Below are 72,089 nucleotides of genomic sequence, written 5' to 3' on the forward strand. Positions count from 1 at the left end.
TGTATGTGTATGTGTATGTGTATGTGTATGTGTATGTGTATGTGTATGTGTATGTGTATGTGTATGTGTATGTGTATGTGTATGTGTATGTGTATGTGTATGTGTATGTGTATGTGTATGTGTATGTGTATGTGTATGTGTATGTGTATGTGTATGTGTATGTGTATGTGTATGTGTATGTGTATGTGTATGTGTATGTGTATGTGTATGTGTATGTGTATGTGTATGTGTATGTGTATGTGTATGTGTATGTGTATGTGTATGTGTATGTGTATGTGTATGTGTCATTGATAATCAGGAAATCTTATCTTTAGAGTTTAATTCTTGAGCAACTGATTTAAAACAAATTCATCTACTCAACTATTCCGTTTGTGAAGATTAAGATCATCACTGAATGTCGTAAAATTTTATCTGAACCATAAATAATACGAATCTTTGCCTAGAGCAGCTCACCACAAGTTCGTAGAATGATTTAAATACGAAAATAAAAAATGAAAGTAAGTTAGGGGTTAGAATGCAATAAAATAAAATACAGTAAATAAATTCAAAATAAATAAATAAATAAACAAAAAAGTGACCACAATAAGAATAAGCAAAATACTGCATCAAATTCGTAAAAAATAAGAAAATGAAAACATGGACCAAAACGCGAAAACGTGTGAGACTTAGGGAGACTTAAATGTTATTTTACCCTAAAGTTCGGCTATAAAAGCCATTTTTTTAACTCATTTTATCTCTCCAAACCAAAAAAAAAACTCTCTTCTTTCCCCTTTATCTCTCGGCCTGAAACTCAAAATCTAGAAAAACATCACCGACTATCGCTTACAAACGTCGCCTTACCTCCGGCCACCACCCATGACGATCCAATGACCTTAGTAGAGCCCTAAATAACCCTAAAGTTTCGATTCACTCCCTGGAACCTAGATATGGGGTAAAAATCACAAAAATGAGACTCTAAAAGCCTCAAAGATACCTCGACCCTTTAGTTTCATTCTCTCCGAGGACCCTCTCTCTTTTTAGCAATGAGGCCCCACTCAATACGGAAGAAGCTTAAGAGGTCTTACACACAAAAACAGTTGGTCCTCGACGATAATGACCTTGCCTGAGCGACAAGGATCCCTAAAAGGAGATCTGAACACCTTAGGTAAAAAATGGTCTCCCTTTTTGATTTCTTTTATTTCAAAACAAACATAACAAAAGGAAAATCTACACTTGAAAATGGAAATAACAAGAGAGGACAAAATACCTCTTGAAATTTGATTTTTCTGATTGCTTGGTTCCCCCTGTTTATGTATATTTTGTGGATTTTATACCCGGTTACAAGGGTTTAAAAAGTAAAAACGAAAATATGAAGAAACCTATTTTGATTTCTATTTTTGCTTGTTCTTGTTTGTGATTTGCTGATGAGGATGAATGATCGGGGGCCATTGATGTTGTGGAGCATTCGAGTGAAGTTGGTACCACCCTGGTGGTGATGTGGATGATGTCGTGGCATCATAGAAACTATTTTTGCTTATTCTGTCACTGAATAATAAAAATTCTACGATGGTTAAATTATAAATTTATCCTTAAACTATTTTAGATTTACAAAAAAAGTCTATAATTAAAATTTTATATAAAGTTCAAGGGTTAAAATAAAATTTTATCCTTTCATTAAACCTTTTTATATTTTTAATTTTGTAAAAAATTATATTAATTATATTAATTTAATTTTTTAAAGAAAATATATAAATATTTTTCAACTTGTTAAAAAACAAATATATAATAAGGATAATTTGGTCAAATATACATTCCAATAATCTTTTATTCCTTTAACCAAAACACGGTAATTATACATTCCTGCTAAACCAACCAAACACAAAATACAACATTCCCAGTAATCCTATTACCTGGTAATATTTTATTTCCACTAGTAATCTTATATTTCGTGAATCAAACACATCCTTAGGGTTTTCGCCTAGTTTAGATATTGAATAATTATTTGGGCTTAGGGTTATTTTGGGCCAAAAGTGTAACTGGGTCTAGTTGGGTTTGGGTATTGTGATAGAGTTGTTTGTAATCGGGCTTGGTTCATGATAATGTGTTGATGGGTTTTGTAAATAAAGGACTTGGACATTTGGATTTTATTTGGTTTAATTATGAAAATAGTATATTTTATTGGTTAAAAAATGGTGATGACAAGTATATACAATTGTCAACCAAATTCATCTATAAACCAAATGAGATAATCTCTTGGCAAAATTAGTTATACAATTAACGGGAGTGATACTTGAACATATAAATGGATTTTCTTAATTTGCATATTATAATTTTGTATCACCAGACACAATTTTCTAAATGCGCTATATAAAATATTTCATCAATGTTTTCATTGAGAAACACAATTTTGAAATATAAATTATGTAACTCAAAATCAAATATGAGTAATAAATATCATAATTATCCAGAAAGAGTCTTTCAATGAAACCAAAGAGAAAGTCTCTACAAAATCAATGTCTTATTTATGAGTATATCCTTTAGATACAAGACATGCCCTATACATGTCAACATCATCATTTGTAACCAATTAACTTTGTACCTTCAGGTGATGAGACAAGTTCTCAAACTTTATTATCTTGTATAGAAATTATACTCTTCTTATATTGCATTAATCCACTTTTGAGAGTCGAAATTTTTAGGATGTGATGTAAGTTGATTCGATCATCCTCCCATATTTTAATGTCATCTTTTTTGTGTGGAGAAATACAACATAATACTCTAAATAGTATTTCTCTCATCTCATGGATCTTCTTATTGACATTTTTTCTTTTAGGTTGTTGAGTTTGTTCTTCTGTAACAATTTCTCATTGTTAATGTAGGGTTGTTCAAAATAATCTTGTTGATATTCTAGATTCATTTCTTGATTAACGACATGTATGAACACATGGATATCATCAAAAGTGATAATAGGAATTGAGTTATAATCCAATTTCTCCTCAAAATAAATTCCTTAAACTTTATTTATCCTTCCAAACTTAACATCTACAAAAATAATGTTATAAATCTCACCTTAAAATTATTCCTAATTATGAGATCATAAAATTTATAACCCTGGATTGCTTAAAATAACCTAAGTAGTTACTTAATGTTTAAGAATTCAATTTCTCCTCATTTGTCTTAACTTATATCAAAATAGAATAACCTTTTGTAACATATTATTGTCTTTTTCGACTTAACAACTACATTCTGGTTTTACTTGTTCCCTTATCTTTATATGCATTTTCCAAACTGATTACTTTCAAACTTATTATGCTTTAATCTTTCTTCTACTTGCACACAATGAAAAATGAGCCCATTTAGAGTTCATTTATGCCTTTGAGTTGATTAAACTATATAGGAAACGATTCTCACAAGAACAAATAATTCTTCAGAAAAACTTGATCTTAAGTGCCTTAAGTATTGAAGCAATATGAAACATATCCATAATGTACTCCCTTACATTTCCTCGACCCTTATACTTTATAGACATCAAAGAATTCGAAAAAGATGTTATTTGAACCTTAATGTTTCTGGAAAAAATATTTCTCAATTTCGCTATATAAACCATTAGCCTTAGTAATCTTTTTAGATTATATGTCCCTAAAGGCTTCTAAAATGTTGTGTTTCATGACCATTAAACTTATACAATTTGAACAAATTTCACCTCTCAAAATATCTTATACCAATTAAGGATGTCATCCCCATGAGAGGTGGAAATTGTTATTTCCTTAGTGCAAAGTCTATGTTATTACAACCAAAACCTTATGTAAATGCATTTTTGCATTCCTTGAGATTCGTTTTCTTAAGAATGAGTAGAAAATATATAATAGCCGATATTCTGATGGTAATAAATAAATAAATAGTTGATACATAACAAAACATAAATAAAATTAAATCTCACATCTTAAGAAAACAAATAAATTGAAAATTAGGGCTAATTTTCATCTCAAGATACCAAACACTACATCAATATTAAGTCTTTGGACAATAATATTAACAGTAAACAGTACTATTGGTGTAGTAATCAAACATTGAAAATAAACTATGTCGAACAATAGACTAATCTTTGGTCTAATGTAATGCTCACATAAAGTACCTTATAATTGTCACATATTATTACCACAAGTGTCGCTTGAAATCCGACCAAATATTAAGTTTCCTTTGGGTTCATTAATAAACGCATGAATCACAAGAAACACATGATCATCTTGATATTTTAAATAAACCAGTTTACACAAAAAGAGGGCATTTGGCGACATTATGTTTCAACTAATCTATCAAACTATCAGACATAGCCATAATATGAATTAATGTGCTTCAAAATATATATATATTCTAATAACCAAAAATCAAAACTGAAAAACTGAATTGAATATATACTTATATTGTATTAACAATATAAATAAAACCATATGAATATTGTCAACCAATCAATTTCTCTTAATCTATCTTTTAATTAAATTAAAAGATAACCAAAATAATAATAAATTTGAATACACTTCCACCTGTCACAAGATATCAAATACTCAATTAATATTTTATCTTTAGACAAAATATTCACCTTAAGTGATATCTGATGAGGTAATCAAACACTGATAATAAGAACAGTTCAAGCAAAAATCTTCCTTTGGGTCGATTTATTACTCACACATTAAACCGAATAATTATCACATGTTTATTACCAAAGTTGTACATGCGATTATGTCAACTATTAATCTTCCTTTGGGCCGATCAATACTAAAATATCCTAAGTTGCATGCACGTAATTCTTCATATTTTAAAATAAAATATTTTCCATAACTGATGTCACTTTAACGACTTATTGCTTTAATTAAGTCATCTCAAAATAAATATTAGTATTCAAAATTAATATTTCTATAACAGTCAAAGGTAAAAACTGAAATTTTTGATTCCACCACAGTATCTGAAATAACTCAAAATAAAGTTACATAAATAGTGCTATCAAAAGTCGGGAACTAAGTCTTTGATTGTTTATGAAGTATTGTTTAAGCATGCATTTAATTCATAACTTCATAACTCACCAAAAATAAATTGAATTCAAAAATAATTAAAATTTAACCAAACGTCAGAAAAAGTACATACCAGTAAATTAAAACATTTCCAAAGATTAAAAAATATTTTGTTAATCAAACTCGAATATATCATTGTCAAATATATATTCTATAATAGAAAAAAGCCAAAACTGAATTTTCTTATCACGTCATGATTTTCGAAGTAACCCATAAGGTTGTCTAAACGACGCTATTAGAAACTGAAAATCTAAATATTTGACTATTTCTCTAGAGTTTCATAATTATGGATTCACCAAATTAAACCAAAACCAATTACATAATTATTTTTATAATAATGGATGATTATAATAATAATAAAGAAATTTATTGTAACTTTGTGCCATTATACCAACTTAAAACTTTAATATTCACAACAATAGCACCTAAAACAACCATAAACACGATTATAATAATAGACGAGAAATTAACTTAAAACTTTATACCAAAGCAATCATAATTGATATACATAAAAAAAATCAAATTGACGACCATATTATATTAGCAAAACAAATAACATAACATAAAAGGGAAGTTTAAAATCCCAAAAATCTACTTAATTGATGAATATCACAAATAACCATGAGTTGAAAAATTCCGAAAGCATAACAGCATGAGGATTTTCGCGTATAACAACATCATAGGACATGAAATCACACTAACATTGAATTGTCAAATAAAGATTTTCAGACCCACGAACAACAAAACAAAAGGAATGCATTGAATTGCCAGTTTTGGGTTTCTAAATTGACTAATAGTAAACTAAAATAAATTTAATGAATTTTCATAAACGAATCTGAATCCAGATATTAGCATCACACTATGGTCATCGAAAACAAAGATTTTTCAAATAAAAAAATGCAATATTTAAAGATATTCTAGAGATTAATAACACATAAATATTCATGGTTATTATTAAATGTAAATATCGAATCCTTCGAATCTTAAGAGCAAATAAAATCAAAAAATAATATAAAAAAAATCGATTCTCAATGACTCAACACGATCTGGCGATAATATCACTTGTAAGAACCAAAATCATAATAAATATGAAAAACAACTAGGATTTAATCATGTTAAATCATCAAGAATAATAAATATTGGATTTGCGGAAGCGTGCCTGAATTAATTGATAGGTTGAAATCCTTGAATGTTTCTTTGGTTGTTATCTTCCAAGAAGATAGAGTTCCCTTAAGTATAAACTCTCTGACGGGGAAAAGAGTAAATACGAGAGTGTATATTTCTTGGGGACCATAACCCCTTTGTATAGCTTATTTAAGAATCATTTATTATTTGTAATTATAACTTTGCCTCTCATCGAAATTATAGATACAACTTTAATAGTATCTACACTTTTATTTCCATGACACTTCTAATACCTTATGACTTTATAACATAATTGGTCATTTAATTTATGTCATATTTTTTTGATAACAATATACATTATAAATATGTGCCCATAATTATGGATTTTAATCAAACAGTTGTATCCTGGGAGACAGACAACCAACTAAGGTTCTAAATGAGTCGAGTCGAGCTCTTGTATTACTGAGCTCGACTCGAAAACTTGAAAGCTTAAAATTTTCAAGTTTGTTTTGGACTCAAAATCATGAACTAGAGCTCGTAAAAGCTCGAAATGAAAAAAAATCTTTAACTTAACTCGATTGAAGCCTCAAACTCAAACTTGAACCTTAAATACATGAAAACCTTATGCTACATTTTTATAAAGAAAATAAACACATAAATGTTAATATTATTAATAATTTTTTTTTTCAAAAACATAAAACCGTATTGTATTATATTTCCGAGCTCCTCACGAGCTTTTCGAGTCGGGTAACAAGTTTCTCGTTTCAGCTCATTAAGAACTCAAGTCGAGCTGGTGTCCATTCGAGTTGAGTATTTATCGAGCTTTGATTGAGTCGATCTCAAGTAGCTCGTGATCTGTCTCATATCATTTATAGCCCTGCGACCAACAATCTCAAATACCATAAGAATGATTGAAAAATTATCTTAAGAAAACCACGTAGCTGCAAACTTCAATTCGTTTCCAATCATGTATTTATTTTTATATTATTTTCAAATATTTATCAATTTTTTATTTTACCTTTTATTTTTTTTATCTCGGATTATTATTATTTTTTTCGTCTAAGAGGCTTTACTTATTCTTCCTCTTCAATGGTTTTCGTTTGGCTCTTGTGCGTATAATTTTACCCCAATGCCATCACCTTCGAGTCATGGGCCACCAATCTCCCTATAAAATTTAAGAGTTGAAATACCAAGGATTATCTACAACTATATGTTCCACATCAATCTCGTTATACAATCTATATATAAACCTCCCTTTTCCCAAATCAAAGACAAAATTTGCTTCATTTAGATGTCAGACATTTATTAACGTTAAATACATATATTAAAACTAAATCATATTACAAGATAGAAAAGAGTCTGCAAAACAATTTTTCATCAAGATTAATCTAAAATTCATTTTATTAAATATTTTTTATAGATATAGTTTTATATAAAAGATTTTCATTCATCATCAAATATGACATTATTTAATATTCATCATGAAACAACGTTGTTCTAAATGAATTAACAACGAACTAATTGCACTGTCATTACGTTGCATATAAGAAAATAATCCAATTATAACATTTTTTTTTAATTTTGATCACGCCTATACTTGGAAAACCATGCAATAATAACAATTTTTATATAAAAGAATCTTTGACAAAATCCACATTTTGTTTTAAATAATAGTACATATCCACTAAGGTCAAACATTTCTAGATGAATTCAACCCCAATTTTCTTTTGATATTCTCATGCCTACAAAAAAAAAAAAAATCTAAGGACCAGTGTAGTAAGTCATTCTATTTAAGGTATATACATACTGGACATATACATGCACAAGGTTCCAAAACTTCATTTTTAAATTTTGATTTTGAAGGGTAGAGTTAGTGTTGTAATTGGAGCTAATCAAATCTAAATGATAACAAATTTAAGTTCGAGTTGATTAAAAAATTATTTATAGTAGAATTCGATTAGACTCATAATAAAAGACGAATATAATTCTCATACTTTAAACTTGATTATTTATACTAGAATTTAAATTTGAATTGAATTTTACTCGAATCAAGTTATAAAAGCAAAAACTTCAGTTAAATGTACCAAGACAAATATTAACGTACTCGAATACGACATACCCAATTACTTAAATATTATGAATCTAAAATAAAAATGATAGAATAAATTTTGTCTCTGTTGAAACTCAAGCATCACACTTGATTAGTAAATTGTTCGAGTTTCAACAAAGACAAGATTTCATCTTTAATAGAGGGTGGGTTCGTTCTACATTTATTGCATCTTGATAAAATAATGTAGTACCTAATTAAGCTGGGCCATGCTTCAATTCAGTAATTCACGTTCAAACTAATCATTAAATATATAGTGTTCAAGGTTGAGTTATCATCCTCATTTTTTTATTTATTAAGTTTGACCCAACATTCATTATTCAAAACATATTAAATAATATTTTATCCTTTAAAGTTATATTCCATTATTAATTTAGCATCTATGGTTTTTACAATTTGGCTTGCATACTATTTCAATTCATTATTTCATTATAAAAATTTGCATGTCACTTTATGGATATGTCGCATGATACATGATATCTATTAAATTCAAACACTTCATAAAATCATGAAAAAAAATTCAATTCTTTTTAAAAAGTTTTCAAAAAAATAATTTATTTTTTTATTTCAAAGATGATTTGTTTTTCTTTTAGATGACATATTCAATTAATTAGTCAAAAACCGACTTTGTTGACCTCAAATTATTTGACTTGCATTGCCCTTGAGATCACTTCACAAATTTCATGTGCATGTATGTATATAAGCAGTCGTCGTGGATAACTCAATCTCATAATCATCTTCTTCGTTCTCTCAACAATGGAGTTCCTTCGGAAACCAATTGTTCCCGGAACCCTGAAGAGGTACTGGGGGAGGCGGCGGTACCAAAGACTGTACGGCGGCGAAGCGAGAAAGAATATAAAAGTGACGAGGATCGGAGGGAGATCGCGGCGGTTTTGGAATATCAGAGCGGCACCGAGGCTGCGATGGAGAATGATGATCGCTTCGCCGATGAAGCTTCTGACGAAGCTGAAAAATGGTTACATGAATATGCTGCTGAGATTGGGCGGAACCGTTGGGTATTTGAGCGCGCGGAACGAATTCGGAGGAAAACGGATTCCCAAAGCTCGAAAAGTTGATCTGGGTTATTCCACCTCCGAATTTGATCAAAGGTTGTTGTACGAGATTTACAAGAATCTGTGCCCTGCCCTTGAACTGTATGGATGAATTAACTTGTCCCACTGTCGAATCTTGGATTAAGATTTTGTAAATTCTCAATCAATCTGTTTCGGTTTGGTTTTTTTCATTAATTAATAAAACTTTATTTTAAAATATAAATATAAAATTATTTTTTAAATGTTTTATTTATTTTTTAATGAGCAGTTCAATTTGAGTAAAAAGATTTAAGAAGAATAGTATCATCAAACGTAGAAAAACATCAAATTAGAAATCGAATTAATTGAACCTTTAATTTTAGATCAAATCAATTGAAACTGATGATTTTTTTACTATTTAAATGCTTTAAACACTTTTTTTTGTGTGAAAATGTTTTAAACACTTAATTTTGTTTAAAATAAATTATAACAATGATTGATAATAAGAAAAATGCATTTGGATTAATGTTAATATCTTTAACATAAAAATAGGAGTTTAATGTTACCTTTGGTTGGTCATAAGTAATAACATAAACAAAGAGTTTAATTATTATATATTTATAAAATTATAATAATAAATTAATATTATTAGTGCCAATATGTCAAATGTATAATAAATTGAGTAAAAATAACACACAATAATCTCATAATCTATATGACATTATGTTATTAATTGTAGGGGGTAAGTGTTCGATCGAGTCAAGTCAAAAATTTTCAAATTATTCGAGTTGACGATGTTGGTTGTGCCTTCAAGTTAAAGGGCATTTATCCCACATTGGGAGTAAAAATACCTTTGGAGAGGTATTTAAAGGGGAACTTTTTCCCTCTATTGTTGAATGTGGCTAGATGATTGTTTTGATCACGCGCGTCACCATCGTCTGTCTGGCTCAACTCTATTCGGGTTCATGGTCGTGATCATAATTGAATTTAACAGGTTCACGCTTGTTTTATTTTTTATTTTTTAAAATACGGAAGAATTTTATTGAAACTAAAACTAAAAACAGATTTTTTAAAACATATTTTTAGGCAAAAGAAATTTTAAAACCGGTCAAATTAATTGTTGAAATTATCTATTTGATTATTGGAAAGCTGAAAATTAATCTATTGTATTTTAACAACTGACTAGCTGTTGATTCTGATTTTAATTCTAATTTTGACTTTCACATAGTGAACCTAGATTGTTTTGGGGTTAGGTTCAAATGTTTATCACAACAGATAAAATCATAACTTTTGGATCTTGATTTTAGCAGTTTATTTGCCGCTTTAATAGATGTCTCAACAACTATATCTGTGAACGAACCTGGACAGTTTTGAGGCCATGTTCATCCAGCTATAACAAAATATTTACAACATTTAATTTCCATAATTAAATCAGTGATTTATTACTAATTTTTTTTAATGTTTTTACCCCTTATGTTAGCCTATAAATAGAGATGTTTTTATCTCATTTCTTCATCCAACAATCACAAAACATTTCTTCTTCCTCTTAAAACTCTCTAAAGAGCTTTCTTCATTTTTCAAGTGAGAAGAACAATTCCACCATTGTCCACTCTGAAAAATCGGGTGTACGAACGAATTTTCAAGAGAGTCGTGTTAACCTCGGGGGACGACCGCCTATAGCATCGATTACACACATCGAGGTGAAATTCGTTTTTAAGGCAGTGGTTTATACCGGTGGAAATCGGACTCCACCAGGGGTCTGCTCTTAGCCCTTACATCTTCGCCTTGATTATGGACGACATCTTTTGTGCGACACCAGACGGTGTTCCATGGTGTATGCTTTTCGCTGACGACATTGTCCTAGTTGCTGAAACAAAAACAGAACTGAATAGTAGACTGACTTCCTGGAAGACTGCTTTGGAAGAAAAAGGTCTAAGGATCAATATTGAAAAGACAGAGTATTTATGTTCAAACTTCAGTGGGAACTAAAACGATGAAGATCTAGAAGTATGCATAGAAGGACACGTTCTCCCCACAAGGGATTGTTTCAAGTACCTGGGGTCTATGATACATAAAGATGGGGGTATAGATGATGACGTTACACACCGTATAAAGGCGGGATGGCTAAAGTGGAGGGCTGCAACTAGAGTTTTGTGTGACAAGAAGGTGCCTCTAAAACTTAAGGGAAAATTTTATAGAATGGCAATAAGACCAGCGTTGCTGTATGGATCAGAATGTTGGGCAATCAAGAAGGATCATGTAAGGAGGATGGAGGCCGCAGAAATTAGAATGCTTCGATGGACATGTGGTAAAACTCTGTGGGACATGACACCGAACTCTGCATTTAGGATGTATTTGGGGGTGGTTCCTGTATCCGAAAAATTAAGAGAGGGAAGACTACGGTGGTTTGGACATGTCCTTAGGCGACAAACGTCGGATACGGTCAGGAGGGTAGAGTCGATTACACTCGACGGTGCCAGAAAGAGAGGACGACCAAGGAGGAAGTGGGTAGACTGCTTGAGATCTGATTTGAAGGAATTAGCCCTTACCGAGGACATGACCTCTGATAGAAAAGTATGGAGACTTAAGACCAGGGTAGTCGAGTAATGTGGGTCACAACCATAGGGTGTAGCATCTCTGTCTCCTTTTAATGCCTTCGTAGTAATCTCCATGACTTCTACTTTTTATACGTTTCTGTTATTAGATTTTATGAAGGCTTAGAACTAGGATAACGGAGTAGTGTTGCCTTAGTTTAGGTTTTAAACCATTTGACTTTATTCCTCCTCGTAGCTTGCTATCGCTGACTCATGTGTATTCTTATCTTCATTTTTCCTCTTTTTATATTTAACCGGGACTTACGTTTCTGTCTATAAGCAGAGATTTTTTTGCAGGGATTTATTTGCAGGGATTTACTAACCATTACAGACGCAGATATGAAGACAGCATATGAAGACTATTCAACTATGTATTTATTGATTTATTTATGCAGACATTGTATCTTATCTTTATTTTTAATTTTCTTACTACCGGAGGTCTACCACGGAAGCTGCTCCCAATCTGGCGTTGGGGGCAGCCTACTACCCCACCTCCCCCTTACCTCATTGTATATGGGAATAGGGTTTTGTTGTTGTTGTCGTTGTTGTTTATACTATGACACGGTTGTTCGATTTATTGATTAATTATTTTATTAATTTTCAGTCAGTGCTAACGATTTCATTTTGTAGTTTTTTTCTAACAATTTAGAAACGAATTTTAACTGCAAAATGACAAAAACCATGACAAAGCTTGTTTCTGTTTTGTCCAAGCTTGATGCTCTTGATGGAACAAATTATCGAATGTGGTCCTAGAGAATAATAATCTTCTTTGAACAACACGACCTGTATTATGTGTTGCTCAAGCCAACACCCCAACCTACTTCGTCATCATTAGATGTCGCCTTCAATGTTGTTGAATGTGACTCGACTCTCATTTCTTCCAGTAAAGTACTACCAAACTACTACTGTTGTTGTTCATTCCTAGGTTTCCTTGGAGAAGTACGAGAATGATAATAAGACAGTTCGTGGTTTTCTCTTCAGTAACGTGTCAAACAAACTTTTTAACATGTTTCTTAAGGAAAAAAGTGCTAAGGCGATTTGGGACACACTGGAGAAACGAAGCCAACGATGTTGGGATAAAGAAATGCTTGGTGGGCGAATGGATCAAGTTTCATATTTTCAATAACAAGCCGATCATGGATCAAGTCCATGACTATGATAAGCTAGTTTCTGATATCATAGCCGAGGGTATAAAGATGTACGAAGTCCTGCAAGCAATATCCTCATCAAAAATCTGACCAAGTCCTGGTCCAACTACCGTAATTCATTGAAGAAAAAGAAAATAGTGTTCACAATCAAAGAACTAGTGATATATGAAGATAGAAGAAACCAAATGAATCAAGGATAAGTTGACTTCTTCTAATAATATTTCTTTTAAGGCTAATCTGGTTGAATCTAGGTCTGCCTCAGGGTCCAGGTTTAACAAACCCAAAAGACAAGGTGGCCAAAAGAAAAAAAAATTCAAAGCCCTTAAAGCTATCAACTTCAAGAAGCCAGCAAAGGAGAAGGCTCCACCAAAACCCTTATCATGCTATGTGCGTTGAAGAGTCGAACACGAAGCCTACAGGTGTCAACAACGATCAGACCGCCAGAATGAGAACAAACCACAACTTAACATTTTTTAGAACACTAACGATGTCACAGCAGTGATGGTTTCTGAAGTTAACCTAGTGGAGAACAATGTTGAATTGATCATTGACACCAGCGCTTCTAGACATTTCTGTGCCAAACGAGAATTGCTCATTGAGTTTGATGATATGAAAAATGGTAAACAAGTGTACATGGAGAACACTAGTAGATCTGAAGTACTAGGTAAAGGGAATGTTTTATTTAAGCTGACTTCTAGTAAAACCTTAGCTTTAAATAATGTTATGTATGTACCTGCCCTACGTAAAAATCTGATTAGTGGTGGGTTACTAAATAAGGTAGGAATTAAACTAGTTTTCGAAGAAGATGAACTTATATTTTCCCGTAATAGTGATTATGTATGGAAATGTTATTTGAACGGAGGTTTATTTATAATCAAAACCTAGTTTAATGAAAGTAATAAAACCACCACTTCTGTTTATATTGTTGAGACTCTTGACATGTGGCATACTAGATTAGGACATGTAGACATTCACTCTTTTTAAGAAACTCGTTAAAATGAATCTACTTCCTAATCTAGATGAGAATAGTTTTAACAAATGTGAAATTTGTGTAGAAGCCAAGCATGATAGACCTTCTTTCAAAACTGTTTCTAGTAGAAAGACTAAATCGTTAGAATTCATTCACATTAATCTAACAGACTTTAAAAACTCTAAAAATAAATGATGTAACACCTTAATCCAGTCTGACATGAAGATCTATGGATTACAATGCCACATGGAACCACCGAAATGGTCAACTTGAAAATTTCTTTTTAAGACAATTTATGCATATAAAAATAATTTATCATATCATAAGAGGAAATCAAATTAAAGTTACAAAATATGAGTCTCTAAAATATGTACAAATACAACCATAGAGTTTAAAATCAAAATAGAATTATGACTCGAATACAAAAGGTCTATATATAATACATGCCCTTTACAAATATTCAAGACATACTCTGATAATCGGGTGGTTTGGAATGGACAGATGCAATAGACTTCCTCAATAATCCTCCATTAACTTGCGCACGGAAACATATTCCATACGTTGAGCTAACAAGCTCAGTGCCACGAAAATAACTATGTAATACTACATTCATTCATTACATGAAAGTGCCGAAATACCAAGTCATATATATGCAGAAGTACATAACAAACATGAGATAGGCCAAGTAACATGATCAGAGGAATTTACATGATCAGAGGAATTTACGTGCATCAGAAGCTCACATCTCGTACCTAATCAAGCATAGGGTATGATTCTAAAATTTAGGTGCCTCGAAAAATATACCAGTACGATCCAAAATTTATATGCATCAGATGCGTACTAAACAAACAATATCCATATATTCACAAATAAAGGACGATCGTCATAATGTTAGAGTAACTCAGATGTCCTGACTATTTTCGGAGTATCACACAAAGGCAAATCTTATATTATCATAACTTGCTTGATTTATAGGTGAGAATTGAGTTATCTTGTTTGTTTTCACTTGTATTGAATACTTAACGCTTATACGAACTCAAAACACCTCAACTCGAACACCCAAATAAATTAACCAAAACTGCTCAAAAATCACGGTGGGTATCGATATTGTGCCAGCAATATAAATATTGGACCCTTGGGTATCGATACTCACCTAAGTATCGATACCAAAATCAGATTCGATGTTTTCAAAAATGCATGGGTATCGTGTAACACCCCCAACCCGTACCCGACCCGGATACGAATTTGAGGTGTCACATTTACTTTTCAAAACTTTTACAACTTATAAAAATCATGGAAATTTAAACTTTCATTAACATAAAATTAGTTAATTTACACCAGTTTGACCAAAATAATACAAAATCGTTCAAAGTATATGTAATTCACAACTTATCTACATGCCAACATACTAATTACAACAAATGACATACTTTGTAAATTCCTTCTGATCTGATCTTCGAGTGGAGGTATACTGTTCTGCAGGTCCTAGGTTTGATCCTCCTGCTTCTCAGTACCTATGTGTAAAATGCTTACACGCTAAGTCACAGACTTAGTGAGGCATAAAAAAATACAATAATGCATTTCATAAAATATGAACATGCAATCTAATTATTTCAAATATAATCACAAATATCATATTATTATTCAATCATGTCACATATGATCCATCATAAAAAATAATAACATGATAGCATATAATAACATAAATTCTTTTTATATCTTTATAGGCCCATGTACATTACTGAGAACGTAAGGTATGCGGGTACATTGAGGTTGTGCACATATGCTGTCACTACAACTTGTATAAGGGTCCACTGAGTGGCATGTAAGATTTGTCCCGAATGATCTCATGTATATCCCAAAGGACCTAGTATATGTCCTGAAGGACCTCATATAATAACTCGACTCTTGGCATGCCAACTATACCTATAGCTCTCATATCACATGACATGGGCTTGAATATTTATATATTCCATATACCCATATAATCACTAATTCATGTACTCATGTCACTTCTCTTATAATCACATATTTCTTATCATATATCATGTATCACATGGACATATAATCATCTATATCATGTCATATAGTTTATGTTCACATGAATCATATAACATATATCAAAACATATAAACATATAACACTTATGTATGTACTTATAATGATCATAATATATACATATTCATAACTATTAGACCATCAAATTTAGACATAGGAAATAGACTTATCACAAGTCTTATTTCCATAAAATATATCTATGTTGTAGTATGCACTCACCTTAGCCTCACTTGATCTAAATCAACTTCTATGACTTAATTTTCTTTTGCTCGTTTCTAACTCTTCGATCGTTTCGGAACTTGATTATGCTCAATATCTACACAATCAAATAGTTGATATGCATATCAGAATTCTGAGTATCATAATTCGATCCTTAATAATCCAAGCTAAAAGAAAGGCTTTATAATTTTTCCCTTTTTAATAGTATCGGTACCCGAGGTATGGTACCGATACTTCCTTATCTTTAGTATCGATACCAAGCCTAGGTATTGATACTCTTTCTTGGTTCTGGAATTCTTACTTCAAAATCGTATCGATACTCGACCTATGGTATCGGTACCCTTGGTATCGAATCAATCCTTTAGGTATCGATACCCCTTGAATAACTTGTCCAATTTTTGGCTTATGGTATCGATACTATTCAACCAGTATCGATACCCTTGCTCCAACTATCACTCTATTTCATTTGAAGTATCGATACTGAATGAATCAGTACTGATACTCATAACCCATGAATCACTTTTTAAACCCAAATTTTACCCATATTAACTTAAACCCTTCATTCCTTAATCCCTTTCATACTCTTAAACTCAAATACACATACTTAAATCGATTTATATTCATATAACACACATTTATCTTCAAAATCTCATCTTATTTCTTGAAATCAATAATACTATCAATTTTCCAACATGTTCTAATTTCCATTCTAACACTTCATACTTCTTAATTTATTTGATGACAAGTCAAATTCATTCTCAAACTGTAATTACTAACTCTCTTCCAAGATTTCATTTAGAGACCCACCCCTTATCGTTAATCATTCCTAACTCCTTCATTTTATAGCTTTAAGAGAACTTAAGTTTTTCTTAAGCTTAAGTATCATCTAAGGATCTTAAACCAAACTTAAATTCAACGAATAATACACTCACAAGAAAACTTACCTTTGCTATGGTAGCTCACGGCTGAAAGAAGAAGAAGAATAAGAGTTCTCTGGATATTTCCTTTCCCTTTCTTTTCAAATCTCCACGTGTATATATCCTTACCATATCATATTTTTAATTCATTTATTGGTCAAATAACCATTTTCCCTTCCAATCATCCTTCTTTTCTATTCAATCCTACACAAAATTTCTATATAAGTCCCTAAACTTTTCTATTTATCTACTTTAGTCACTAAATTCTGAAGTTTTACAATTTGGTCACTAACCCAGTGTTTGGGATGTTACAAATCTCACCCTTAAGAAAATCCATCCTTGAATTTTTATTTCACAAAGAGATGGGGTTACTGATTTCTCATGTCCTCTTCACATTCCCACGTTGCTTCATCTACCTTGTGATTCCTCCATAACACCTTGACCAATGGAATAGTCTTGTTCCGTAACTGTTTCATCTTATGAGCCAATATTTGTACCGGTTCTTCTTCATAAGTCATAACAGGCTGAACTTCTATCTTTTCTGGTGTCACAATATGGGAGGGATCAGACCTATATCTCCGAATCATAGAAACATGAAATACATTATGAATTTTCTCCATCTGTGGTGGCAAAGACAATTAGTATGCCACTGGTCCTACTCTCTTAACAATCTCATAAGGTCCAATAAACAGGGGACTAAGCTTTCCTTTTTCATCAAAATCTTAACAATTTCTTCCACGGAGACACTTTTAGAAATACTTTATCTCCAATTTGAAACTCGATTTCTTTCCTCTTGAGATCAACATACGATTTCTGTCTATCCTCAGCCGCTTTAATATTGTTCTGTATCACTTGGACTTTCTCTTCCACTTCCTGAATCAATTCAGGACCAACAACTTCTCGATCCTTAAGCTCATAGCAATTTAAGGGCATACGACACTTTATCCCATATAAAGCCTCATAGGGAGCCGTCTTGATACTTGACTGGTAGCTATTGTTGTAAGCGAATTCGACAAGTGAAAAATATTTTTCCCAAGATCCTTTTAACTCGATCACATATGCTCTTAACATATCTTCCAAAATTTGGATAGTCCGCTGACTGTCCATTGGTTTGAGGATGAAATATTGTGCTAAAATTCAATCGAGTTCCTAACGCTCCATGCAAAGTCTTCCAAAACCTTGATGTGAATCTAGGAACTCGATCAGAAACAATTGAAATAGGTACACCATGCAATCATATAATCTCCCTGATATATAGTTCAACATACTTATTCATGGAGAAATCAGCTCGTACAAGAATGAAATGGGCTGACTTAGTTAATCTATCCACGATCACCCAAATTGAATCTCTTTTATTCAGAGTTAAGGGTAAACCCGTCACAAAATCCATCGTCACATTCTCCCATTTCCATTGAGGGATAGACATTAGTTGTAATAGTCTTGATGGAACCTGATGCTCAGCTTTGACTTGTTGGTAAATCAAACACTTGGACACAAATTTTGTAATATTCCTTTTCATTCCTGGCCACCAATATCAACTCTTAAGATCCATATACATTTTGTTTCCACCTGGGTGCATTGTCAGTGGACTACAGTGAGCTTCTGTTAACAAATCATTCTTCAATTCATCATCATCTGGAATTATCAATCTCCCTCGATAATATAATTTCTCATCAGACTTGATCTCATAATCTTTCATCTCTTCATTCTTTACTTGTTGCAACTTCTTCAAGCACTTTTCACCTTTGGTTTGCAATTATTTAATTCAATCCAACCGTGTTGGCTTAAGTTTTAATTCCGTACATAATGCACCATTACCATCCAATGACAACTTGGCATCTAGAGCTCGTAAGGCTACAAATGTCTTTCGACTTAAGGCATCCGCTACCACGTTTTCTTTTCCATGATGAAAATGGATTACCACATCATATTCCTTTAGAAATTCCACCCATCTTATCTGCCTTAAATTCAATTCTTTCTGGGTCATCAGATACTTCAAGCTCTTATGATCGGTATATAAATAACAACTTTCACCATATAAGTAGTGACGCCATATCTTAAGAGCGAACACTACTGTAGCCAACTCCAAATCATGCGTTGGATAGTTCTTCTCATGTGGTTTCAATTATCCAGACGCATAAGCAACTACCTTACCTCCTTGTATCAGCACACATCCCAAGCCATTATGGGACGCGTCACTATAAACCATGTAGTTCTTGCCAGATTCAGGTTGAACCAATATTGGAGCTTCTGTCAAAATCTTCTTCAACGTTTCAAAACTTTCTTGATACTTAGGAGTCCAAGCAAATACCACATCTTTCCTTATCAACCTAGTTAAAGGTAAAGCTATCATCAAAAAGTTCTTAACTAATCTTCGATATTAACCTGCAAGTCCCAAAAAACTTCAAACTTCAGATACATTCTTTGGAACTTCTCATTCTAAGATGGCTTTTATCTTTTAAGGATCAACACGAATTCCTTCTGCAGAAATTACATGCCCAATGAATGTCACTTCATTCAACCAAAATTTACACTTAGATAGTTTGTCATATAACTTCTTATCTCATAGAATCTGTAAAACTATCTTTAGATATGCACTATGCTCCTCATTCGACTTCAAATACACCAATATATCATCAATGAAAACAACTACAAACTGATCCAAGTAAGGCTGAAATATTCTATTCATCAGGTCCATGAAAGCAGCCGGTGAATTCGTAACTCTTAATGGCATAACAATGAACTCGTAGTGACTATATCTCGTTCTAAAAGACATCTTTGGAATATATTTCTCTTGAATCTTCAATTGATGATATCCAGACTGCAAATCAATCTTAGAAAATAATGAAGCTCCTTTTTAACTGATAAAATAAATCGTTAATTCTAGGGAGGGGATACTTATTTTTTATAGTCATCTTGTTGAGCTGCCTATAATCAATGCAGAGAAGCATCAAACCATCATTCTTTTTTAACAAACAACACTGGAGTTCCCCAAGACGATACACTTGGTCTTATAAATCCTTTATCCAACAATTCTTATAATTGAATCTTTAATTCTTGTAACTCTTTCGGAGCCATTCTGTATGGTGCCATTACAATAGGTGTTGTCCCCAGTATGACTTCTATTTGAAATTCAACCTCTCTATCCGGAGGTAAACCTGGAAACTATGAGGGAAATAAATTTGGGAACTCTCTAACTATGGAAATCTCTTATAACCCTTTCTCTTTGGTTCTAGTGTCCATCACATTAGCAATGAAACCCTGACATCCTTGTAACAATAACTTTTTTGTCGACATCACAGATATTACATTTACCAATGGATTCCATCTTTCACTGAACACTATAACTTTTAATCCTTCTGAACTGATCAACGTTACTATCTTCAGTCAAAAATCAACATTAGCATGATAACGATATAACCAGTCTATTCCTTGTATCACTTTGAATTCGTCAAAGGGTAATTCCATCAGATTAGTAGGGAATTCAATTCCCTGAATCAGTATGGGACACCCTCGACATACCCTATTTACCCGAGCATTGTGTCATAATGGATTTTTCACTATTACATCACTACTAGTGGCTTCTAACTGAATTCCAAATTCTCTCACCAATTTACTACTAATTTATGAATATGTAGAACCCGAATCAATCATTACCACAACACATTTATCATATAATAGGAAAGTACCTGATTATCTTCAGATCATCACGCTTTTCATTGGTCTTGATGTTATACACTCGGGCAGTGAAGCGTAGTTCCTGTTGAGTATAGGATTCAGGCTGACTTCTTCCTCTACCCCTTCCCCTTCCTCTCTGAAACATTGAAGCGGATCGCTCCGACTGTACAGGCTCTCCGGCCCTCAATGGACAATCCCACATATAATGTCCCATTTTCCCACATCAGAAACAGACTCAAGAAATAACTCGACATATTCCGGTATGGCTTCTTCCACAGAGCTGACATTGTCTGACTTGACCTTGATTTGCTCTCCTAACACCAGACCCTACTGATTGAGTCTGTCTAACACTCATCTAATTTGAGCCTCTAGCTGAGGATGCCACCGACTCAGATCTCACCTGAGATCGAAAACCATAATCCTTACTTCTCTTAGGTGGTGCAGAACTTGATGAAGCCCCATCTCTTTTAGACGTTTGGGCTATTTGCACTCCAAATCTTTTATTTTGAGCTCTCTACAGAGCTTTAGCACGTTTAACTACCTCTTGAAACGAGGACAAGTTCAACACGATCATCATTTTTTTTAATCTCAGGCACAAGTTCTCTACAAACCACTCACACGCATTCTTCTCGGTCAAAATCAGATCAGCCGCAAAACGACTTAACTTATTAAACTCGCACTCGTATTCATACATAGTGCGATTCAATTGCTTCAGATTAAAAAACTCTTGCTTCATCTACTTAATGAACTGATTTCTTATATACTTGTGCTTGAACTCTTCTAAGAACAAGGACCATGTCACTTGGTCACTTGTCATCCTCAAAGTGACATTTTTCCACCAAATTCTTACTTGCCCGTGGATCAAGGAGACCATTCCATATAACTTCCCCACATCAGAACAATGGAGTTCATATAACATTATCTTCACATCATTGACCCAAAGGTCCGCAGCAATAGGACCTTCATCGGCTTTACCTTTAAACTCAGGAGCTCATAATCCCTTTAACTCCTTTGCTACATTCATTCTCTGAGTTGAGGGAGCGAGAGGTTGCAAACGCGTCAGGATAGCGTCCAAAGTCCTGAAGAAAACATCTTGATCTTGCACAGGCACTCCAGAAGGTGTTTGTTCTTCTCCTTACCTGGCCAGAGCAGGTGAATTACTACTCTCTGTAGGTCTATAATCTCCTACTTCACTTCCGGAGCTATCGTGTCCGGATATTTAATAAGACATAACCATATAGTTCTATTAACAAAACAACATACTCGTTACCCTATCAAATCAGAAGTTTTTACTATTTTGTTGGCATGTATATATTTAAAGACACTATATACTTCGGTTTATGCCTAGAATCAGCTAAACCATGGATCTGATACCATTAAATGTAACACCCCCAACTCGTACCCGACCCGGATACGAATCTGAGGTGTCACATTTATTTTTCAAAACTTTTACAACTTATAAAAATCATGGAAATTTAAACTTTCATTAACATAAAATTAGTTAATTTACACCAATTTGACCAAAATAATACAAAATCGATCATAACATATATAATTCACAACTTATCTACAAGCCAACATACTAATTACAACAAATGACATATTTTGTAAATTACTTCTGATCTGATCTTCGAGTGGAGGTATATTGTTCTGCAGGTCCTAGGTCTGATCCTCCTACTTCTCAGTACCTACGTGTAAAACGCTTACACGCTAAGTCACAGAGTTAGTGAGACATAAAAAAAATACAATAATGCATTTCATAAAATATGAACATGCAATCTAATTATTTCAAATATAATCACAAATATTATATTATTATTCAATCATGTCATATATGATCCATCATAAAAAATGATAACATGATAGCATATAATAACATAAATTCTTTTTATATCTTTATAAGTCCATCTACATTACTGAGAACTTAAGGTATGTGAGTACATTGAGGTTGTGCACATAAACTGTCACCACAGCTCGTATAAGGGTCCACTGAGTGGTAAGTAAGATTTGTCCCGAAGGACCTCATGTATGCCCTGAAGGACCTCGTATATGTCCCGAAGAACCTCATATAATCCCTCGACTCTTGGTATGCCAACTATACCTACAGTTCTCATATCACATGACATGGGCTTGAATATTTATATGTTCCATATACCCATATAATCACTAATTCATGTACTCATGTAATTTCTCTTATGATCACATATTTCTTATCAGATATCATGTATCAGATGGACATATAATCATTTATATCATGTCATATAGCTTATGTTATTTGATTATATTCACATGAATTATATAGCATGTATCAAAACATATAAACATATAACACTTATGCATGTACTTATAATGATCATAATATATACATATTCATAACTATTGGACCATGAAATTTATACATAAGAAATATACTTATCACAAGTCTTATTTCCATAAAAATATATTTATGCTATAGCATGCACTCACCTTAGCCTCACTTGATCTAAATCAACTTCTATAACTTAATCTTTCTTTTGCTCGTTTCTAACTCTTCGATCATTCCGGAACTTGATTATCCTCAATATCTACACAATCAAACAATTGATATGCATATCAGAATTCTGAGTATCATAATTCGATCCTTAATAATCCAAGTTAAAAGAAAGGCTTTATACAATTTTCCCTTTTTAGTAGTATCGGTACCCAAGGTATGGTACCGATACTTCCCTATCTTTAGTATTGATACCAAGGCTAGGTATCGATACCCTTTCCCGGTTCTGGAATTCTTACTTCAAAATGGTATTGATACTAGACCTATGGTATCAGTACCCTTGGTATCGAAACTATCTTTTAGGTATCGATACCCCTTGAATAACTTGTCCAATTTTTATGGTATCGATATTGTTCAACCAATATCGATACCCCTGCTCCAACTATCACTCTATTTCCTTTGAAGTATCGGTACTGAATGAATCATTACCGATACTCATAACCTATAAATTATTTTTTTAAACCCAAAATTTACCCATATCAACTTAAACCCTTCATTCCTTAATCTCTTCCATACTCTTAAACTCAAATACACATACTTAAATCGATTTATATTCATATAACACACCTTTATCTTCAAAATCTCATCTTATATATTAAAATCAAGAATCCTATCAATTTTTCAACATGTTCTAATTTCCATTCTAACACTTCATACTTCTTAATTTAGCTGATGACAAGTCAAATTCATTCTCAAACTTTAATTACTAACTCTCTTCCAAGATTTCATTTAGAGACCCCTTATCTTTAATCATTCCTAACTCCTTCATCTTATAGTTTTAAGACAACTTAAGTTTTCCTTAAGCTTAAGTATCATCTAAGGATCATAAACCAAACTTAAATTCAACGAATAATCAACTCACAAGAAAACTCACCTTTGTTATGGTACGGCTGAAAGAAGAAAAAGAAGAAGAGTTCTCTGGATATTTTCTTTCCATTTCTTTTCAAATCTCCACGTGTATATATCCTCACCATATCAGATTTTTAATTCATTTATTGGTCAAATGACCATTTTTCCCTTCCAATCTTCTTTCTTTTCTATTCAATCATACACAAAATTTTCCATATACATCTCTGAACATTTCAATTTATCTATTTTAGTCACTAAATTCTGAAGTTTTACAATTTGGCCACTAACCCGATGTTTGGGATGTTATATATCGATACTGTAATGGGGATTATTGATACTCACATGAGTATCGGTACCAAATTGGTATTCTGTAATCTAAAACTTAGCGCTAGTATCGCTACCAACCTCTGATTATCGATATTGGACCTCGAGTATCAATATTGCCCTTGAAAAATACTTGGTTTTTGCCTTTCATGAAGAACAATATCGATACTGTTCTTACATTACCAATACTAATGGACCTGGGTGCTTTATTTTTGAGCACAAAATCATTCCCAAAACTCACCCATTGACTCCTCTAAGTGTATTAAATGTTTTTAAAGTCTTATTTGATGTCTTAGGGGTCAAAAGGTATCAACTTTCATGCTTGTAACACACAAATACAAATTATGCGATGAAATGATAATAACATGCTTACATGAACAAAACATACCATTCATGCACATTTAATGAACTATATGTGGAATGGACAAATTAGAATCGTGTTACCTTGATCCAAAGCTACAGAAAACGTTCTTGAATCACCCAAGAGTGAGTTTCTCCTTACCTCTTGCCTTAGAGCTCTCACCCTTCTCTTGCACTAATTAAGACATGAGAAATGAGTTGCAAACTCATTGAAATTCTTGGAACAAAGCTAAAAATGTTTCCTTGACACTCAAATCCCATAAAACTTGCTAGAGCTCAAAGTACCTTAAACCCCACTAAAACCCGCTTCTGAAAAACTTAGGCAAAACTTGCAAAAATGGGTTTGAATGAAAGCTTGAAGGATGAAGGTTGTGAATATTACCTTAGAATTCACAATGGGTGCTTGGAACTCTTAAAGTTCTCAAGTTGGCTTGGTTCTTGGAGAGGAAAAAATACAAAGAGTGAAGAGAAAGAAGACAATTTTTGTGTAAAAAAAAATGAGGGAAACAGACGTGAAATCATCCCTCTTAATGTGAATTCAATTTTTTTTATTAATTTCCAGTTAGTGCTAACGATTTCATTTTGAAGTTTCTATTTCCAACAGACGAGTCCTATTTTACAACTTGAAGTTGATTTGAAATTTTTTAAGTTAATTCGAGTTTATAAAATTCGAGTCAAATTTTCAAATTTTTGTATAATTTTAATTATAAATATTTATAATATTGTGATTTTATTTGATTTCAATTTCAATGGTTTTTTATAATCATATACAATACATATGTATTTCTTCATATTTTTCATATATGATATGCATATATCATATAGAGCTAAGAGACTAGATTTAAACTTAAAAAAGAGTCCACTAATTACTAAAATTTTTTAGTTATTCGAGTTACTATCCGAGTTGCATTTTACAACTCGAATTGAACTTGAAATTTTTCGAGTCAAGTTGAGTTTATGAAATTACTACTCGAAGTCAATTTGAGTCAAGTCGAGTTTTGCCCACCCTTAACTAATTGGTTCTAACTTAAATAGTTTTCTATAATCATATACAATATACTTATATATTTTTCATATATGATAAATAAATAAATAAATAAATAAATATATATATATATATATATATATATATATATATATTTTGCAGAGTTGATGGATTCGATTCGAACTTGAAAACTAATCTACTAGTTATTAAAAATTTCAAGTTATCCAAGTAATGTTTTATAACTCAAACCTTATTAAAATATTTTTCGAATCGAATTGATTTTATAAAACTACGAATAAAATCAAGTTAAATAAAAATATTTTTATAATCAAATCTTGTCTACTCATACCTTTAAAAATTCTATTTATTACAAAATTTCTAAAGAATATTTGGAGAGATTATTATTCTTTTCTTGTTTGGTCAAGTCAAAATAGTTGAAAGAAAAATCCCCAAAGAATATTATCCAGTAGTAATAAACACCTGCCACACGTCACATTACAAAATAATGATGTGTGTTTACCAAAGCCACTAGGTCAGCCGCCCTGGAGTCAATTTTATTACTCGTAAAAATAATAATTAAATAAAAATTTATATTAATATTGTATAAATTTAATTATTAAAGTTCAAATAAAATAATGCTATTATTAAATTATAATTTAAGTTCGGTCAATATGAAATTATAATTCTTATTCAAATTCAAAATTTATTAATAAAAAATCAAAATTTAGGATAAATTATACTATTGACCACTCAACTATTTAACCATTTTACTTTTACCATTGGTCTTTCAATTTTATCAATTAGATCACCTAACTATTTAATTGTTATCAATAAAGCCACTTGTCTTTAATAATTAACAGATAAGATGATGTGACAGTTACATATTTTAATATAATTATATATTTAGTCCCTATTACTTATATATTTTATCAATTTAATCCTACATTTAATAAATTAAAATAAATTTAACCTTTCAACCAAATGACACATGTCAGTATTTGGTTGGAGGGTTAAATTAACTTTAATTTATTTTAAATCAATAATATTTATGTTCTAGAGATTGATACGTGTCACCCTCTCATTGAAATAAAACAAATCATTAATAATGAGAGGAGAGGGTCTAGGGTTGTAAACGAGCCGAGTCGAGCTCGACTCAAACTCGAAATCATGAACCGAAGCTCGTAAAAGCTCGAAAAGAAAAAAAAAACCTTAAACTTAACTCGATTAAAACCTTAAATTAAAACTCAAATATGAACTTTAAATACATGAATACTTTATACAATATTTAAAAAAACACATAAATGTTAATATTATTAACAAATTTTAAAAAATAAAATCTTAATATATTATATTTTCAAACTGCTCACAAGCTTTTCGAGTCGAGTATCAAGTAGTTTATTTTGGCTCGTTAAGAACTCGAGCTCGAGCTCGAGTCCATTCGAGTCAAATATTTATTGAGCTTTGATCGAGTCGATCTTGAGTAGCTCACGATATATCTCATCTTATTTACAGTCGTATAAGAGACAATGAGAATTGATCTAGGGTTCCATGAGGAACCAAACAAATGTTGAACCGCTGAGTGCATGGATTCCATGTAAATAAAAAAAAAACAGTTCATATAAGCACACTGGCTTTCATGTCACCCTTTCATTTATGACTTAAAACTAAAGTGATGAGGATATGAGCAAATCAAAAGTTTAATGAATAAATTAATTTTTTTTTAAATTTTAGTGACCAAAACAGGAGTGAGAGAAGAAGCGAGTGATGAAATTTATAATTTACGTACTATTATTTGGGTAAACTATACTAACTATCATTTAGAAGAAAAAGGTCTAAGGATCAATATTGAAAAGACAGAGTATTTATGTTCAAACTTCAGTGGGGACCAAAACGATGAAGATGTAGAAGTATGCATAGAAGGACATGTTCTCCCCTCAAAGGATTGTTTCAAGTACCTAGGGTCTATGATACATAAAGATGGGGGTGTAGATGATGATGTAACACACCGTATAAAGGCGGGATGGCTAAAGTGGAGGGCTGCTACTGGAGTTTTGTGTGACAAGAAGGTGCCTCTAAAACTTAAGGGAAAATTTTATAGAATGGCAATAAGACCAGCGTTGTTGTATGGATCAGAATGTTGGGCAACCAAGAAGGATCATGTAAGGAGGATAGAGGTTGCAGAAATGAGAATGCTTCGATGGACATGCGGTAGGACTCTGTGGGATATGACAACAAACTCTACTATTAGGATGTCCTTGGGGTGGTGCATGTTTCTGAAAAATTGAGGGAAGAAAGACTACGGTGGTTTGGGCATGTCCTTAGGCGACTACCGTCGGATGCGGTCAGGAGGGTAGAGTCGATTACAGTCGACGGTACCAGAAGGAGAGGACGACCAAGGCGGAAGTGGGAAGACTGCTTGAGATCTGATTTGATGGATTTAGCCCTTACCGAGGACATGACCTCTGATAGGAAAGTATGGAGACTAAAGACTAGGGTAGTCGAGTAGTATGGGTCACATCTCTCGGGTGTATCATCTTTGTCTTCTTTTAATGCCTTTGTAGTAATTTCCATGAATTCTACTTTTTATACGTTTCTGTTATTGGTATTTATGTATGCTTAGAACTGGGCTTGCTATCATGGACTTCTGTGAAATATTCTCTTCACTTTTAAATTTAGTCGGGTCTTACGTTTCTGTCTATATGCAGAGATTTTTTCGCAGGGATTTATTTGCAGGGATTACTTCCCGTTTCGAACGCGCATATAATATTAATGATATTTATGACTGCATATGAATATTGTTCAACTATGTATTTATGTATTTATTTATACATGCTTTGCATTTTATCTATATTTTTAATTTTCTGACTGCCGGAAGTCTTCCACGGAAGCTACTCTCAACCTGGCGTTGGGGGCAGCCTACTACCCTACCTCCCCCTTACCCCCATTGCATATGGGAATTGGGTTTTGTTGTTGTTGTTGTTATACTAACTATCATTTTATTTTACTTTTTCTGATTTTTATCACCTAACTTTTAGAAGTTATATTTTGATCACATATATTATCAATTAATCACAAAATGTTCATTCGAACACTAACTATCGTTATATTAATATCGTGACACATTAACAAAAGAGGTTAATTTCTAATTAACCCTTGTTCTTTAATTAAAATATAAATTCAGTTAAATCTTTTTTCCCATATGATCCTCTTCAAAAAGAAAAATTATTTATTTTCTCCTAACCAAAATGAATCCTAGCCATTACACCGTCTCCGCCCAATTCACCATTCCAGTAACAAAAGCCACCAAATTGAAGTCCTTTGTTTGTTTCCTCTTATGCTTTCTCAGTTTTTTTATGCAAGAAAAAAACTCTCCCTGACATTGTAAAATTAACCCAAAACTTTGAACTTTTCCTTTTTTCTATTTCTATCCTCAGTCGTCAGACGATTATCAAATCCAACTCTGATATTCTGCTCGCTAAATGGAGCCTCCCCACAGTTGAGATTTACAATCGAAGCCATATATATAATTAAAATACAATAAAATTTAAAATCTTTATAAAATCCATTACTAATATTTTAGAATTTATTTAAATACATAATAATTGAAAACTATATACGGACAGAATACCATATAGTCCGAGTAACATAATCTAAGAAAACATGCATTGTGAAGTAAATGTAATAAAGAATACATGATGCAGTTTATGTTGGACGCAGATAACAGCAATGACGCACAGATGTGTATTCTGGATATACAACCGTCTATCTTTTATCTTTCCAACGGTTCTTGAATCGCATCAATCCGATATTTTAGTTATTATTATTATATTAGGAATTAGAGTTAAATCATGTTTAGTTTGTTATTATTTTATTCATTAGTTATTTAGGAATTTTAGAACTCAACCCCTATATAAATTAGGCTTCATTTAACTTTTTGAAAGGCAAATTTCTTTGATTAATAATACAACAAGAGTTCATTTTCTGCAAGTGTTGATTGTATTGTGCCTTTGAAGCTTCTTCTCCTGGAGTTCTTTCAAATTCTTGTGAGAGAGATTAATCTTCACACTTCAATTTGCCTTTTCATCGCGACTAGGAGGGTTCGATAGGACACTTAGAGTCATATTATCGAGTTTGCCTTTTCATTGCGATTAGGAGGGATCGATTGGACACTTATCTATCTATTTTCTACAAATCCATCCTCACCATCATCTTCTTTACCGTTCACCTTCATAAGAGAGCCACATTTGTTGAAGAATTAAACCTAGAAAGCTCTAGACTCGATGAAGTACAAAGGGGGATGAATAGTAGAAGGTGACTCCCATACGAAGGTGAACGGTGAAGATGATGATGGTGAGAATGGATTTGTGGAAAATAGATGAATAAATGTCCTATCGAACCCTCCTAGTCGCAATGAAAAGACAAACTCGACAATACGGCTCTAACCAACCCTCCTAGTCTCGATGAAAAGGCAAATTGAAGTGTGAAGATTAATCTCCCTCAAGGCAATCAACACTTGCAAAAACGAACTCTCGTTGTATTATTAATCAAAGAAATCTACTTTTCACAAAGTTAAATGAAACCTCCTTTATATAGGGCTAAGTTCTAAAGGTCTTAAATAACTAATGAATAAAATAATAACAAACTAAACATGTCTTAACTCTAATTCCTAATATAACAATAATAACTAAAATTAATGTTTTAACTCAACCTTAATTCCTAATAAAATAATAAATATAATCCTAAAAGATAATACATTATCCTATATTAAATTATATTAAAAATAATTAATATAAATATTGAAAATTCGTAATATTTACAAAATCACATATTAATCTCGTATATAAATTTCTACATGTGTTGTCTTCACTAAAATGAACGTATATTGAGTTTCCGATATCGGATTGATGCGATTCAAGAACTGTTGGAAAGCTAAGAGACATACGGTTATATATCCATAAAACATGTTGATCAAATAAGATTAGGATCTCATTCAAAAAGTTGTCGCAAGTCTGTTGCTGTTCTAATCTTCTTTTCCAAGGCTTGGATGAGTGGATCATTTGGAAGAGTTATTACTTCTTCCTTTGATGTGAGCCTTGCGATGCATGTATCAAATCTAAAACATTAAAAGGAGCAACATTAGAATCGTTTAATGATTCATTCACATTATGCTTACCAAATAGATATGCTTTGAATATTTGAGATTTTGTTTTTCTAATAGGTTTGAGTAGAAACATTAGTCCAAAGAAACATGTATTTTGTACTCTGGTGCATGTATCATGTGCCCTACAAACTCCATTTTCAGTCATCCATTAGCTTCATGAATCAGGTTTACATTTCAAAAACTTGCTTGAGAGGCCGTAAGTCCAATCACCAAACCTGCAAAATATGCCAAGTCCAATAAAAACAGTGAAGTATGCTTCCTCTTCTTTTTTCATCTCGGCCAGACAGATAATATATCTGGCGCTCACATCCTAATCGAGTAACGTGAAATAACATGACAAGAAGCACTGTTTAAAGAGTGGCTTTGGATCAACCATTTCAAGACGATAATCAAGTGATATATGAGAGCAAAGATAAGTTCAAGTCTAAAAGAAATTCAAAGTAAAACTGCATGTGTAACTAAAAGGAAAAGTTTACCTTCTTCAGATACTGCCATGCTATGTTGCACGGGGACGGCAGAGGAAGGGCGTTTCAAGTACCGGAAACGTCCCTGGTACGGGGACGGTCGGGGTACGTACCGGGGGCGTGCCACTGTGGCAGGGTACGTCCGAACAATACGGGGGACGTTTCGGTTTTCACTGAGGACGTTTCGGGGACGACATGTGACTAGCACATGCGTCCCCAGGTTCCATTGACGAAGATAGACTGAACTTTTGAAGCAGGTCTCACAGGCGGAGATAGACTGAAGAGCCTAATGGCTCGGTGGTGGTGATGGTCGTGGATGGTGGACAATGAGAGAAGATTGAATCTAGGGTATTTGTAATTTGAGCCACCCGATAATATCAGCTGGAACAGGGAAGACCCAATATCAACACCACTGTTGAATCCAAAAGGATACTCGATTTCCTCCATATATTTTTCTTTGTACTCTAAAATAAAACAGGGGAGTCAAATATGAGAAAAACAGGGGATCTAAAAAAAAGGTCCCTTTTCCCCTCCCAGGTATGATTAAATCAAAGATGGAAAAAATTATCAACAAAACTAGAAGTTTAAACGAAGAAGAATTAGAAGAAACCCATATATTTTATGCCGAGGGGCGAGGTTGAGCTTGCTGTATTTTTAACCCTCTGCAGGGGAGAGTTTTTCTAGCTTTACAGCAAGTTTGAATCCCCGTCTGAATTACTATTATTGGTATAGCTCTGTAATGACAGTCATGCCCCTCCTCTCTCCATTCTAAACTTTTTATATATTTCGCGCTAGTAATTGTGAAAAAAGAAGAAACGAGATTTTTGTTATGCATTTGGTTATAAAATAAATATAATTTTTTTAATAAAAAATCAGATGCAGGCGTTGGAAATATGTTCTGAGAAGGTTGAAGTTTGGTCTGAAAATGTGCAGTGCAATAGCAGACGTGCATGGCTCTCGTGTAAAGGGCTTCCACCGTTTGCGTGGAACCATTCAACCTTTCAAAGCATTGCCAAGAAATGGGGTGAGCTCATTGCTATCCAAATATGAACTCTATTTATGATTTTTATATATATTTATAATTTTAAAAAATGCTCCAATATTAGGATTTTACTTGTTTGAGTCTTGATATTTGACTTTATTTATAATTTTTATATATATTTGTAATTTTAAAATTATTTTATATGCCGTACCCTTGCCGTCCCCGTACCCTGTAATTTTAGAAATTGCCGTTTCCTGTCCCCGTTCCCGTATCCGTCCCCGTATCCGTATCAGTGCAACATAGCTGCCATGGGATCCTGGTCGTCCACAGTGGCATAGTTCATCATGAGTCCTGATCTGAATGGAAGGAATGTGAGCTATGTAGGGCCAATCATCTCCTCTCTCTTTCTAGCAACGGTTCTCCAAACGCAAGCATGCCCAAATGGTTAGTTTTTTAAGTGTTGTGAGACTCTTTAGGCCCTCAGGCAATGACGTCAGATTATGACAACGTTCTAAAGTCAACTCGAAAAGTGAAGTGAGGTGTTCTATATGGTTCGGAACAGAAGTTAATCCATCACACCGACTAATATTCAGTTTTCGAAGAGCATTTAGATGCTGGATTTCTGGCGGTAAGGAATTCAACATGGGACAATCAACAAGTGACAACTCCGCAAGATGTGTCAAACGAATGACTCCTTCAGATAAAGAGGCAAATCTATCGCACGACATAATCTCAGGACACGGATTGAAGGCGAGCAATGGAATCCATTACCAGGAAACGAAACAAGACTATGACACTCACTTAAAGCCAAACTCTCTAAAGCATTGAGGTTTTGGATAGCTTCTGGGATGTCTTCAACCTTGTCGCAGCAGCTAATGCTCAAGTGTTTAAGCATAGATAGATTATCTAGCTTATTTGACAGACTTGAGATCGGGTAAGGATTCTATCGTCAACTCCTCAAGGTGTGTGATTTTGCAATAAACCACTGGGAAAAATTGTCAAGCTAGAAAGGACAGGGATCTCGAGTGAACCAAGATCGAGGCGGACAAGACTGAAGTAGTTGTTCCTTGTCGAAATTCGAAGCTTTTTGAGGGTTGGAAATCTTGGCAATTCAATTAACCGAGGGCATTTCCTGAAAATCAAGATTTGTAGACGAGGAAAATCCCCCCTTCCGTCGACTGTTTTCCATTTCTCCAACATAGGTAGCGAGTCAAAATAGAGTTCCTCCAATGATGGGGATGGATTAACCACATTTCCATAAAATTCATTGTTAATGCACTTCACAGCATCCATTCCCCTTATTTTAAGAAACTTGAGCAACGGTAGTTCCCCTAGAGGTAGAAGATGTGAACATCTTTTACACTGATCAAGCTTAACTGATACCAGATTCAGTAAATCAATCAACCAATCAGGAAGCCTTAGACCTTGATAACAGCTTATTCGTAAATACTCCAAATTAGAATGAGGTTGGGACAGACAAGAACCACTTCTTCGTTATCTGGAAATTCCCTTGCATTCTTTCCCCAGATCAAACTCAACAATCAGAGATTCGACTTCCTTATCAAGTTGGCACTTTTGGCTTCTGTTGAACGTGCCACATTATCCAGTTCCTTTAGAGAACTCCTTTCCGAGGTTTAACTCTTTAAGCTCGCCTATTCCACAACTCCTTCTAATGCTAGAGTAAGATAAGTTCAAATATGTCAAGTGCACCAAGTTACAAAAGGAATTCGGAATTCTTGTGATGCTTAAGCTTCCGTGAGAACGTGCATTTAAATATCTAAGGTGTACCATCTTTCCTAGCGACTTTGGCAATCCATGTATACCGCAGTCCAATGCTCTCACATGTTTCAAAGAAGGGAAATTGGATTCTGTCAGACAAATGCCACCAAGAATGAGTGACCGCACTGACGGAGCTTTTGATGAGATTCCGTTCTTTGTCTGTGTTATGTATGGCTCATAAAAGGTCTCGTTGTGGGGTTACGAATTATGTGGGTTGGGGGTGTGGGGGCGCAGCCCCGCGGTACGGTACAGGGTTGATTTTGTAATTATGTACCAGGGTTTTCTATTATAAATAGAGATGTAACCTAGACCTAAAATATCATTTGAATAAAACTTCTAGCACCGCCTAGGCACCGAGGACGTAAGCACATTGCCGAACCTCGTAAAATTCTCGTGTTCTTTCGTTTTCTTTACCCGTTTTCGTCAACAATTGGTATCAGAGATGTCAGGAGCAAAATTCGAAGTCGCGAAATTCGATGGTCAGGGTAACTTCGGATTATGGCAAACAAGGGTGAATGATCTATTGGCGCAGCAAGGGATCTTGAAGGCTTTGCGACCTACAAAGCCGGCGTCGATGGATGAGGAAGATTGGGAAGAATTGCAGCAGCGAGCGGCAGGAACCATACGATTATGCTTGGCGGACGAGGTCATGTATCACGTCATACATCTATCGTCTCCAGACGAAATTTGGAGGAAGTTGGAAAGTCAGTTTATGTCCAAATCCTTAACGACAAAACTGTATCTGAAGCAGCGGCTGTATGGGCTGAAGATGCAGGACGATCACGATTTGGCGCAACACGTGAATGTCTTCAATCAAATCGTTTCTGATCTGGCTCGGCTTGATGTGAAAATTGAGGATGAAGACAGAGCGATGATTCTGTTGTGTTCGTTGCCTTCCTCTTACGAACACATGGTGACTACTCTTACATATGGGAAAGAGACTATCAACGTTGAGGAGATTACTGCAGCCTTGTTGGCTCACAACCAGCGGAAGCAGAATGTAGGGGAAAGCTCTCAAGCTGATAGCTTATATGTCAAGGGTAACCGAGATCGTGGACGGAAGCCAGAGAAGGCAGGGTCCGGGAAGCGGAATTCCAGATCCAAATCCAGGGATAAGAAGACGATTCACTGTTACAAGTGCAAGGAGGCGGGACATATGAAGCGAGACTGTCCGAAGTTGAAAAAGCAGACCGATGAGAAGCGTGATGGCTCATCCAAGTCTGTGAACGTGGTCGAGGATGATACTTCTGATTGCAGTGAGGGTGATATGCTTTCTATTTCAATGACACAATTGACGGATGCTTGGATTCTTGATTCTGGATGTTCTTATCACATCACGCCAAATAGGGAATGGTTTTCGACATACAGGCCGGTTAATTCTGGTTCGGTTTATTTGGGTGATGATCGATGTTGCAATATTGTTGGTATTGGTGATGTCAGAATTAAGATGCACGATGGCTCCGTTCGGACGTTGAGTGGTGTTCGACATATCCCAGACTTGAAGAAGAATTTGATTTCCTTGGGCACTTTGCACAAGAATGGTTTTATCCCTAAGGCTGACGAGGATAGGGAAACCATTCGGATTGTTAAAGGAGCATTGACTGTGATGAAAGGCAAGATGACTGCAGGGAATATCTACAGATTGTTAGGGAGTACCGTTGCAGGTGGAGTTCACTCTGTTGAGTTCTGTGATGATACGACAAAATTGTGGCATATGCGCCTTGCTCATCTTAGTGAACGTGGTATGGCAGAATTACACAAGAGAAACTTGTTGCATGGTGTCAAAAGCTGTAAGCTCGATTTTTGAAAGTATTGTGTTCTTGGTAAACAGACTAAAGTCCGTTTCAAGACTGCGAAGCACACAACTCAAGGGATTCTTGATTATGTGCATTCTGATGTATGGGGGCCTTCCACGACATCGTCTTTGGGTGGATCTAGGTACTATGTTACTTTTATTGATGATTTTTCACGGAAAGTTTGGGTGTATTTTTTGAAACAGAAATCTGAAGTTTTGAGAAGTTCAAGCTGTGGAAAGCTGAGGTAGAAAACCAAACAGGACGAAAAATCAAGTGTTTGCGGTCTGATAATGGTACGGAGTACACAGATTCACAGTTCCTACAATTCTGTAAGGAGCATGGGATTCAGAGGCATTTTACAGTGCGCAAGACACCACAACAGAATGGTGTTGCGGAACGAATGAACAGGTCGTTGAATGAAAGAGCCAGATGTTTGCGGTTGAATGCGGGGCTTCCCAAACACTTCTGGGCTGAGGCTGTTAACATGGCGTGTTACCTTATCAACAGATCGCCAAGGGCATCGCTGGCTGGGAAAGTTGCAGAAGAGGTATGGACTGGTCATGATGTTAGTTTTGATAACTTACGGATTTTTGGTTGTCCTGCTTATGTGCATGTACCTGCTGATGAGAGATCCAAACTTGATGCAAAATCGAAGGAGTGCATTTTTCTGGGTTACAAGAAAGGTGTCAAAGGATTCAAGTTCTGGGATCCAGTTACGAAGAAAGTTGTGATTAGTAGAGATGTCGTTTTTGATGAACAGTCTATGTTGCAGCAGAAGCAAGACACGACAGTGGTAGATTTCGAGCAGTTTCCAGTTGAGAAACCAGAAACTTCTCAACCGACTTCTGGTGGTTCCACTACGGATGATTTGCAGGATTATAGTCTCGCCAGAGACAGGGTGAGACTGACGAATATAAAGCCTCCGAACAGATTGAGTTTTGAAGACTTGGTATCTTTTGCACTTACTGTTAGCAGTGATGATCCAGTTACTTTTCATGATGCCGTTACTAGTCAGGAAAACGACAAGTGGATGGCAGCCATGGTTGAGGAGATGGAGTCTTTGAATCACAATCGCACATGGGAGTTAGTTCCCCTTCCTGAGGGTAAGAAGCCGATTGGTTGCAAATGGGTGTATAAGAAGAAACCAGCAGTAACAGAAAAAGAGGGGGAGAAGTTCAAGGCTCGTTTGGTAGCGAAGGGTTTTTCACAGCAGAAAGGAGTTGATTATGATGAAATCTTTTCTCCTGTGGTCAGGCACACTTCAATCCGAGCAGTACTTGCATTGGTGGCTAGTTGGGATTTGCATTTAGAGCAGATGGATGTTAAAACTGCTTTTTTGCATGGTGATTTAGAGGAGCAGATCTACATGCGGCAACCTGAAGGTTTCACTCAACCTGGAAACGAGCATTTAGTTTGCAGATTGAAGAAATCTTTGTACGGGTTAAAACAGTCTCCGAGACAGTGGTATAAACGGTTTGACTCCTATATGATCAAGATTGGCTACAACCGATGTGAGTATGATTGTTGTGTCTATGTTAAGAGCCTTGATGATGGTTCTTTTATTTTTCTATTACTGTATGTTGATGATATGTTGATTGCTGCGAAGAACATGGATGATGTTATCGGTTTGAAAACTTTATTGAGTCAGGAATTTGATATGAAAGATTTAGCTGCTGCAAAGAAAATTCTTGGAATGGAAATTTGCAGGGACAGAGACTCAAGGAAACTGCGGCTATCTCAACGGGGTTATGTTGAGAAAATGCTAGAAAGGTTTGCGATGAGCAGCGCGAAACCAGTTAGCACTCCATTGGCGAATCACTTTAAGCTCTCATCAGAACAGTGCCCTAAGACAGATAAGGAAGCTGAAAATATGGCAAAGGTTCCGTATTCTAATGCTGTTGGCTGCTTGATGTATGCGATGGTATGTACTCGTCCTGATTTAGCTCATGCTGTTAGTCAAGTTTGTAAGTACATGTCTAAACCTGGTAAGCAACATTGGGATGCAGTCAAGTGGATCTTTCGGTACTTAAAGGGTACTGTGGGACATGGAATTGTTTTTGGGAGTCAGCGGGATAATCCTTTGGTTGTAGGATATGTGGATTCAGATTATGCAGGTGACTTGGATAATAGAAGATCTACGACAGGGTATGTGTTTACTCTTGGTGGAGGGCCTATTTGCTGGAAGTCTACTGTTCAATCTGTCGTGGCACTATCTACAACTGAAGCTGAATACATGGCAGCGGCTGAAGCTGCAAAGAAGCTTTATGGCTTACTGGTTTAGTGAAGGAGTTGGGTGTTCAACAAGGTGGAGTTCAGTTGCTTTGTGATAATCAAAGTGCTATTCACTTGGCTAAGAATCAGGTGTATCGTGCTAGAACTAAACATATTGATGTAAGGTTCCACAAGATCAGAGAGTTGGTTGCATCTGGAGAGGTTTTGTTTCAGAAGGTACATACTGATGAGAATGCCGCTGATATGTTCACCAAGCTAGTTACGACAGACAAGTTCAAGCATTGCTTGGACTTGTTGAATGTTTCGAGTTGTTAAAGAAGCAAGGTAACCCAACCCACATTGAAGTTTCCAAGGGGCAGGATATTCGCCAAGGTGGAGATTTGTTATGTATGGCTCATAAAAGGTCTCGTTGTGGGGTTACGAATTATGTGGGTTGGGGGTGTGGGGGCGCAGCCCCGCGGTACGGTACAGGGTTGATTTTGTAATTATGTACCAGGGTTTTCTATTATAAATAGAGATGTAACCTAGACCTAAAATATCATTTGAATAAAACTTCTAGCACCGCCTAGGCACCGAGGACGTAAGCACATTGCCGAACCTCGTAAAATTCTCGTGTTCTTTCGTTTTCTTTACCCGTTTTCGTCAACAGTCTGCAAGAACCCTTTCCAAATGGCGAGGAAGCGCATATCGAATGGGAATATGTAGGTGTCGAATCTTTTTCAGAGACTCAAAACACTCATTGTTGCCGAACATATAGCATTCGAATCTCAGTATAGAAATTGCAAGGTCATAGACAAGATCATGCATTTTACATGTCACCGTACCATCATTACCTTCTCTAACTTCTTGAAAGGACGACCTCCAAGTTAACTCGAGAAAAATCTCATATCCAATTTCATGCAAATCCCTTCGTCCTCTGCAAGGAACAAATCCATTTGCTATCCATAACTCTATCAACTGAGATTTATCCATTTCACAGTCTTTCGGGAATATTGAGCAATACGCAAAACACTGCCTTGAATATGATGGTAGGTTGTCATATCTTAATCTCAAGACAGGTAGAATGCCACCCCCATCATCCTGTAACTCCCAGATCTCACTTTCTCTATGCTTAAACCGCAGCATACTTCCAAGAGCTTTTAGGGCCAAAGGAACCCCTCCGCACTTTTGAACAATTTGCTTCCCGATTCTTGCCAATCATTTGTATCCCCCCTCGCTTTCCATCAGAAACGAAAGCTGCTTGAAGAGAAACCAAGAATTGTTGTCCGACAGATAGTCCAAATGGTATATAGGAAGAGTGGCCATGATAAGAGCAACTTTGGTCAAGACAGTTGAGCAAGAGTAGTCTTTCCAAGTCCACCCATGCCACAAATGGCATAAATGGACAAATCATTTCGATCAGCCGAAGTAGCCAACAACCCATTGTTTACGTTTTCTTTATCCTCAGTCCTCACTGAAGACACTAGTTTTTTTTCCATATGGTTTTTCTATTATTTATTTTATTATTATTATTATTTATTATTATTATTTATATTATTTTATATTATTATTATTAATAATAAAATATTATTTACAAATAGGCCCAATCAAAACTAGACCGGCCTAGTTACAAACAAAACAGACTGGCCCAAACCTAACAGAAACCCTAAAACCTATTTAGGGTTTGATCTCAGCTCCAGCCGCCGCTCCTCTTCTCAGCAGTTGGATCTGGCTTGATCCAACGACCCACAGCCTTCTAGATACAAACCCTCATACCCTAGGGCCACGTCCCAGCCGCCGCCTCTGCTGTTTCCACGCCAACGTTCCATCTGTTGCTGCCCAACCGAAGTCTCCAGAAGGTCTACGCCGGCCGTCCACGTCTCTGCTATATGGTGAGTCGCCACATAGTTTGGTGAACCACCAAAGCTTCCCCTATTGACCGGTCCGACGAAAGCCTCCTCGAAGCTATATGACTACACCTGCAAAAAGAAGAAAAAGCTGGACAAGGACGGGGAACCAAACAACAACGAACCAAACAACAACAAAACCACGAAAAAAAATAGAAATAAACCTTACCGAAGAGTCAGTCACCGAAGCCTCCAAATCTCGTCAGAAAACCAAAACACCGAAGGTATTTTTTGTAGATCTATGTAAATAGGAAGCTTTTTAGGGTAAACGAGGGTTAGTTTCGGTTTTAGATCACTCGGATCTATTATGTGGGAGTATTTGATGATTTCCGGCCACCACGTACGGTGGCCGGCAGTAGAGGTTGGCGGCAGCGCAAGACTGCCGGCCGATGACCAGCTTCCCTCCGGTGAGGGAAACTAGAGAGAAGCGAGAGAATTTGTTATTCTCTCTCAGTTAGAGAGAGAAAGTGAAAGAGGGAAATGAAAAAAATGGCCTTAAGGCCGTATGGTTTGGGGCTTAAATACCCCTCCCTGAATGCCACCGTTTTGGGAAGAGGTCTGTTTGTAATTTATTAAAGGTTAAACCTCGTCCGCAAACTATTAGTTTTGTAATTTTACATTATAGTCACTGGAATCAACTTTATAATCTTTTTAATTTGGCCTCTTAATTTGTTTATCTTATAATTTAGTCATTAATTTACTTATATACAATTTTAGGTAAAATGACCGAAATAACCGTTATAATTTTGTTAAATAATATTTTAGTCTCGAATAGCATGTTTTAATTTGTTTTAATTTAATATGTGAATGCTATATAATATTAATTTAATCACTAAATTAATAAATGGGTAAAATAGCATGATTAGACACTAAAATTTTAAATAAATTAATTGCGAATTAGATATTTAATTTTAATATATTCTAATTTAGTCATTAACTTTAAATTATTAGTTTTGTTTATTTTTGCTTTCATTTATTTTAGTTATTGTTTAAATTTTATATGTTTATTATTAATATATTTAAAATATTATTATTATTATAAATATATATAATAAATAATATTTATTTGTTTTATTTTACTTTTTATTAAAATCCTTTATATAAATTATTTTTATCCTATTTTAATAATATTAAAGAAAATGACTGTCTTAAAGTATCTAGAAGTCCGTTTTCTGATATTTTAATCCTATAAAATATATATTAATTTTTAAGAAATATTTTATTAATATTTATTTATTTTTTAATATCAAAGGAAAGAGCTGTCTTAAAGCACCTAGAAGTCATTTTCTGATATTTCTAAATAAATAAATATCTTATTTACATATAAAAATTAATAGAATTTCATAAAATTATAAATTCGAAATAACAATATTATAAATTAAATATATCTTTGAATTTATAAATTTCTGATAATAGAGACAATTTATAATTAATAAGTACCAATTTTGGGCGTTGTGGGGGTGCTAATCTTTCCCCAAACGTAATCGACCACGAATTTTTTTTATTAAAAGTTTTTGTTATACGCAGATCAGTTTTATATTTTAAATTATGTTTTCTTAAAAACTATTTTAAAAGATTGTTTTTAGGTATTTGACCTACTTAACCCAAAAAAGGTCAATGGCGACTCCCCAAAAATTTCTTTTAATCATACTCATTATTTATTCATTCTATTTTTTCCGCCAAGTAAAATTTCGTGCCCGGGAAAAAACCGGTTACGACGGCTTGGCGACTTTGCTGGGGACCTGGTCAAACTTTAAAATCAATTACAAATTGTCTCTATTAATTAGAAATTAAAAATTCATATATTTAATTTATAATTCTTTCTTTTCCAAATTTCTATATATACTTATTATTTTCACAATATTTATATATATACTATTTTATTAATGTTTTATTTTATTTTTTAAGTATTAAATTTCATTTTTATTTTATTTGTCAGAGGTTTGAAAATTTCGCCTCACACACACCACTTGTATTGCATAACATAAGCTTTATAATCAAGCTTGCCCCTTTTAAGTGGGAGTGAAAGCGACGTCTTCGTGAGAATTTATTCTCCGTGTCAGACCTAGCAAGTAGCTTTCGAGGTTCATATACCCTATGTCTTCGTGAGAATTTATTCTCCGTGTCAGGCATAGAGAAGTGTATCCCCTCGAATTGAACTTGATCCACTTTAGTCTGTGATGGACTAGGATTGACGGTTAGCTGCCCAAGGGGGCACTAACAAGGACAATTCAGGTTCCTTTATTCTTAGATCTGAAACTCTGCATATAATAAACCCTAGAAACTCTTCCGATCTGAAACCATGCCGAAATTTTGTCCAAAATAGGTGTACACAAAGGAGAAATGAATTCTAACTTTTTCCTTTTAATTTATTTATTTATTTTCTTGCTGAATAAATTGTATGTGAATTAAAGTATGTAGAAAGCATGTCTAAATAGAAATATTTAGGTAGACATTATTATTAAATGAATTTTTTCCTTTATTATGTGAACTAATTCATTTCTTTTTATGTGTTCTTTTATTTTTGTTGTTTGCATAGCATCATACAGGATAAAAGGTATTGATCTTCAAGTTAATCGTCTCATTGGAAAACCTTCATCTATGGATAAAAAGTGTTCAAATCAAATAGTTCCAAACTCAGAAGTAAGACAGTGGGCTGAAGACTTACAGAGACAAGGGGGAGACAGTATGCAGGATGATTATGTACCTGAGTTGGCAAGTTATGCTCCAGTTTCACTAAAAAGAAATGATATGAAAGATTTGCGAGGCATTTGGGAGAGTTGGGATTCAAATAGAAAGATGCAATTTTACCAGTTTTACAGGGACATCCCATATTTGCTCTATGTCAAAGTTGATGATGACTTACTTCGAGCCCTAATTCAATTCTGGAATCCAGGGTATAATTGCTTCACTTTCAATAAGGAGGACTTGGTTCCTACTATTGAAGAGTACACAACTTTACCACATATAGAAGGGGCTTTGGAGAATCGAATTTATTCAAGGTCAATTAAAACTCAACCTTTCCGAGTTAAATTAGCAAAGATTGCAGGAGTACGAGAAGAATGGGTGGTATCCCGCATGAAACAAAAGGGCGAAGGCGAAGGCATTGCTTGGACCAACATCAAAGAAATTATTCAGAGTCATCCAGATGATAAAGTACGATTTGATCTTTTTTCTCTGGGTATATATGGTATGGTCATTTTCCCGAAAGCATTGGGATACATTGAGGCTGCAGTAGTAGATTTGTTCGAGCAGTTGCAAAAAAAGATCAATCTTGCTTCTGCAATTCTAGCAGAGACTTTTCGATCGTTAAGCGCTTGTAGAAGGCTAGGAGGTGGATGATTTTCAGGATGTGCACCATTATTATATGAATGGATCCGTAGACATTTTTGGAGGACAGAAAAGGTCTCTTACCGTCACTTTAATACTGATTACTCACCGTTGAAAGAGTTTCTGGAGCAAAAATGGCCGAAAGAAGTCACGAAAGATATGTGGATCAATGCCCTTCGAAATCTACAAAGCGACGATATCATTTGGCGTGCCCCGTGGAAAATTCAAAGGGAGTTCTTTTACAAATGTGGTGACTACAACTGGGTGATGCTACTTGGCTTGTGGGGAGGAATCGAATATGCACCACTTCTGGTTATAAGGTAGTACGAGGGTCATCAATTTGTTCATGTTACTGCTGGATTACATTCGTCTGAGTTCGCTTTTCATAGCAAAAATTACAAAAGAAACATCATGGATGTTATTACAGCTTGGAAAAAAACTTTCTGTATTCGAGCCAAAGCAGCGAAGGTAATACTAACTCCTGATTATGAGGAATGGATGTCTGTCAGGAAAATGCAAATATCCCTCTACCAGATCAAAATGAGGATATCTCTATGAAAGATCGTATTAGGTCAGTTCCATCAGAGATTGAAATCTTAAGAGCTGAGTTTGAAGCAGAAAGAGAAGGTTGGTCGAAAGAATTAGAGCAAATAAGACGAGATAAAGCTATGTTGGGCGTTGACTTTCATTCAGCATAATGTGCAATGTTGAGGGAAAACAAAGAAAAAGTTGATGGTGAGTTCATAACGTTAAAGAAGAATTACCATGAGCTACACAAATCCTGGAGAGCGTCAGCACAGATGACCAAAGAATTGAATATTGAGAAATGTCGAGTTGAAAGAAAATAATAGCCGTTTACTCAAAAGCCTTGAGAAAGGAAAACAGAAAATGGAGGATTTTGAGGTTGACAAAAGAGAGCGAATTATAAAGTACAAAGCTGAAAGTCGAGAGATCATGAATGAAATGCAAAAAGAAAGGGATCGAGCCAAAGAATTAGAAAATATGAAGAACAACATGCTTGAAAGATTTGAAGATGATAAAAACACCATGTTCAAGGGATTTGAATTTGAAATGAATAATATGATTGCCGAGCTTGAAGTTAGGGGCCAAAGGATTGAAGATTTCAATGTTGAAAAAGAAAAATGGGAGCTGGAAATGAAGAATTTCAACACCAGACTTGAAGTAGAGCAAGAAGTGGCCATCACTTGGATGCAATGATGTAGAAACAAGAATGTGCAAATACAGAAGCTTAATCAAAGGACAGATGAAAGCAGTTTTACCAATCGAAGTTGAGATCCCATCACTTCGAATTTTGAAAGAGGTAAAATTGGATGAATCTGAATGGATCCAAGCTCGATTTGATCAGTTGAGCCTTATTGATGAGAATAGATTGAAAGCTATTTGCCATGGACAGATGTATCAAAAACGGATGATGAAGTCTCATGACAAGAAAGTACATCCAAGAGAATTCCAATAGGGTGATCTAGTGCTGAAAAAGATCTTGCCTATACATAAAGATTTACGTGGGAAATGGATGGCTAATTGGGAAGGGTCATATATTGTAAAAAAGGCCTTTTCTGGAGGAGCGTTGATCTTGGTAGAAATAGATGGAAAAGTTCTGAGAAATCCAATAAACTCAGATTCTGTCAAGAAATATTATGCTTGAAAAAAAAAAGAAAAAAAATGAAATGAAAAAATGAAAAATGAAAAATGAAAAAAATGAAAAATGATGAAAATATATATATATATATAGAAAAGGAGGGTCAAGATGAAAACCCGCAAAGGGCGTCTTGCAACTAAAAGAAAGATTTGAGTTGAAAACCTGAAAGGGCTGCTCAAATGCATGTTGATATTAGGCATCTGGCAATCAAACCCTCTTAAGAGCTTGATATTTTAGGAGGAACTTCACATCTACAAGCATTCTGGCAACATTTGAGATCTTCCAGACATAAGCTTACCTCAGTTCTCTAAATTATATCAAGTTGATTAGTTTAGAAACACTTATGCTAATGACTTGTTGAGTCATTTGAATTTTTATCATTCTTATGTTTGTCATGGCTTTGAATACATTTTTATATATTTATTATTTATTCCAAGATTATCTTTTTGAAATTCAATTTCTTTTGTTCGAAATTCAATTTATTTTTCACATAAACATCATGTAAATAGATTAATATAATCTTAAAAACAAACAAAAATATTTCTGACTATTACTTCATGTTAATACTTTTAAGCGCATGAAATCTAAAGTAAGTCTTATCGACATTTGCAATCACTGTTGAAAAGCAAACAAGTTATGTCCATCATAGAGTCATTTGGAAGCGGAACAAGAGGAAATCAGTTCTCAATTGGCAGATTATGAATATAGCACCTTTTCCGTGCATCAGTACAAAAATGCTTCAAATTTACAAATTCTGGCTCTACATCGTATAAGTACTATGATATTTTGGTCCAAACACCAAATGGAGCAAGCGTCACGTTATCATAGTAGAAATAAGGAGGCCCAATAGCATCTTCTGGAAGTGTTCTTTGAGTTATCTGATCTGGTTCAGTAGGAACTCCAAAACCAATTATTGGATTAGGAAGATAAACTACATGATCCTCTTCATTAAGAAGCTTCTTTTCAAGCTACCTCTGCTTCTTCTTTTTCTAAGCAAAGCATAGCCCAAGTTTCGCCTTTTCTTGTAATTGGGATTATTGCATAATGACTTCCTATCTTTTACCAGAAGAAGTGCGTCAGCAGCCTTAGCCATTTGAGCAGCACATATAAAATCTGTCAACTCTACAATTGATGAATCCTGACCATATCTCTACGACTATTGAAGACTCAGCATCTGAGTATTCCACTTTCGTCAAGTATAACAGTTTACTCTCCTTACCAGAATCAGAATTCAAGATTTCCTCGGTATTAGAAGAACTATCAATATCTGTGAAATCATCCTGAAAAATCACTTCATAATCAGATGAGTAGTTATCAGAATCAACATGTTGCATGAGTGCAGACTTTTCAAGAGCCCATACCATTGAGTTTTGTTCTCAAGTGGTTTTGTGACATCATGCAAAAATTCAGGCATATCTACATTTACACTCTCCAAAGATGATATATTCTCTTTTCAAAGAAGAAAGATTTATGGGATTTCTACACAATTGAAGAAAGACCGAGTTCACCACTTTGAGATGAACTTAACATTCATGGATCATATTTAGACATTTGCAAAATAGGAGCATTTTCATTCATTTTACCCATGTTAAATATTTGACAGGAATTTCAAAGATTTTAGCAAGATTTGAATCCATCACTCAATGGATCAATATTTGAAGGTAGAGTTTATAATGATAGGAACTCGTCTGAAGAAGGAAAAGAAGTTCAAAATGAGAAGAATTTGTTCAACCTTTCGCTCGAATTCATCACTCGATGGATCAACTTTTCCAGAGAATGTTCATAATGAGAAGAACTTATCTGAAGAGGAAGAAGAAATTCATAATGAGAAAAGCTTGTTCAACCTTTTGTTTGACTCTATCACAGAAGGAGATAGATCAACATCAACATTTCTAGAAGTGTTCATAATGAGAAGAACTCATCTGAAGAGGAAGAAAACGTTCATAATGAGAAGAACTTGTTCAATCTTTGCATGAATCTATCGTAGAAGGAGATAGATCAGCATTAACATGTCCATAAGGAATTCATAATGAGAAGAACTCATCTGACGAAGAAGAAGTTCATAATGAGAAGAATTTGTTCAAACTTTTTGCTAGATTACATCATAGAAGGAGATGAATTGACATCCCCAATGGAAGAGTTCATAATGAGAAGAACTTGTTCAACATTTCATCCTAATCAAGTGAAGTCAAATGAAAAAAAAAAAACTTATTGTCTTTTCGTCTTTGCCCTATTCTCGTTAACACAAGAATGAGCAAAGAGGGGCAACTGAAGACACTAGTTTATTTTCCATATGGTTTTTCTATTATTTATTTTATTATTATTATTTATTATTATTATTAATATTATTATTTATATTATTTTATATTATTAATTAATATTATTATTATTAATAAAATATTATTTACAAACAGGCCCAATCAAAACTGGACCGGCCTAGTTACAAACAAAACAGATTGACCCAAACCTAATAGAAACCTTAAAACCCATTTAGGGTTTGATCTCAGCTCCAGCCGCCGTTCCTCTTCTCAACCGTTGGATCTGGCTTGATCCAACGACCCACAGCCTTCAAGATACAAACCCTAAGGTATGATACCCTAGGGCCACGTCCCAGCCGCCGCCTCTACTGTCTCCACGCCAACGTTCCATCTGTTACTTCCCAACCGAAGTCTCCATAAGCTCTACGCCGGCCATCCACGTCTCTACTATATGGTGAGTCGCCACATAGTTTGGTGACTCACCAAAGCTTCCCCTATTGACCGGTCTGACAAAAGCCTCATCGAGGCTATATGACTACACCTGCAAAAAGAAGAAAAAGCTTGACAAGGACGGGGAACCAAATGACAACGAACCAAACAACAACAAAACCACGAAAAAAATAGAAATAAACCTTACCGAAGAGTCAGTCACCGGAGCCTCCAAATCTCGTCAGAAAACCAAAATACCGAAGGTATTTTTTATAGATCTATGTAAATAGGAAGCTTTTTAGGGTAAACGAGGGTTAGATTCAGTTTTAGATCACTCGGATATATTACGTGGGAGTTTTTGATGATTTTCGGCCACCACGTACGGTGGCCGGTGGTAGAGGTTGGAGGCGGCGCAAGGCTGCCGGTCGATAACCGGCTTCCCTCCGGTGAGGGAAGCTAGAGAGAAGCGAGAGAATTTGTTATTCTCTCTTAGTTAGAGAGAAAAAGTGAAAGAGGGAAATGAAAAAAATGGCCTTAAGGCCGTATGGTTTGGGGCTTAAATACCCCTCCCTGAACGAAGCCATTTTGGGGAGGGGTTTGTTTATAATTTATTAAAGGTTAAACCCCGTCCGCAGACCATTAGTTTTGTAATTTTACATTATAGTCACTGGAATCAACTTTATAATCTTTTTATTTTGGCCTCTTAATTTGTTTATCTTATAATTTAGTCATTAATTTACTTATATATAATTTTAGGTAAAATGACCGAAATAACCATTATAATTTTGTTAAATAATATTTTAGTCCCGAACAACATGTTTTAATTTGTTTTAATTTAATATGCGAATGTTATATAATATTAATTTAGTCACTAAATTAATAAATGGGTAAAATAGCATGATTAGACACTGAAATTTTAAATAAATTAATTGCGAATTATATATTTAATTTTAATATATTCTAATTTAGTCATTAACTTTAAATTATTAGTTTTTATTATTTTTACTTTCATTTATTTTAGTTATTGTTTAAATTTTATATGTTTATTATTAATATATTTAAAATATTATTATTATTATAAATATATATATATATAATAATAAATAATATTTATTTATTTTATTTTACTTTACTTTTTATTAAAATCATTTATATAAATTATTTTTATCCTATTTTAATAATATTAAAGAAAAAAGTTGTCTTAAAGCACCTAGAAGTCCGTTTTCTGATATTTTTATCCTATAAAATATATAATTAATTTTTAAGAAATATTTTATTAATATTTATTTTTTATAATATCAAAGGAAAGAGCTGTCTTAAAGCACTTAGAAGTCCTTTTATGATATTTCTAAATAAATAAATATCTTATTTACATATAAAAATTAATAGAATTTCATAAAATTATAAATTCGAAATAACAATATTATAAATTAAATATATCTTTGAATTTTTAAATTTATGATAATAGAGACAATTTATAATTAATAAGTATCAATTTTGGGCGTTGTGGTGGTGCTAATCCTTCCCCAAACGTAATCGACCACGAATTTTTTTTTATTAAAATTTTTGGTTATACGCAGATTAGTTTTATCTTTTAAATTATGTTTTCTTAAAAACTATTTTAAAAGATTGTTTTTAGGTATTTAACCTTCCTAACCTAAAAAGATCAATGGCGACTCCCCAAAAATTTCTTTTAATCATACTCATTATTTATTCATTTTATTTTTCCCGTCAAGTAAAATTTCGTGTCCGGACAAAAATCGGTTATTACACTCACTCCTTCCAAATATTTCAGATTCATTTACCAGTGAGCTAGTTAACCGTCATTCCCTGTCATCAGTGTCTAAATCACCAACATTGTGAGTTAAATGAAACTCGTTTTTCTTTTCCGCTACAGCATCTAATACAACAATAACAACAACAAAACCTTATTCCCAAATGTAATTGGGGTAAGGGGGAGGTAAGGTAGTTGGCTGCCCCCAATGCCAGGTTGAGAGCAGCTTCTGTAGAAGACCTCCGGCAGTTATAAAATTTAAAAATAAAGATAAAATGTAGTACATGTATAAATAAATATATAAATACATAGATTAACAGTCTTCATATGCAGTCTTCATATGCGCGTCTGTAATGGGAAGTAATCCCTGCAAATGAATCCATGCGTAAAAATCTCTGTATATAGACAGAAACGTTAGACCCGACAAAATTTAAAAAGATAAAACCATGACGAGAATGATACACAATAGTCAACGATAACAAACAACGAGAAGGAATAAAGTCAAAATGAGTTAAAACCTACACTAAGGCAACACTACTCTGCTACACTAGTTCTAAGCTTAAGTTCACGAGCCTTCCTGAAATTAAACACCGCGGAATTTTTCAAGGAAAAGAGATCACTTACTTTGCTGCTCATCTTCTTTCTAGCTTCCCATCTCAAAGCTTTTGCAGCGAACTCGTCGAGTATATCATCAGCATCGTAAGCGACATCCTCGAGCTACCTGAGCCAATTCTTGAGGGACTCACTCTTCCATTGCTTCTGCTCCGCGTCCTGAAGCACGGTCTGAATCGTAGTTAAAGTGCTCTCGAGATTTTGAAGCTCGGTTTCCAAATTGCTTGCGATTTCATACTCGCGAAGTGCTAGAGAATTTAGGGTCCCAAAGATGGTCTTCACAAGGGAAGAAACAAGTACATCTGCCATGTACAACACGCCCAAGAATTCAAACGGAACTTAGATTAAAAGCAGAATGATTTGAGGGAAAGCTATTGGTTTTAGAAACAAGTTGCTAAGTAAAGTTGAAGAGAAGAGAGGACGTGATTGAGGGAAATGGAATTGATCGTATATGTTTTTGGAAGTCTGGTTATGTCCCACACGGAGTTGACCGAGTGCGGACTGAGTTGACTCAGGAAAATCATCAAGAATGAATGCGTAAAATTATGGAAAATTCCTGTCTAGCATGCTTGATCAACAACACCACTCGTTTTTATTATTGATTTACTATAGAATCTTCGTGTATTATCAAAGTAAAGGCGAGGAATCCATAATCGTATGATACGAGTCAAGTTCACATAGACAATGAGTTTCGATCAGGTTTAATATCGACAGTTAAAATGGATGAATATTTAATTACTAGAAAGAAACATTTTATAAATGGCATTTGAAAAGACAAGGCAGAAGACATCATCTGTATTTGTTCTATATATCACAAGTGAGCACAAATCAAACTCAAACTTCAATATTATTCATTGGGTTCAGTAAGTGGTGGAAAAACAAATTTAAAATCATACAACCGATACTCCTGCATTCTCCCACTTCGGAAGGATCAATTATCACATAAATCACGTCTGGCTTCAAGTTAAAAAGGAGACAACAGAAACCAACTCAGTTCTTGTGCTGCATTCTCCCACTTTCTGATCCGGCGTAAGGATCGATCGTCACATTTATCACAGCCGGCTTCCTTGCAGAGAAGGATTCAGAAAGAGTGGATTTTAATTCATCAGGTGTCCCTACAAGGTAACCCTTCCCCCCAAATGCTTCCATTACAGTATGGTAAGCGGCACCCGGAACAAAGGAAGTGGGGGCAGGATCGTGTTCGAAAGGGCCCGTAACTTCTTCAGGGCTCCTACGGTCACCACCGTAGACACCGCCATTGTTAAAGACTATCACTACAACTGGCAACTTGTATCGAACCAATGTCTGCATTGTAAGACAATGGTAGACACATCATATTCAAAAGATACACACAATAAAAAGCTTCGATCAGAAAAGGGCATAAACCAACGACTATAATTTTGAGATTTCTTAAAGCATCTTTAAAAAAATAAAATAAGAAGACAACTCCTCAGGGATTTAACAGTCGGAGAGAGGACACGAAGAAAAGGAAGAACATCAAGCATCAAACAAAAAACAAATTGCCCTTCACTGTGTTATTATCAAACACCAAGCTTTCAGCAAACAACTTTGCTGCTAATCAAACAACTGCTATCCGATTCATTATTACAAAATAAGTTGTCTTTAATCCAAATTTTCTCTCACAATTTGGCTAACCTGGTCAAGAAAAGCAGGGAATTTTTCTTTCGCCAAAAAGGCCAAACAAGGATAAGATATATTACATAGGCCCTACAAAAAACCATCACCGCTACCTTAGGCGGGATTCGATTAATAGAAAAATGAAAATTAGTTCAATCATAATAAGCAACAGGAAGTGTAATATTAAACCTCTTTACTATCAACATAAGCATTCGCGTTAGATTTCTTCATCAAAACTAAACATAAAATGCCCAAGAATAGGGATAATAAACTTAATTCTCCAAATGACTTTACATTAGGAAACATACCTCAACCTCCATTGCACTGAACCCAAATCCCGAGTCACCTTCAACCGCAACCACAAGCCGATCGGGATTAGACGCAGCAGCTGCAATGCAATAACCTAAACCAACTCCCATTGTCCCCCAAGTTCCTGCATCCAGCCTAGTCCTAGGCTCTGTCTGGACCAAAACGGACCTACCAACATCCATAGTATTTGCCCCTTCCGAAACCACCACCGGAGCCGGACTCCCAAGCCCCAAAATAGCATCTCTTATAATTCTCATAGGAGTCAAAAAATTAAACGGCACAACATCTTTTGCCAACTGAGCTTCCATTTTCGACACATTATCCTTCACCTTCTTCGAAATAGCCTCAACCCAAGGATGAGACTTACCTAAACAAAAAGGGTCATCTTTAATCTCCTTATTAATCATCTCCAAAACCTTCTTAGCATCCCCAACTAAACCTAAATGGGGGTTTCTCAACTTAATCTCTTCCTCACAGACATCCACTAAAATGAACTTCACATCTTTATCCCATTTAGGACTCTCCCCAAAATGCAATAACCAATTGAGCCTTGCTCCAACCACCAACGCCACATCGCATTTACCGATGGCGAGTGACCTCGCGGCACTGGCGGCTAACTCATGGTTATCGTTTACCAGTCCTTTACCCATTGGAGTTGGCAAAAAGGGGATTCCCGTTCTTTCAATAAACTTCCTTAGTTCCCCTTCAGCTCGGCCATAAGCAGCCCCTTTGCCAAACACAATCAATGGCCTTTCCGCCTTCCTTAACAACCTAACCGCCTTTTCGATCTCAGAATTCGGCGGAGCTTTAGGTTCTTCAAAAGACCGTCCTTTCTCGACTTCAGTCAACAATTTCTCAGCTTCGGATTCAGTTATCGTTTGATGCAGTACATCGGTTGGTATATCCAAATAACACCCACCGGGTCTACCCGAAACCGCATGATCCAAAACCCTAGCAACACAATTGGGAATTTCCTTGATATCTTTGGCTTTAACCGAGAATTTCGAGAAGGGTTTCACAGCTTCGATCTGATCAAGCTCCTGGAAATCTCCGAGGCCGGCATCCTTCTGGTCGGAGGAGCCGGAGATCATGACCATGGGCCAGGTGTTGATCATAGCATTGGACAAGCCGGCCAGACCGTGGACACAACCAGGACCGGAAACGGTCAAGAGAAGACCGGGTCGACCCGTGAGGTAGCCGTAAGCTGAAGCAGCGTAACCAGCGGATTGTTCGTTGTGAAAAGCGATGAAACGGATACCCAATTGGACGGCACGGTTGGCGAGAGAAGTAACAGGTATACCCACGACGCCAAACATGTGGGTAATGCCGAAACGGGCAAAGGATTTAGCTGCTAAACCATTGCCGTCGAAGCAGTCCGACATTTTTCCTCTCTACTTTTTTTTTTGGATGGAAGTTTGTGTGGTGAGAATTCTAAATAAACTAAAAATTTGTTTATAACTGAAAAAATAAATTATAAAGTGTGGGTGAAGGAATGAGGATTGGTTGATCAGTATTATTATTGATCTAACACCGGTCAGATTATATTTCTCGATCTAACATCTTTTGGATATAGCGCGCCACGCTATATTTTCCGGTCAGACTATATTTTTCCTCTCTGTACCGCGCTATATATTGATTTGGCGCCACGTGGATATAGCGCGCCTCCTGCCCCGCGATATACGGTGATCTGGCGCCACGTGGGTATAACGCGCCCCCTGATCCGCACTATAGCTGGATATCTGACAAGTGGGGTATAGTGCGGTGCAGGGGGCGCACTATACCCCTAATTACCAACCTTTCACGTCCCCATCCTCCCTATAAATACTCCCATCCTCAATCACTTTTATCACACCAAATTCTCTCAAATTCTCTAAATTTCTCTTAAATACTCTCTTTTTAAGGTATATTTTATAATATTTTTACTATTATGTTTTTACTTTATTTAATATTTTACTAATATAATTCTTTTGCAGATATATAATGGAAGACAATCTACTTCGCTCGGATGTAAATCATATATCTCTACACTTTGCTGATACGGTAACATTTTAACGTTTTAATTTAATTTAAATTATTAGTAATATTTAGTTGATTTATTTAATGCATGATTATTAAATTAAGAATTAAATATCTCGACACTTTGCTGATACGGTAACATTTTAACGTTTTAATTTAATTTAAATTATTAGTAATATTTAGTTGATTTATTTAATGCATGATTATTAAATTAAGAATTAAATATCTCGACACTTTGCTGATACGGTAACATTTTAACGTTTTAATGTACCTGCTCAGGATGACGACGACGACGACGACGACGATGATGACAGCGAGGAGTCAGAACTAGTGATACGAAGAAATCTTCCTCGAGACCGACAGCCACCGCCATGCGGAACACATTCGCGACGCAAGCATCGATAGATTTTTTTATTATATTTGTATTTACTTTATTTTGTTTAATTGTAATTTTTTTTATTTCTCATTTAATATTTACTTTATTTTGTTAAATTTGTTGGATTTTTTTAATATATTTTAGTTAATTTTGTTTATTACCATTTAATATCAGTTATTGTAATTTGGTTATCATTTACCATTTAATTCTTATTGTAAGTTTGTTGTATTTTAGTTAATTTCGAAGTCCATAATTGTCCCAAGATTCAACGTCCGCACCAGCCTAAACCAACCTGGAAGTTCGTTGTAAGATGCATCTCATTCGCCATGAAGTTTGACAATGGAATTTTGTTTTGCCAACCAAGCTTTTTTATAGGAGACGGTGTACCCATACTGTGATTGTATAGCTAAAATCAACACTGCAACAACTATATGAGAGCTTGCATTTACCATGGGCATGATGGCTTCTCATATCACTTCAGAGTCCAAGTTCGGATGATCTTGGTTGACCCCTCCAGCACAACATGTGTGAGGACCGTTGTATATTATTAGTTCCTATATGTTGTTTTTCCTCTTCATTTTCGATACGCGAACCATCCAATTGCAGCCGTTTTCGCGTCGGGCACAGTAGCATATATATTTTTTGGTCGTCGATCGGTTGACTCTGGACTGAACAGAATTACGGATATTGTAATTTTTGATAGCCATCATCGCTTCTTCTTTGCTTGAAAACTCCATGCCTAAAGATAACTCACCATTATTTATTGATGAGTAATATCAATAGTCACCGAGATAAGGCATATCCGCAAATTCTGGCCCGTACATTACACCATAATCAGCTTCATACATGTGTGCAGGAGGGTCAATTTGTGTCACATTTCCTGGAACTTCATCATCATCGGAGTTGAATTGCGGTGATTCTGGGTGAATGAATAGTCCAGTCTCAGCATCATTCGCACCAGGCTCACAAAGCGGTTCTTCTGGTGGAGATGATGGTTCCTCCATGCTCTTCACATTTAGGTCGAATAACCTACTACTTGCACGCCTTCCCCTTGAACTGTAAGGCATATCGACATTGAGATCGAAAAAGCTCGCAGTCGAATGCCTCCCCCTGGAGCTTGAAGCCATCGTGTCAAATGGAAACTGCACAGATGGTTGCATCGATGTCATCTCCATATGGTCAAAGAAATTTGCAGATGAATGCCTTCCCCTTGAACTGGACGCGGTGTTGCCATACAGATTGTTCGTGGACCCACCTCGGTACATTGAACTGGTTCCTCCATTTAGGTCGAAGAACCTACTACTTGCACGCCTTCCCCTTGAACTGGAAGGCATATCGACATTGAGATCGAAAAAGCTCGCAGTCGAATGCCTCCCCCTGGAGCTTGAAGCCATCGTGTCAAATGGAAACTGCACAGATGGTTGCATCGATGTCATCTCCATATGGTCAAAGAAATTTGCAAATGAATGCCTTCCCCTTGAACTGGACGCGGTGTTGCCATACAGATTGTTCGTGGACCCACCGCGGTACATATCATAAGGAGTTGCTGATGAATGTCTCCCCATTATGGCATTAAAATCATTACACATTATTGTAGTTGGGCTGTCAACTTTATCAACTTGTTCAGCCAGCCCATAGTGTGAGCTTAAAGATTGACCCCGAACATCATGCATTTGAACAAAATGTGCATACATATCAATAGCGGCGTCTGAATAATTACTTTGAGCTTCAACCATCATTTGAACATCATCGTTGTTCGAAAGTTCGAACGCTGTATAAGTTAATGGCAACAATGATGTTGGAATTCTGTACTGCAACGACGACATTCTTCTGTTACTTCCAACATGAATCTTCCTCGAAATCTTCGTTATTAGCTCCTCAAGAGTTATGTTTCTCTTGAATGATATTTTAACACGCTCATTTGATACGAAAACAACGCCGGTTTCATCTTCTCGAATTTCACCATCATAATAAACAATAGCTGAAAGTCGCGTCATTCTTTGAGTTTAAAAGTGCGACAATATTATATATGCAAAAAAAAATAACTTAAACAAACCTGATTAAATAAATTATATATGAACGAAAATATAACACAATAAAATTTTTACACATCAACGTAAATAATTTAAATAATATAATTTTATATTATTACCTGCACCGCAAAACTATTTCGACGTATGCTCCCGCTTTTCAATTTTACAAACATAAAAATTAATTGAAAATAATTAGTATAATATTTTTTCAAATAATGATAATAAACAATAAGTATAATTAAAAAATTATAACAAAATTACCTTATAACAAAAAATCGCACGAACTTCTAAATCAAATTTGAGAAGATTGCGAGAATTATTACTCGTTGACGGAATTGTTGTATTAATTTATAAGAGAGGAGAGATGCGAGGAGATGTGAGCCGGAGTGTATTTATAAGCATATAAGGCGCGGTACCTGCACCGCGCTATATGCAATTATTCAGATAAAAGATATAGTACGGATCAGGGACCGCGTTAAATATAATTTTGGTATGGCATATAGCGCGAGTATAGCGCGGATCAGGGGGCGCGCTATACCCACGTGGCGCCAGATCATTGTATATCGCGGGGCAGGGGGAGCGCTATACCCACGTGGCGCCAAATCAGCATATAACGCGGTGCAGGGGGCGCGCTTTCCTGTTAAGGGTGTTAGACCGGGAAGTATAGTCTGACCGGTGTTAGATCGGTAATAATACCGATCACCGGTGATATACCGGGAAAATAGCCAGGAGAATTGACCGTTTCAGTTTGAGTGTAAAAATAGGGTTTTGCTTTCGTCTCTTTGATGGCTAACCTAATTTAAGTTTCCATTCATTGGGATTGGGATGCGGTGGAGGTGAAGCAGTGTTTTGAAAATCAGACCGGATCGGTCGGTTCAATCGAGAATCGTTGTCTAGTCCGGTTCAATCTACACCAATTGAACCGTTATTAGTGAACCGGCCAGAACCTCTGAACCGTTCGAATCGGGCCGGCTGAAAACACAGAAAAAATCACCAATTTTGTTTTTTTTTTAAAATTAAATTAAACGACGTCGTTTGTTAAACGAGCCAAGTCGAACTCGAGTATTGCTAAGCTCGACTCAAACTTGAAAACTTTAAAAGTAAGCTCAACTCGACTCAAACTCACGAGCTAAAAATTATCAAGTTCAACTCGAACTCGAAATATAATATTGAAACTTGAACTCGAAAAGGCTTGAACTCAAAAAAAATTTAGAAGCTCGATTGAAGCCTAAAATTCGAGCTCGATTGAAGTGAAAGAATAGTTTACTCAATGCTCACCAAAAGGCTCCATGATTTTGAATGCCCAATTACCTCTATTATTTATAGAAGTTAGTTGAGATGCTCTTCTATGTTTCTTAGCCATGTGGGATTGTTTTGTTCTCATATTTTTACTCTTCAAACTTTTGGGATGCTCTTCTATGTTTCTTAGTCATGTGAGATTGTTTTAAAAAAAATTAAACCAAACAATATCATTTTGTTATGATTTTTTTAGCCCCAAATTTATTTTTTAATTATAGTTATATAATTATATTTATAATTTAATATGTTTTATCTTAAATATTATATTGTAGTTAATTTGAATCATTTTGTTTCACTTGATTTTATGGTTTTTAACTTATATATGTTATGACTTACTTTGAATATGACTTGTGATATAAAATTTTTTTATTAAATATTTTTGGTATTTTTATTTAATTTTTTAAATAATTATGATGTCGTCCGGTTCGACCGGTTGAACCAGTGAACCGGTAGCATAGCCAGTTCGCTAACCGGTCCGGTTCTGAAAACCATGAGGTGAAGTAAGGATGTAAAAAATTGACTGAAACTGATTTGAGTTAAAATTGTTTGTGACTCAAGATGGTGATTATCTGAAACCGATTCTAGTTTGAACTGGTGTTGACATGAATCTGAGTTGGACCCAGAAATTTACGACATGCACCCGCCCTGAGAACAACTTAAACTTGAATTCGATATGATAATGTGACAATCGAATACGACCTACATCCGACCTGATATGAACCCGAACCTGAGAATAACCCAACAAATAATTGATATTACCCAATCTATTATCTACCTAACTTGTTATAAACCTAATATGTAAATAACTCAACCTGTAAATGATCTGATTTGTTATTAAACTAAACTAATATTTAAGTTATAATTGATGAAGTTAAAAAAATATAATTTTCTAATATTACAATGTGACATAATACTTTTTCACAATTTATAATGCATGATTAACTATGATAATTGAATTAATGTATTTACTTCTTATACTTATAATAAATATATTAAAAAATTATTAAATTAATGAGTTGGTATTAATAATAAATGCAAAATAATTAGTAATTATCATCATTATATTACTAAATTTACTTTAAATTACTAAATTTACTTTATATATTTATTATGATCATAATATTAAAAAAATTAGTTATGGCTATTAAATTAGTTTTATTAAATGATTCATGAATTATTTTTATGTAATAGTTAATAACTTAAATATAATTTCTCTTAAATTTTTAATTTATATATTAAATATGATTCTAGTTATTGATAATATTAGAATATGAGATTAAAAATTTAATAACTTTATAAAATATTGAAACTAACAAAATGTATAAATGTACAAATTAAATTTATTACAACTCAATACACCACAATTACAATTAAATAAAGTAAATAAATTTACGTAGAAATTTAAGCTCTTAGATTTTATAGCAAAAGTTTTACAAGGCTAAAAACCCGACTTTGCTACCAGAAATTTCTTTATCGAGCTTTTGTTTATCTCAAAGTATCTAAATGCTGCCAACATGATTAAATTATGGGCATCTTTTTAGCATTAAAATCCAAAATAACACCAACATAATTTTGTTGGGACCGTCAGCGCACCCCACGACGCAGCGAAAACAAAACTCGACGGTCTCACCAGCGATCCAAGTACGTAAAACCGAAATCGGGAGGAAGGGATGCGAATACTTACAACGGGTTCATTGAAAAACAACAAGAACAACAATGAATACTGGTGGTGCGGATCAGTTCGAATCGTAAGCCTCCACGAAATCACGTATCGGCCTCTACTCAGTTCACCCGATTAGGAGCAATATTTGTTTTCCCCAAAATTATTTTCAGAGAAAAACGGCTGAAGATTTATGTGTGTGTGTTAAAAACGACTGCTAGACCTAACACACCCTTTTATATCCATTACCCTAACATCTTAGGGTTTTCAAAGTTATTTCGAATTAACAATAAAATATTATTTAATTAATTAAATTAAATATACATTAAAGACTTATAATCTGAGTTATAATCTTTAATGTTTATTTAAAAACTTATTTAATTATTCCGAATTATATATACCAATTAAAAAGAGTTGTAATCTAAATTACATTCTTTTAATGCTTACTTACTATGTTTGGGATAATTAAAATCATATGTATATCAAATATACATATCATAACTCTAGATATATTTTAGTAACATACAACAAATTGTACATTTTTGCTCATTTCAATCCTAGGGTGTGACCATGTAGGTTCTTGCAACGTTAGTAGTAATTATTAGAAAAATTCTAATATTACATACAATGAGTGACATATAGTAATATATCATTGTCACCTAAGTTACAAGAAATTATGATTCGACATATCATCTTTGTGATTAACTCTTTTATGTATTACATCATTTTGTCCTTTATATCTAGAATATGCACAAGTCTTAGAATAGTCACACTTGTATAGCCCATATATTGTTTATTGATATCTAGAGTAGACTATAATTAACGAATATGATATCACATATCAACTTAATCGAGCATGGCCATGCATTTCTAGTCTCACTTAATTAAGTGGCTTGTGATATATTTCCTATTATGTAGGAAGGACAAATCTTATCTTAACCATATACACCCCACTACATATATTGAAATATATTCAATAACAGTCTTTATAGTGCAACCAGTTACGGAACATGTTTAACTGTATCAAAACATACAACAATATAAGTTGGGATGACATTGATCTCAAGTCTGAGGATCATACATATAGTCATCACCATGATCAATGTTATGACCGTTACATAATAATCCAAGACATATGCTCATGATGGGTCAATCCAATACATTGTTCTCTAACAATATAAGTATGTATCAATTCTGATATCTCTATGTCAATGACAACTCCTTGTCATCAATCAATACCATGTTAGTCTTAAGCATATTATTATTGTCCATGCCCATAATAATACTTGACTATGGATCTTTTAATAATGTTATTATATGGACTTTATTATCTTTCAGTTTATGTTAAACACAGACACATAACTGAAAATAAAAGTGGCAATGCCTTTATTCAATAAAATCGGTAAATAAATATATTATTACAATCATCATATGATTGGTCTTTGGGCATACTCTAACAATCTTCTACTAGCACTAAGACCAATCACTCACATATCTAATACCGAGTGACTCAGTGTGACGATCATGCCTCTGTTGCGTAAGAGGCTTCGTCAAGGGATCAGTAATGTTGTCATCCGTGTGTACTCTGCATATTTCCACATCTCCTCGATCTATGATATCTTGAATGAGATGAAAGCGCCTAAGAATATGTTTGGATTGTTGATGAGATATGGGTTCCTTTGCTTGTGCAATGGCTCCATTATTGACACAACGAAGTTCTACATCATCTGATATGCTGGGAATAACCCCTAATTCCAATATGAGCTTATTGATCCAAACAACCTCTTTTTTTGCTTCACTGGCTGCAATGTATTAAGCCTCTATTATAGAATCAACTATTGTGTCTTGCTTCTAACTTTTCCAGCACACAATATACCTCCATTAAGACAAAACACAAACCCTGATTACGATCATGAGTCATCATTATCAGTTTGGAAGCTGGCATCAGTATAACCTTTTATACTAAGCTCTTCCTCCCCTCTATAGACAAGAAATTTATCCTTAGCTCTTCTTAAGTACTTAAGGATATTTTTAACCACAACCCAATGATTTTCACCTGGGTTCGCTTGATACCAACTCGTCATGCTTAAAGTATACGATACATCTGGTCGAGTACATATCATGGCATGCATGATAGAACTAATATCCAAAGCATATGGAATCTTATTCATCTGTTCTCTTTCTTGTGGAGTTGAAGGACACATTTCCTTTGAAAGAGAAATGCCATGTCTCATAGGCAAAAATCCTTTCTTGGATTCTTCTATACTGAACCTTTTCAGCACTTTGTATATATATGTACTTTGACTCAAACCTAGAAGTCTTCTTGATTTATCTCTATAGATCTTAACTCCTAAGTTATATGCTGCCTCACCCAAATCTTTCATAGAAAAACAACTACCTAACCAAGTCTTAACAGACTGTAAAGTAGGTATATCATTTCCTATGATGAGTATGTCGTCTACATACAAGATTAGGAAAGAAACAATGCTCCCACTAGCCTTCTTATAAACACAAGGCTCATCTTTATTTCTGATAAAACCAAACTCTTTGATTGCATCATTGAAACGAAGATTCCAGCTTCGAGAAGCTTGCTTTAGTCCATAAATGGACCTCTGTAGCTTACAAACCTTTCCAGTATTTCCTGGAATGAAAAAACCATATGGTTGTGTCATATACACATCCTCTTTAAGTTTTCCATTAAGGAAAGCGGTTTTGACGTCTATTTGCCATATTTCATAATCATGGAATGCAGCTATTGCGAGCTAGATCCGGATGGACTTAAACATAGCTACAGGGGAGAATGTTTCGTCATAGTTTACACCATGAACTTGTCGAAAACCTTTACCAACTAATCGCCCCTTGTATGATTGTACATTACCATCCATGTCGGTTTCCTTCTTGAAAACCCATTTACACCCTATAGGTTTGACCCCTTCAGGTGGTTCAACCAAAGTTCACACTTGGTTTTACTGACATGGAATCCATCTCAAATCTCATGGCTTCAAGCCATTTCTCAGAGTCTGGGCTAAACAATACCTCTTGATAAGTCATGGGCTCATCTTGATCCATAAGAAGAACATCTCCATGTGTCGTAACGAGAAATCCAAATCTCTCAAGTGCACGGCGTTCTCTTGTGGATCTACGCATTGGTTGTGTTTCTAAATTTGTTGAATGCTCCTCAACAACTTGTGAAACATGTTCAACTTCAGGTTCATTTATTTGTTGTTCTTGAACTTCTCCAAGTTTAATATTTCTACCATTCCCTTTTTTTGAGATAAATTCTCTTTCGAGAAAAACTCCTGTTCGAGTAACAAACACTTTGTTCTCGTTAGGGTTGAAGAAATAGTATCACTTAGTTTCTTTAGGATATCCAACAAATATACACTTATGAGATTTAGGTTCGAGCTTTATAGACATCTGATGTTTTACATAAAATTTATAACCCTATATCTTCATAAAAGACATACTAGGACGTTTCCCAATCCATATCTCGTATGGTGTCTTTTGAACCAATTTAGATGGAACACGATTTAGTGTGAAAGCAGTTGTTTCAAGTGCATGTCCCCGAAAACATGTTGGAAAATCACTATGACTCATCATCGATCGAACAATGTCTAACAGTGTTCGATTCCTTCTTTCAGAAACTCCATTCCACTGTGGTGTACCAGGTGGTGTAAGATGTGAGACAATCCCACATTCTTTTAGGAGTTCATTAAACTCTATGCTTAAGTATTCTCCACCTCGATCTAATCGAAGTGCCTTAATACTCTTGCCTAGTTGATTTTGTACTTCATTTTAAAATTCCTTAAACTTTTCAAGGGCTTCAGATTTATGGTGCATAAGATAAATATACCTATACCGACTGAAGTCATCGGTGAAAGTAATGAAGTAATGAAATCCACCTATGGCTTATGTATTAATTGGTCCATATACATCACTATGTATTAACCCTAATAAATCACTTGCTCGCTCACCTTTACTATTAAAAGGAGCTTTAGTCATTTTTCCCAACAAGCAAGATTCACATACATCATATTGTTCGAAAACAAATGAATCTAAGAATCCATCTTTATGGAGTTTTTATATGTGTTTCTCACTTATATGGCCTAAACGACAATGCCAAAGATAAGTTTGTTTCGAGTCATTTGTTTTTGATCTCTTAGTATTTATGTTATAAATGGTGTTTTCTTGATCCAAAATATAGAGACCATTAACCAATTGTGTCGAACCATAAAAAACACTATCGAGATAAAAAGAACAATAATTATTCTTTATAATAATCTCAAAACCAATATTGTCCAAACAAGAAATAGAAATAATGTTCTTAGTCAAACTAGGCGCATAATAACAATCCTCTAAATTTAAATCAAGTCCACTAGACTAAGATAAAACATATGTCCCTATAGCTAATGCAACAACTCTTGATCCATTTCCCACTCATAGGTCTACGTCTCCTTTAACCAGATTCCTTCTCTTTTGTAGTCCCTGTATATAAGTACAAATATGAGAACCACAACCAGTATCTAATACCCAAGAAGTAGATGTTGACAAATTAACATCAATAACATAAATACCTAAAACAAACATTCCTTTTGCTTTTGCCTTCTTGACCTCTTCAAGGTAAACATGGCAGTTTCTCTTCCAGTGTCCGGTCTTATCGCAATGGAAACATTTTCCTTCCTTGCTAACTCCCCCTTTGGGTTTAAATGTATTTTTCCCTTTTGGTTTGGTCTTACCATTGCCCTTAGACTTTGCCACTACCTTTTTCTTTCCTTTTCCTTTGTCCTTGTGGACCATCAGAATGGGTTTAGGTCATACCTTTTTCATGTTACTTTCAGTAGTTCGTAACATGCTAAGTAACTGTGGCAAAGTCTTGTTAATTTCATTCATGTTGAAATTAAGGACAAATTGGCTAAAGCTATCTGGCAACGATTGCAGGATAACATCGGTAGCCAATTCATCTTTGAGAGGAAATCCCAGTTTTTCCAATGTTTGGATGTAGCCCATCATCTTGATGACATGAGCTCCTAAAGGAGTTTCCTCTACCATTTTGCATTGAAATAGAGCTTTAGAGGTCTCATATCTCTCTTGACGTGCTTGCCCTTCATATATTTCTTTGAGATTTTAAATCATCTCATATGCAACCATGTCCTCATGTTGCTTCTGAAGCTTAGGAGTCATAGTGGCAAGCATTAGACATCCAACATCTAACATATCATCCATATGTTTCTTGAATTTGTCTTTGTCAGCTCTTGAAGCATTAGCTGTCGGTTAATTAGGAATAGGTTCCTCAATGACATATTCATTCCTTTGCTGTTTGAGAACAATTCTCAAATTACGAAACCAGTCAAGGAAGTTTATACCATTAAGTTTATCATTCTCAAGGAGTGATCGCAGTGATAAAGTTTTGTTTTCCATTAAATCTACAATAACGAAAATACTAAAGTAAGTAAATTTACCGAATTAAAATTTATAAATAGGACTTTATTTACAAATTACTCCCACTATTTTATTCAAAATTAAAAACCCTCTCTGTTTAATTTCAAAAAAAATCAACGAAATTTTTTCTAGTCGGTGAGGATCCATAATACATCAATTTCCTAAATCAACTTTAGCTTTTCTTTTGGGATAATGATTATTTAGGTAAGTAACACTTTACTTGTTACATTTCATGTAACTCCTCATTTTGGTGAACAACTTTTGTTCAAGTCATCTCATGACTTATCCAAATATTTAACCTCTAGGTTTCTAATCCTATTAGAATAACCTAATTAAGTTATTACCAATATTTCAACCGGTGAATATCACTTGCTTATTCTTCGCGTTTAACCAAGATATATTTATGTGCCAATGATTTGGCAAAGCCCACACAATATCGATCGAAGCCTTAACAAGGGTAAATATTGGACGGTTAAGTTAACTTAGATTATAAAGAGGGATTTGCGTAATTATCTCATCATTGTTTATTTTAAGATTAGGCCCTTATTGATCTCATCAATATTCATTCTTATTTTATCATTTGATTTATTGCATACATAACAAATATAACAATAAATAAGATGCAATGGTTATAGCCCAAAACAATGACTAAGGTGACCCATCCCAAGCTAAAGGGAGAACTAAGAACCCTAAAGCCTAAGACTGCTCTCTAGGTACCTTCTCGCCATTCTTCTGCTCCTTGTGAATCTTCATAGGTTTACAATTTTAAAAGAAACTCGTTTTACATACGAGGGAGTAAGATGAGAAGAGAAATACAATAGAGATATAAAAAGGCACGGCTCGTAGATCGTATTTCAAATTAAACCATTATAAAGTTAACAAGGGTTATAACCATGCATGTCAAACACCGTGCAAAACAAACATATTATATATATACACGTTCTTACGCCATTGTTAAAAAAATTAATATAGTACTTACGTAAAATCCTTGCAGCAACAAATCGATTGAAAAACATATTAACAAATTAACATATTAATCGTTGTGGTTATCGATTCAAACAATGATATCAACGTATTTACCGAAATCGATAAAACTAGAACATGCATCTCATACATATCACATCATCCAAGAATTTAACCCAAATTTGTATCATACAAGTGGCTCTGACACTACTGTTAGGACCGCCGGAGCACCCCACGACACAGCGGAAACAAAACTCGACGGTCTCACTAGTGATCCAAGTACGTAAAACTGAAATCGGGAGGAAGGGATGTGAATACTTATAGCGGGTTCCTTGAAAAAAGCAAGAACAACAGTGAATACTGGTGGTGTAGATCGGTTCGAATCGTAAGCCTCCACGAAATCACATCTCAGCCTCTACTCAATTCACCCGATTGAGAGCAATATTTGTTTTCCCCAAAATTGTTTTGAGAGAAAAACGGCTGAAGGTTTATGTGTGTGTGTTAAAAATGGCTGCTAGACCTAACACACCCTTTTATATCCATTACCCTAACATCTTAGGTTTTTCAAAGTTATTTCGAATTAACAATAAAATATCATTTAATTAATTCAATTAAATATACATTAAAGACTTATAATCTGAATTATAATCTTTAATGTTTATTTAAAAACTTATTTAATTATTCCGAATTATATATACCAATTAAAATAGTTGTAATCTAAATTACATTCTTTTAATGCTTACTTACTATATTTAGGATGATTAAAATAATATGTATATCAAATATACATATCATAACTCTAGATATATTTTAGTAACATACAACAAATTGTACATTTTTGGTCATTTCAATCCTAGGGTCTGACCCTGTAGGTTCTTGTCACCTAGCAATTTTAATATTACATACAATGAGTGACTTCTAGCAATATATCATTTGTCACCTAAGTTACAAGAAATTATGATTCGACATATCATCTTCGTGATTAACTCTTTTATGTATTACATTCTTTTGCCCTTTATAACTAGAATAGGCACAAGTCTTAGAATAGTCACACTTGAATAGCCCATCTATTGTTTCTAGATATCTAGAGTAGACTATAATTAACGAATATGATATCACATATCAACTTAATCGAGCATGGCCATGCATTTCTAGTCTCACTCAATCAAGTGGCCTGTGATATATATTTCCTATTATGTAGGAAGGACAAATCCTATCTTAACCATATACACCCCACTACATATATCAAAATATATTCAATAACAGTCTTTATAGTGCAACCAGTTATGGAGCATGTTTAATTGTATCAAAACATACAACAATATATGTTGGGATGACATTGATCTCAAGTCTGAGGATCATACATATAGTCATCACCATGAGCAATGTTATGATCGTTACATAATAATCCAAGACATATGCTCATGATGGGTCAATCCAATACATTGTTCTCTAACAATATAATCATGTATCAATTCTGACATCTCTATGTCAATGAAAACTCCTTGTCATCAATCAATACCATGTTAGTATTAAGCATATTATTATTGTCTATGCCCATAATAATACTTGACTATGGATCTTTTAATAATGTTATTATATGGACTTTATTATCTTTCAGTTTATGTTAAACATAGACACATAACTGAAAATAATAGTGGCAATGCCTTTATTCAATAAAATCGGTAAATAAATATATTATTACACTCATCATATGATTGGTCTTTGGGCATACTCTAACAAATTTAACCATGGGTAACTAATTAGGTAAAAATGTACAACATTTTATCATACCACCAACAACAATTTACAAGGTAACAGGGAAGTCAACAAGCATCAATTCATCATTTAGACCAAAACTAATCAACATTCAAACGATTTCTAATCAACATTAATGCGAATTTCAATCAGCATCCAGACCAAGCCCAGTCAACATTCATATTAATTCAATCAAATGGTAAAGCCAAGGGGAATATGATGGCCAACAATGTCAAACATTTCTGACTTTACCAAACCTATAGAAGTTAAAACAATGGTAAAACATTCATTTATATGCTTGCTGAAATTTATGAAAACTAATCAAAAAGTAGTAGCATGCTTGCTGAAATTCATGAAAATTAATGAAAAATAGTAGCACCCTACAATAAATCATTTCAAGTATTAATGAAAATTATGAAATAAACACAATATATAAATTACCATAAAATGAAATAATCAAGAAATAATTATTGACAAATTTATTCAAATGTGCTTGCTGTAAATGTAAAAGTAGTAGCACCCTACAAAAGCAAAAAAATCATTAATAAACAATTTAAATGAAATAAACATAAGAAAAGTAAAGTAAATAAAATATTTACCTTTAAAGGGAAGAATCAATAGCTATAGTAACATATTCTTCATCCCTTTCTTCTGGTTCAAAACCATACAACCAATTTCGAGTTGTTATAAAAATTTCAACATTTTTAGGTAAAAGTTCGACTCTCAACTTGTTCAAAATACAACCCTCATGCTAAAAGAAGATTCAGAAGCAACTGAAGTAGTTGGAATTACCAATATATCTCTCGCCTTGTGAGAGAGTATCAGATAAGAAGCATTTTGTGATTTTCAATACCCAAAATGTCAAACTCAGTATCTTTATTACGGGGAACAAGAGGCAAATTAATGTAGGAATCAACATCTGATTTTCCAGTCCTTGAACAGCTAAATTAGCATCAAAATTCTGAATTGACAAATAAAATAAAATAGTTAAAATTGTGAAAATAAAATAATCAAATTAAAATAATTAAGATTATAAAAAACCGACCTGAAATAGATCATATTTTTTAAATGTTCGAGGCCGATTGGAAGAACTTGACCCACTTGTCTCTAGAGATGTGTTACTTTGGACATAAAAAAAAGAACTAGAAAGTGCAGATGTTAAATAATATATATATAAATTAACGAACTCATTATATATGACATTTACCCTTTGTTGAACCTCATCCTCTACACAAAGAACACTGCACAACTCCTTCAAGAGTTCTAATTTATATCGAGGATCAAGCAAAACAACAATAGATAGAATCAATGAGTGATAAAACCAATATTTTTCATATAATTCAAGCATGGGTCATGCCATTGCAGAAATGCCTTGACAAGGATCATTGTGAGCATCACACAACAACTTTTCAATTGCAACAAAATTAGCCAAATACAAGTTAGAGGTGGCGTACTTAGATCTAGAGAACATAGTAGTAATTTCATAAAATGGTTTAAGAAAATCATAAATTGTTTGAACAGTTTGCCACTCGTATTCAGTAATAACATCCAAGTCATTTTACCTATTCACAAACAAATTAATGGCTAGTTTAGCATCAAGTTCCCTATGAATCATTAAGTAAGTAGAATTCCATGAAGTAGGAACATCTAGTAATAATTTACCACGAAAAGAAGATTCACAATCTTTAACAGCTAATTCAAAGACACAAAATCGAGAATCAGAAAAATCAATAAACTTAACAATTTCTTGTAACTTAATAACAGAAGAATCAATTACCTTCAAACCTTTTTAAACTATCAAGTTCAAAATGTTGGCAACACATCTTACATGAAAATATTTACCATTGCATAGAAGAGGAGAAATAGCATGTAAATCATATCTAAGTCTTTGAACCATTTTATCATTTGCAAAAGCATTTTCAAGAGTTATGGTACAAGATTTTCTTTCAAGACCCCACTCGCATATCGTTTTTTTCACAAACTTAAAAATTGACTCAGCATCATGTGGTGGAGAAAATGACAAAATTTTAGTATTTTAGACTGAAGTGTCCAATTATTATCAACATAGTGTGCAATGATAGAAAAATTAGAACGTAAAGTGCATGCAGACCATCCATAACATGTAAAACAGATTCGACTTGAAACAAAATGCATTGAATCAAGTAGGTACTCCTTTTGCTTTTCATGCTGTAACATGCAAAACTTAGTAATATTATACCTCGAAATATCATTCACATTAACATTAAGGTAATGATTCAAAGCCCTGAGTTTATCGTGTTTAACCATGCACAAAGCATAACCATGACACGGAATAGCCTCAACAAAAAATACATAAATAACAGAAAACAAATAAACAAATAAAAATAGAAACTAAATAATAAAAAAGAAATAAAAAAGAAAATAAAAAAACATAAATAAAACATAAATAAAAACATAAAACAATATAAGAATCACCTAATTCAATGTCCTTCACATTAACTTAAGAATCAGCTAATATCCTTTACATTAACATTAAGAATCAACTAATATCCTTCACATCAACAAATAAAAACATAAAACAATATAAGAATCAACTAATATCCTTCACATTAACATAAGAATCATTTAATATATTTCACATTAACAAATAAAAATAGAAAACAATATAAGAATCATCTAATTCAAAGTATTTCACATGAACATAAGAATCAACTAATAAAAAACAAAGAAAGACATAAAACAAAAAAAAAACAAAAAATAAGATTGAACTTATAAAAAAAGAAAATAAAACAGAAAACATAGAAAACAAAAAATAAAAGCATATAATGTATACAAAAAACAAATAAAAACATAAAAGAAAAAGAAAATACAAAATAAAAACATATAAAATTAAAACAAAATAAAAAATATATAAAAACAGAAAATAATTAGCAAATAAAAAACCAAATAATATACAATGGTTTTTTTAACTCTTTAGGATTGTTGATCATTTGATCTCTTTGTAGGTCCCCTGCATGAGAAAAAACATAGTCATTTATTAGTTATAACCATTAAAAATAAAAAAATAAAAAATAAATAAAATGAATACCAGAAAAGAAATGAAAAACAAATAATCATTTTTAGATATATATATATATATATATATATATATATATATATATATATATATATATATATATATATATATATATATATATATAAATAGAAAACAAAAAGCAAATAAAAAAGATCAAATTTCTTTAATTTTTTTTGAAGTTTACAAATATCTGAGAAATTTTAATTAACATATTAGTATTTTTTTAAAGTATGTACATAATTTCAACATATATAATAAATTGAAGACCATATTGTATATTTTCTCGTTTTATTTTCTTTTAAGTTTATGTTCCTCCATGACTTTGTGTTCTACTTGAGATTTTATTAATTTTAGTTGAATTCATAGTTCATGGATAGCTTTTGTGTAATGTTATTGTTTTATGCCAATTGATAAGTTTTGGAAGTGACTAGTTCAAAGGCTTAAACTTCTTGTAGTATCATATATTAAATCACTAATATTATATCTGACCAAATTTTATTAATTTAGAGCATTTTCATTATTTTATTAATTTATGTTTTCTAATTTTTTTAATAAGATTGAACTATCCAATTAAACCAATTGAATCAATACGCCAATCAATTTAAACCAAACTATATCACAGCACAAACACCTTGAATCGGATCCCATAACAGCCCGAAATTACATTTTAATATTACAACTCAGAATTATAAATGAATAATACAAAACATGTAACACCCCCATACAGATGCAGGTGACCCGATCCGATCCGAGGTGTCACATTGGGGCCACCGGAGCGACTCACATGTAAGATCATAAAAAAAATTATAAATAAAATACAAGTTCATAAAACCATTCATAAATTACAACATAATTAAAATCATACAAGTTCAGACTCAGTATAAAAAATAAATGTAACCTACATGCCCCTAATTACACTTGTACCGTACTCTTAAACCCAAGCCAAAGGAACTCCTATTACAGATGTCGATAGCTACACTAGATCAACTCTTTTAACTTAAAATTATAAGTAAAAGAGTGAGCTTTGGGAAGCTTAGTAATACAGAAATATCAGATGAATGCAATAGGTCATCGGGTATATGGTAAAGTATAGCTTTCCTTAGTGGGACAGACATCATCAGATTCTATCGATGATTTTAGATTTCATTAGTCTTTAGTTACAAACAGGGATTTACGGTCCTAAAGAAGTATTCAGATGGACATATTTAGAAGATTAAATTGGGGAGTCTAGTGTGTT

At 34.0% G+C, this 72,089-nt stretch overlaps 2 protein-coding genes and 1 long non-coding RNA gene across 3 annotated transcripts; 1 reads left to right on the plus strand and 2 right to left on the minus strand.

Annotated features, from left to right (window-relative positions):
- Nucleotides 1-9,029: 9,029 nt before the first annotated feature.
- Nucleotides 9,030-9,444, plus strand: LOC120139207. Its single transcript, XM_039154517.1, has one exon. It carries the CDS (start codon nucleotides 9,037-9,039, stop codon nucleotides 9,442-9,444), a length of 408 nt encoding a protein of 135 aa, XP_039010448.1. The 5' UTR covers nucleotides 9,030-9,036.
- Nucleotides 9,445-20,426: 10,982 nt separating this feature from the next.
- Nucleotides 20,427-39,809, minus strand: LOC120139200. Its single transcript, XR_005517602.1, has 4 exons — nucleotides 39,687-39,809; nucleotides 31,847-31,854; nucleotides 30,147-30,152; nucleotides 20,427-20,439 (listed from the first exon to the last, which is right to left on the minus strand). It is a non-coding gene; the product is annotated as an uncharacterized LOC120139200 (long non-coding RNA).
- An 11,276-nt stretch (nucleotides 39,810-51,085) lies between these two features.
- On the minus strand, nucleotides 51,086-53,685 carry LOC120139211 (2-hydroxyacyl-CoA lyase-like). Its single transcript, XM_039154519.1, has 2 exons — nucleotides 52,253-53,685; nucleotides 51,086-51,611 (listed from the first exon to the last, which is right to left on the minus strand). Exons 1-2 carry the CDS (start codon nucleotides 53,633-53,635, stop codon nucleotides 51,297-51,299), a joined length of 1,698 nt encoding a protein of 565 aa, XP_039010450.1. The 5' UTR covers nucleotides 53,636-53,685; the 3' UTR covers nucleotides 51,086-51,296.
- Nucleotides 53,686-72,089: the final 18,404 nt, after the last annotated feature.

The sequence above is a fragment of the Hibiscus syriacus genome, unplaced genomic scaffold (assembly GCF_006381635.1).
Source record: "Hibiscus syriacus cultivar Baekdansim isolate YM2019G1 unplaced genomic scaffold, ASM638163v2 tig00110730_pilon, whole genome shotgun sequence".
NCBI lineage: Eukaryota > Viridiplantae > Streptophyta > Magnoliopsida > Malvales > Malvaceae > Hibiscus > Hibiscus syriacus.

Coding starts and splice junctions, on each gene's coding strand:
- LOC120139207 (XM_039154517.1), top strand. CDS start 9,037: ATGGAGTTCCTTCGGAAACCAATTGTTCCCGGAACCCTGAAGAGGTAC.
- LOC120139211 (XM_039154519.1), bottom strand. CDS start 53,635: ATGTCGGACTGCTTCGACGGCAATGGTTTAGCAGCTAAATCCTTTGCC. Junction 51,612..52,252: donor TCAGTGCAATGGAGGTTGAG/GTATGTTTCCTA, acceptor CTTACAATGCAG/ACATTGGTTCGATACAAGTT.